This window comes from Miscanthus floridulus, chromosome 17, assembly GCF_019320115.1.
Source record: "Miscanthus floridulus cultivar M001 chromosome 17, ASM1932011v1, whole genome shotgun sequence".
Classification (NCBI taxonomy): Eukaryota; Viridiplantae; Streptophyta; class Magnoliopsida; order Poales; family Poaceae; genus Miscanthus; species Miscanthus floridulus.
The window spans coordinates 99206186-99275103 of record NC_089596.1 but is presented as its reverse complement, the minus strand read 5'-3'; the positions used below and the strand labels follow the sequence as shown (position 1 = coordinate 99275103).

The 68918-nt window shown below is 47.3% G+C and overlaps 7 protein-coding genes and 1 pseudogene across 9 annotated transcripts; 4 read left to right on the top strand and 4 right to left on the bottom strand.

The window, feature by feature from the left end:
• Nucleotides 1-10800: 10800 nt before the first annotated feature.
• LOC136516557 (ubiquitin-conjugating enzyme E2 36) lies at nucleotides 10801-14266 on the bottom strand. The gene is made up of 8 exons (XM_066509979.1): nucleotides 14116-14266; nucleotides 13969-13996; nucleotides 13752-13838; nucleotides 12914-12972; nucleotides 11574-11615; nucleotides 11424-11497; nucleotides 11136-11233; nucleotides 10801-11061 (listed from the first exon to the last, which is right to left on the bottom strand). The coding sequence occupies exons 1-8, from the start codon at nucleotides 14149-14151 to the stop codon at nucleotides 11024-11026; spliced, it is 462 nt and encodes a 153-aa protein (XP_066366076.1). The 5' UTR covers nucleotides 14152-14266; the 3' UTR covers nucleotides 10801-11023.
• Nucleotides 14267-25765: 11499 nt separating this feature from the next.
• On the bottom strand, nucleotides 25766-30123 carry LOC136516367 (trihelix transcription factor ENAP2-like). Its single transcript, XM_066509751.1, has 2 exons — nucleotides 28354-30123; nucleotides 25766-26186 (listed from the first exon to the last, which is right to left on the bottom strand). The coding sequence occupies exon 1, from the start codon at nucleotides 29404-29406 to the stop codon at nucleotides 28372-28374; it is 1035 nt and encodes a 344-aa protein (XP_066365848.1). The 5' UTR covers nucleotides 29407-30123; the 3' UTR covers nucleotides 25766-26186; nucleotides 28354-28371.
• A 3749-nt stretch (nucleotides 30124-33872) lies between these two features.
• LOC136516074 (cation/H(+) antiporter 15-like) lies at nucleotides 33873-35530 on the top strand. The gene is made up of 2 exons (XM_066509475.1): nucleotides 33873-34142; nucleotides 34547-35530. Exons 1-2 carry the CDS (start codon nucleotides 33873-33875, stop codon nucleotides 35528-35530), a joined length of 1254 nt encoding a protein of 417 aa, XP_066365572.1.
• Nucleotides 35531-37591: 2061 nt separating this feature from the next.
• On the top strand, nucleotides 37592-38035 carry LOC136517918 (uncharacterized). Its single transcript, XM_066511573.1, has 2 exons — nucleotides 37592-37789; nucleotides 37876-38035. The coding sequence occupies exons 1-2, from the start codon at nucleotides 37663-37665 to the stop codon at nucleotides 37989-37991; spliced, it is 243 nt and encodes an 80-aa protein (XP_066367670.1). The 5' UTR covers nucleotides 37592-37662; the 3' UTR covers nucleotides 37992-38035.
• Nucleotides 38036-38179: 144 nt separating this feature from the next.
• Nucleotides 38180-41651, bottom strand: LOC136517917 (tubby-like F-box protein 10). Its single transcript, XM_066511572.1, has 4 exons — nucleotides 41242-41651; nucleotides 40545-40632; nucleotides 39831-39969; nucleotides 38180-39085 (listed from the first exon to the last, which is right to left on the bottom strand). The coding sequence occupies exons 1-4, from the start codon at nucleotides 41524-41526 to the stop codon at nucleotides 38527-38529; spliced, it is 1071 nt and encodes a 356-aa protein (XP_066367669.1). The 5' UTR covers nucleotides 41527-41651; the 3' UTR covers nucleotides 38180-38526.
• A 904-nt stretch (nucleotides 41652-42555) lies between these two features.
• LOC136518415 (aldehyde oxidase GLOX-like) lies at nucleotides 42556-45040 on the bottom strand. Its single transcript, XM_066512074.1, has 2 exons — nucleotides 44201-45040; nucleotides 42556-44076 (listed from the first exon to the last, which is right to left on the bottom strand). Exons 1-2 carry the CDS (start codon nucleotides 44726-44728, stop codon nucleotides 42745-42747), a joined length of 1860 nt encoding a protein of 619 aa, XP_066368171.1. The 5' UTR covers nucleotides 44729-45040; the 3' UTR covers nucleotides 42556-42744.
• Nucleotides 45041-48223: 3183 nt separating this feature from the next.
• On the top strand, nucleotides 48224-51192 carry LOC136516799 (protein MALE DISCOVERER 2-like). 3 transcript variants are annotated; one of them, XM_066510286.1, is made up of 7 exons: nucleotides 48224-48485; nucleotides 48715-49234; nucleotides 49472-49662; nucleotides 49767-49899; nucleotides 50016-50170; nucleotides 50467-50664; nucleotides 50750-51192. In XM_066510286.1, exons 2-7 carry the CDS (start codon nucleotides 48784-48786, stop codon nucleotides 51014-51016), a joined length of 1395 nt encoding a protein of 464 aa, XP_066366383.1. In that variant the 5' UTR covers nucleotides 48224-48485; nucleotides 48715-48783; the 3' UTR covers nucleotides 51017-51192. The 3 variants fall into 3 exon arrangements, with proteins under 3 accessions (XP_066366383.1, XP_066366382.1, XP_066366381.1); XM_066510285.1 differs by having other exon boundaries at nucleotides 48588-49234; XM_066510284.1 differs by having other exon boundaries at nucleotides 48225-48485; nucleotides 48688-49234.
• Nucleotides 51193-53466: 2274 nt separating this feature from the next.
• LOC136516073 (protein DOG1-like 2) lies at nucleotides 53467-55346 on the top strand (annotated as a pseudogene).
• Nucleotides 55347-68918: the final 13572 nt, after the last annotated feature.

The following is a 68918-nucleotide window of genomic DNA, read 5'->3' as shown; positions in this document are numbered from 1 at the left end:
GCATCGCCATCAACGACAAGCCCTCCATCTTCGACGCTCCATCAACATGCTTCATGGCAAAGCCTACCAAGGTAAAATATGATGAGAGTGATGATGATGAATGTGAAAGTGACTCTTGTAGGAATGATAATGATGATGATGATGATGAGGAGTACTCCAAGGAGGAGCTCTTGGACATATGTGAGCAAGTGCATGCTTGCAATGAGATGAAGAGAAAGGAGTGCAAAGAATTGCGTAAGAAAGTAAAATTTCTTGAGCAATCCTTTGATGAGCTCAATGCCACTCATGAGAGGCTAATGGAAGCCCATGAAAAGCTTGGCAAAGCTCACTCTAAGCTTGAAAAGGCTCACTCCTCTCTCATTGAGCAAGTCAAAGTGGAGGAAGCCAAGAAGGAGCAAATGATCATAACATGTGATGTGGGACTAACATGCGATCTTATTAATGAATCTATTTTTGTTGCTCCTACTAACACTTCTTGTAGCACTACCACCTCTACTCCACCTATGAATGATACATCACTCATGGTGGAAAATAAGAACCTCAAGAAGGAGGTAAATGAGCTCACTCGTGCCTTAGGCAATGCCTATGGTGGAGATACCCGTTTGCTAAAGTGCTTAGGTAGCCAAAGGTTTTCTCTCAACAAAGAGGGATTAGGCTATACCCCCAAGAAAGGCAAGGCGGCCTTTGTCACTCCCAAAGCTAGCTTTGTGAAGGGCAATGATCGATTTTGTAATAGATGCAAGCAAGTTGGGCATATAGAGCAAAATTGCAAGACTAACAAGAACAAGCTACCTAATGTATCCTCAATCAAATTTGATTCTTGTTACATGCTTTATAAGGGTGCCAATGGTGTGAAGGCTAAGTTCATTGGTACACCAATTGTGGGCCCAAAGAAGAAGGCCATTTGGGTATCAAAGACCTTGGTGACTAACCTACAAGGACCCAAGCAAGTTTGGGTACCTAAAAAGAATTGATCTTCTTTTGTAGGTAGATTATAAAGCCGGAGGAAGGCATTGGGTGCTTGATAGTGGGTGCACACAACACATGACCGGTGATCCAAGAATGTTCAATTCAATCAATGAAAGCAAGAGTAATGGGATTGATAGTATCACATTTGGTGACAATGGCAAAGGCAAGGTCAAAGGGCTTGGTAAGATTGCAATATCCAATGACTTGAGCATTTTCAATATGCTACTAGTAGAGAGCTTGAACTTCAATCTATTATCGGTAGCCCAATTGTGTGATCTTGGTTTCAAGTACATATTTGGTGTGGTTGATGTAGAGATTATAAGTGTAGATGGCTCTAACTTGATATTCAAAGGATTTAGATATGAGAATCTATACTTAGTTGATTTCAATGCTAGAGAAGCTCAATTGTCAACATGTTTGGTCACTAAGTCTAGCATGGATTGGTTATGGCATAGAAGGCTTGGTCATGTTAGAATAAAACAATTGAACAAATTGATTAAGCATGACTTAGTTAGAGGCTTGAAAGATGTCACATTTGAGAAGGATAAGTTATGTAGTGCATGTCAAGCCGAAAAACAAGTTGGTAATACACATCCTAAAAAGAGCATGATGAGCACATCTAAGGCATTTGAGTTGATGCACATGGACTTGTTTGGACCAACCACATACACTAGCATTGGTGGAAACAAATATGGATTTGTGATTATGGATGATCTCACTAGATACACATGGGTGTTCTTTCTTGTTGATAAAAGTGATGTGTTTACTACATTCAAATCATTTGTCAAAGGCATTCACAATGAGTTTGAAACAACAATCAAGAAAGTTAGAAGTGACAATGGTAGTGAATTCAAGAATACTAGAGTTGATGAATTATGTGATGAATTTGGAGTTAGACATCAATTCTCGGCCAAGTATACTCCTCAATCAAATGGGCTAGTTGAAAGAAAGAATAGAACCTTGATTGATATGGTAAGATCAATGTTGAGTGAGTACAATGTGAGTCATTCATTTTGGGCCAAAGCAATCAACACGGCTTACTACTATAGCAATCGACTCTATTATCACCCCATGATGGAGAAGACACCTTATGAGCTATTGAATGAAAGAAAGCCCAACATAGCATACTTTCGGGTTTTTGGTTGTAAATGCTATATATTGAAGAAAGGCACTAGATTGAGCAAGTTTGAAAAGAAATGTGATGAAGGGTTCTTGCTTGGCTACTCCACTACTAGCAAGGCTTATAGAGTTTGGAATTTGGCTAGTGGTATTCTTGAGGAGGTTCATGATGTAGAGTTTGATGAAACAAATGGTTCCCAAGAGGAAGATGAGAATCTAAATGATGTAAGAGACACTCAATTGGTCAATGCAATAAAGAACATGGACATTGGTGAGTTAAGGCCTAGAGAGGTGATTGATATTGAAGATGAAAAAAATCAAGTGCTCTCTAACTCAAATGTGCAAGCTAGTGGTTCTCATGATCAAATCCAAGCAAGCACTAGTAATGGCAATGAGCAAGATCAACAAATGGCTAGTTCATCATCTCAACCAAGTGATCAATCAAATGCTAGCAATCAAGTGCAAGTGCTTCAACCAACCAATGTTGCAAGAGATCATCCATTAGATACTATCATTGGTGATATTTTAAGAGGTGTGCAAACAAGATCAAGATTGGCTTAATTTTATGAGCATTTCTCATTTGTGTCATCCATTGAACCTAAGAAGATAGATAAAGCCTTGAGGGATGTTGATTGGATCAATGCTATGCATGAAGAGCTAAACAACTTCACAAGAAATCATGTATGAGATTTAGTTGAGAAGCCTAAGGATCATAATGTGATTGGAACTAAGTGGGTCTTTCAAAACAAGCAAGATCAAGATGGGATAGTAATAAAGAACAAAGCAAGATTAGTGGCTCAAGGTTACACTCAAGTTGAAGGCCTTGACTTTGGAGAAACATATGCCCCGATTGCAAGATTGGAAGCAATTAGGATCTTGCTAGCTTATGCTTGTGCCCACAACATCAAGTTGTACCAAATGGATGTGAAAAGTGCATTTCTAAATGGGTACATCAATGAGCTTGTGTATGTTGAGCAACCTCCCGGTTTTGAAGATGAGAAGAAACCAAACCATGTCTACAAGTTGAGAAAGGCTTTGTATGGATTAAAACAAGCACCTAGAGCATGGTATGAGAGATTGAGGGATTTTCTACTCTCTAAGAGATTCAAGATGAGAAAGGTTGACACCACTCTCTTCACCAAGAAGCTTGGAAATGACTTGTTTGTAATGCAAATCTATGTTGATGATATCATCTTTGGATCAACAAATCAAGAATTTTGTGAGGAGTTTGGCAAGATGATGGCAAGTGAGTTTGAGATATCTATGATTGGAGAACTTAGTTACTTCCTTGGTCTTCAAATCAAGCAAATGAAGAATGTCACATTTGTGAGTCAAGGCAAGTATATCAAGGACATGCTCAAGAAGTTTGAAATGGATGAGAGTAAATCTATTAGTACACCAATGGGGACAAGTGGAAGCTTGGATAGTGATGCAAGTGGCAACATGGTGGATCAAAAGATGTATCGGTCCATGATTGGGAGTCTACTCTATGTGACCGCATCAAGGCCGGATGTGATGTTTAGTGTATGCATGTGTGCTAGATTTCAAGCCTCTCCAAGAGAAAGTTATTTGAAGGCAACAAAGAGAATATTGAGGTACTTGAAGCATACACAACATGTTGGATTATGGTATCCCAAAGGAGCAAGATTTGAGTTGATTGGATATTCGGATTCTGATTATGCGGGATGCAAAGTTGAGAGAAAGAGCACATCGGGCACATGTCAACTATTGGGAAGATCACTTGTGTCTTGGTCATCAAAGAAGCAAAATAGTGTAGCACTTTCAACCGCCAAAGCAGAGTATATTTCGGCCGGTAGTTGTTGTGCTCAATTACTTTGGATGAAGGCTACCTTGAGTGACTTTGGAATCAAGTTCAAGCAAGTGCCATTGCTATGTGACAATGAAAGTGCCGTAAAGCTCACCAACAATCCGGTTCAACACTCAAGAACAAAGCATATAGATGTCCGTCATCACTTCATAAGAGATCACCAACAAAAAAGGGACATTTGCATTGAGAGTGTGGGCACCGAAGATCAACTTGCCGACATATTCACCAAGCCACTTGATGAGAAATGGTTTTGCAAGCTAAGGAATGAATTGAACATACTTGACTTCTCCAATATGTGTTGATGCACCCCCATTATATGACATGCCTCTCCTTCGAGCAATCCAAGGTAAAAGTTGATTGGCATGGCATACATCCTTGCTAAGGACATGATTAGTGCATCTAGATATATTTCACATTTGAATAGGCTCATTCATGAAAATCAAATGAATTGGATGCTTGTATGGTACCACTATTGCTTGTATGTTTAAAATGATCTAGTGGTAGCATATGACATGTTTATGGGTTTGCAAACCTAGTGTTTGATTTAGAAAATGAGCTATAAGTGTTTAACTCAACATGGTACAAGATAATCCTTATTTGGAGGTATGAAGAAGCTTGTCCTTGGATCAAACCGAGTTAAATATCTTTTGCAAGCAATCTAGATTGAACCAAATTAGGAAAATGATCCTCATTTCACATGGTCTCACCCCCAACATATCTATAATTTGAGGCCACCTTTTGTGCAAATTGTTGATGCTATTAATCCTACCCTATCTATACTTTAAGCCTTTGTGGTAATTGTTGACAAAGGAGGAGAGAAACAAAGATATGAGTGATAGGGGAGTATTGGACATTAGGGGAGAGATATGCTAAAGGAAAGGGATCAATTAAAATTTTGAGCACACAAGTAGGGGGAGCAAGCTCATAAACTTGTATGGTGCATTTGAATGAGCATTACATATGTTTGCTTGCATGGCATAAGTTTTAATTTCAAATATCCATGCTTGTGTGGTGTATGCTAGTTGTAAGTTTGAATGTTGAAATGAAAAAACTAGCATGCATAGGCTAAGTAACTAGACTTATGTTCTTTCTATAGAAAATAGACCCTTGCATGTAATGTTGATCTCACGAGGTATTCTAGTTTTTATATATGTCTAGTTACTAATGGTGCTAAGGATGGTATATTGGTGCACTCCGATTGGTATCACACTTCAAAGGTCCATCTCTTATACCTTAGCATCATTTGGTAGAAATTGACTCCTATATTTCCTATCTAATCATATGTGCAAAGCTACAATCCAAACTCTTAGCACATATGTAGGGAGAGCAATTGCTACCATTTGGAGTTCATGAAACTTGTTCATATTCTTTACACATGGTAAATATGTGGTAAATATGCTTGGGCAAGCAACATGGATTCAAATGAACTTTTATTCATATCTTTGTATAAGGGTTGTCATCAATTACCAAAAAGGGAGAGATTGAAAGCTCTAGTTTGGTTTTGGTTAATTGATGAAACCCTAAGTGCTAACCTAGTTTATCAAGATGATTATGAGATAGGTAGCACTACTCCAAGTGATGAAGCAATGGTGAAGATCATGACAATGGTGATGGCATGGTGATGGTCAAATGCTTAAACTTGGAAAAGAAGAAAGAGAAAAACAAAAGGCTCAAGGCAAAGGTATAAAAAGTAGGAGCCATTTTGTTTTAGTGATCAAGACACTTAGTGAGTGTGATCACATTTAGGATAGATAGCCATACTATTAAGAGGAGTGATACTCGTATCGAAATTCGGTTATCAAAGTGCCACTAGGGGCTCTAATTCATTGCATATGCATTTAGGATCTAGTGGAGTGCTAACACCCTTGAAAATGTTTGTGAAAATATGCTAACACATGTGCACATGGTGATACACTTGGTAGTTGGCACATTTGAGCAAGGGTGAAGAAGATAGAGTCGAAGAGGAGGTAGTCGCGCTGGTTACAGAGTGACCGGACACGTCCGGTATGATGATCGGACACGTCCGGTATTCGGCGGCAGACTCAGCGACTGGACGCGTCCGGTCGCCACACCGGACACGTCTGGTATGACTCAGAAAAACAGTGTTCCGTAGTGAAGTCGATCGGACGCTGGCAGCGTCCGGTCCGGTGTGACCGGACGCGTCCGGTCATCCATGGGTGCTTACTGTACTCGACCGGACGCTGAGGGTCAGCGTCCGGTCAGTCTCTACTAGACGCGTTCGGTATTCACGACCGGCGTGTTCGGTGCTACGTCCGGTCAGTTGGACTGCAGCGTCCGGTCGGCCCGCGATTTGCCCAGTGAAGGGGTATAACGGCTCTATTTGATGGGGGCTCTATTTATAGCCCCATGGCCGGCTCAAGGGAGAACTTTTTGCACATTTTCATTGACATAGCAACCTTGTGAGCTTAGCCAAAGCCCTCCCACTCATCTCCATCATTGATCCATCATCATTGTGAGATTGGGAGAGAATCCAAGTGCATTGCTTGAGTGATTGCATCTAGTGGCACTTGGTATTCGTGTTGCGCTACGGATTTTGCTTGTTTCTCTTGGTGGTTGCCACCACCTAGATGGTTGGAGCAGCGGTGGAGGATTGGTATGAGTTGGTGATTGTTCGTGGCCGCCTTCGGTGATTGTGAGGGGAGTTGTACCTTCCCCGGCAGAGTGCCGAAAGGTAACTCTAGTAAATTGCTCGTGTCATTGAGTTACCTCACTTGTGGGTCGGTTCTTGCGGTGTCCTATCGTGTGGACGAGGTTTGTGAAACACCTCTTAGCCACCGAACCACCAAGTGTTGGTCGACACAACGGGGACGTAGCGTGTTGGCAAGCACGTGAACCTCAGGAGAAAATCAATTGTCTCTTGTCATTTGCATTCTCCCGGTGATTGGTTTGATCTTCATCTTATGATTGGTTCATCCCCTACACGGTGGTATAATCACCCTACTTACTTGATTACATTCTTGCAAACTAGTTGATACAAGCTCTTTAGGGTAACTAGAATTGAGAGCTTGCTTGATTATTTACATTTATCTAGTTGAGCTCTTTAGAGTAGCAAGTTTGTGTGCCCAAGTAATCATTGCAACTAGAATTGTTGGATAGGTGGCTTACAACCCTTGTAGAGCTAGAGCAAGTTTGTATTATGCTATTTGTCATACTAATCAAATTGCTCTAGTTGATTTATAGATTTTTAAATAGGCTATTCACCCCCCCTCTAGCCATACTAGGACCTTTCAGTTAGTCCGATCAAAGGTTATGGTGGACTCTGACCATCAGAGGAAGGTAGGAGCGACCGGCTCGGCCTTATAGACCTCACGGTGCGTGAGCTTCTAGCGATGCTTGGAGTCGTAAGCCATCGATCCTCTGAAGATCATGAGGCAGCCATCCAGCATCAGAAAGCCACCGTCTTTCCCCTCGGCATCATCCATGGATGGCTTGGGGTCCTTCCTATGCTCCTCCTTGTTGGAGCCTCTGGACAAGAACCGCTTCATGAGACCGCAGTCCTTGTATAAATGTTTGACGGGAAAAGCATGGTTTGGACATGGACCTTTGAGCAGCTTCTCGAAGTGGTCCGAGGTGCCCTCGGTGGGCTTCCGACCCCCCTTGCGATCGACGGCGACCACGAGCGAGCCCTCGCACCGCTACTTGTTCTTCTTCTTGCTAGGACGGTTGGAGGTGCCTTCATCGGTGTCCTTGTCCTGCTTTGCCTTGCCCTTGAGGCGGTCGAAGATCGCTCCGATCACCTCCTCACCTGAGGCATGGCTAGTGGCGATGTTGAGGAGATCCTTGGTGGTTCATGGGCCCTTACATCCAAACTTATGAACCAGGGACTCGCAGGTGGTCCCAGACAGAAAGGCTCCTATGATATCGGCGTCGGCGACGTTAGGCAGCTCGTTGCACTACCGAGAGAAGCGCTGGATGTACCCACGAAGAGTTTCCCCAGCCTTCTGTCGGTAGTTTTTGAGATCCCATGGGTTCCCAGGATGCACGTATGTGCCTTGGAAGTTTCTCACGAAGATCTCTTTCAGGTCCGCCCAACTTTGGATTCTATTGGGCGAAAGTTATTCCAACCACGTTCGCGCCAAATCGGCCAGGAATAATAGAAGGTTGCGGATAATGAAATCATCATTATCCGCTCCACCCGCTTGGCAAGCAAGCTGATAACCTCGAGCCACAATCTAGGGTTCATTTCCCCAAAGTATTTTGGGATGTTGGTCGACGGTCGGTACCACGGTGGAAAGGTAGCATTGAGGATGTGCTGGCCAAAGGCCTAAGGTCCTAGCAAGTCAAGGCACAAGCTTCGGTCCTTGCCACTATCGTAGCGTCTGCCATGATGAGGGTGGTAGCCACAGCGAGCCCCCTCCCTCGTGTCACCGCGGGCATGCCAGCGGGCATGAAGGGTGTCGCGCACGTTGCGGTTGCAGGCGAGACGCTCATGCATAGGGACCGTGGTGCACGACCTGCTGACTCGTTGCGCCTAGTGGACTGACACATCCATGTTGGGTTGCTCTAAGGGCGCACGCTGGCTGGCGTCGAGCTCGCGTCATTGGGACAGTGAGCTCTCAGCCTGTTGTGCCACCGCACGCTCGAGTAGCGTGTGAATCTCACGATGGGCTCAACGACCCTTGGGCGTCGCGGGCCCTAGAAGCCCTCGGAGTAAGGCCGCCACAACAGCGATGTTCTGGCTCACCCGAGTGAAGTGTGGGAGGGCTTCATCGTCCTCGATGATCCTCTGATTCACGTCATGGGCAACGACGCACGCACGCCTGCCGTCTCTGTGGTGCTTGAGCTCCATGCATTCCTGCTCGAGCTGGAGTCGTGCTTCCTCGAGCTCTCGGTGCTAGGCCTTCAGCTGCACCACCCGCAGGCGAGGTATGGCCCCTGAATCCCTCTCGACCTCGTCGTTGAGGTCGTTCGTTGGGGTAGCCTCTCCCTCGTGGATTCTTGACGTGTCCCTCGAGGGTACCTACCATGAAACATTCACGAGAAGGGTGCTGGATCCCCCTACTAGAGTCAGAGTTGGAGGACGACCCTGATTCTCCCGCGAGGAGGTCGTGGAAAGATTCTGCGACACATTCGGTCATCCCTATGAACTCATCGTTCATAGGGGATGTAGGCGTGCGTTGCGCCAAAGGATGGCTAACGGTCTCTGCGGTGTTGCGGAGACTGGATGGGAGCGCTATCGGGGCGCTCCGGATGAGGTATTCCGGGGAGAGCAACTCTCCTTCGGCAAGCTACGTCATGACGTTGGCGAGCGAGAAGGTGAGGTGACGCAAGTCCTCCTGGGACGGTCGGGGTCCCAGGAAGGTGCCGACCTGGCGCTCTAGCCTCCCATAATCAAAGCCGAGAAGCTGGTCGCTCCCGGAGGTATGGGCCTCCGGTGCGTGCAGCTACAGCTCCTAAAGCGCCTCGACGATCGCGTCGAGGCCAGTGAAGTGGAGAGGCTGAACGACGGCGGGAGCCTGTACCAACCCTCCCTCCATCGTGATGATGAAGTCAAGGTTCCCAAAGCGCACGTGCGGGCCCGAGACCTAGCTGACGCCGTGAATAGCTATCCGAGGCCTGATGTGGATGTCGAGATGCGCAAAAGGCCCCTACCTAGCGCGTCAACTGTCGGTGCTTTGAGTTGCCACCAACGAGTAAATTTGTATTATTGCGCATTTGGCTCGGATGGTGTGCTTAGAGGACACGAGGTTTATACTGGTTCGGGCAGAAAGTCCCTACGTCCAGTTCGTCGCTGCTGCTCGTGTTACTAGCACCAAAAGTTTGTAGTAGGGGTTACAAACGGACGAGAGAGGGAAATGATCCCAAGTCTCTGGTGAAAGGAGTCAGTGGGTGCTCAGATGTTGATCGCTGCTCGGTTGTGCGTTCGTGTCGTGCTCTTGTGTGGATCTGTATCGAATCTTGATGGGTTGATCGGTTCGGGATCCCCTTCATGGGCCACCCTGCTTTTCCTTTTATAGGCCAAGGGAAAGCGCGGGTTATAGCGGAGAAAAAGGAGAAGAACCAGAGAGAGGAAGGCCTCCAGGATCGCTGGGTCCTTCTTCTCCTTCATGCGGGTCCCGCCGACCCTATAGATGTCAACAGGGACGGCTCCACATTGCGGCCCTGTCCGTCACTGGCGCCATGCGCAAGCGTCATCTGCCGGTCATGGCGCTCCACTCCGCCCTGGCGGACGTCGTGGTGAACTGACGCGCCTGTCAGTGTTCGTACGAGGGTTAGGCACAACAGCACCGGTACGCCCGACGTTGTTCTTGATGTGAATCCTCATGTATGGCCCGTCGTGGCCGCAGGTTACATCGGGGCGTGCCGACCTAGGCTCATACGCTTGGACCTGGAGTGGTTGACGGCGGTATAGGTCCCCGTCGGGCGAGACGAAGCCCGCACCAAGGGGTCTAGCGAGGCGGAGCCCGCGGTCTTGGGGTCGGACGAAACGGAGATCGTGGCCTCGGGGTCGGGTGAGGCAGAGCTCGACCCTAGAGATCGGACGAGACAAAGACCAAAGCCTCAGTGTCGGGCGGGGCGGAGCCCGCTCCCAGAGGTCGGACGAGACGAAGATGACGGCCTCAGGGTCGAACGAGACGAAGCCCGCCCCCGAAGGTCGGACGAGGCAGAGCCCGCGCACCTGGGATCGGTTGAAACTGTAGACGCACTCTTGACTGCTCGGTTGAATCAATGTTGATGACCATTAGCTCCTTCTCTTCGGGTACCCTAGTATTAGTTCCCGACACTAACCCTATTAAACCATGGTTCTCTGAGGTAGCCTAGGCAGTTTCAGTGTTCCCGAGTAAAGAAGTTAAGAACAAGCTAGCAGCTATCCTGCAGCATGAATCTCAATCCTCAGAGCACAACAGATGGGACACGAGGGATATGCAACTGATGGTCAGATAGGAACAGACAAAGCAACACCTGCTTTGATGCTTACGGGCACTGCAGCGAATGGAGCTACAGCCACAAGTACAAAAGCACGATTCGCGAACATGTTTTGACCCCATTGCAACATTTCACAAATTTGCTCTCATCAAGCAAAAGGGATATTCAATCGGCCCCAAACAATGGAAGTGTTATTACATCTGAAACAACACTTGGTTGTCATGCCCCACTTGCATACAGGCGAGTCCACTCCTTCCCTGCAAGACCAAAGGCTGCCATATTAGGACATCTGTAATGTACTCATAGCTGTGTTTACTGCAACTACAAGTACCTGTCTCAACAGCTTCAGCTTCATTGGATTTCCAGTGTTTCGCAATGTTGTCTGAGAGAGGATCATCTGGATTTGGGGCGCTCAGAAGTGCCTGAATGCTGAAGACCGAATATTGTCAGGTGGGCAGTATGGTAGCACAATGATATGCTAGAACCATAGAGGTAGACACTAGAGAAATACATGTGCAAGCCAGAAATTGGATATTGTAATGATACAATGCAGAGTACAGCCATATATCACCCACCATCAGAACTATGTTACCAGAGAAACGATAAAATAAGCAGTTACCTCAGCAGAACTGTACGTATCTGAAGAGCTGGACTCCATTTGTCCTTAAGAATGTCAAGGCATATCCTACCAAGCTGCAAATTATGACAGAGATGAGACATCACTTTCTTTGCAACCAAAAAAAAAAGGTAAACAGTACCATTTTCCTACCTTGTCAATGTTGGGATGGTAAATTTTGGTGAGAAATCTAACCTGTAACAGCAACAGGAAAGGTAAAATTACCATCAGCAACTAATACAGCGAAGTAACAGCTAGATAAAATAAATAAAACAGCTGTAAATAAAGCTAGACAACAATGATCCCCAAATAGGCGAATAAAAAGCATTCCCCATTTGTTAATCGTGTCAGTGTGACAACTGGTACCGGTCAAATCAGAATTCAGAAGTACTATAGATTATAGAACCACTCAAGGAAGGTGTTTAAGTTATGTGAAAAGAATACAAAAGAGCTAACAGAAGAACAAATCTGTCTTCCATATATGTAAGGAATACAAAAGAACTCTGATATACTATAGACCCACAAGGAATGCTAGTGCTGATTTTCCAGCAAAAGCAAGTGCCTAGTACTCCCTCCGTCCCAAAATAAGTCTCCATCTCATATTTCGAGTAAAACAATCTCAACTTTGACCAAATATATACCATGATACCACATAAACATCAATAGATTAATCACGTCATATATTTTATATATAGTAAACCTATTTAAATATACAAATGTTCGTACAATTTTCTTTTAACATAGTCAAAGTTAAGATTGGTTTAACTCCTCGAAATGCGAGATGGAGACTTATTTTGGAACTGAGGGAGTACTTCTGTTCATTAGGATTACAATGAAAATTAGTGAGTACAACTTCACATTGACCCTACCAGAAAATGGAATGGATAAAAATGTAGAGATGCATTAGAAGAAACCCACTGACATAAAGTTGAAGCGAGAAAATCTTCATTACTAAACAACTACACACCGTGGTGGAGCTTGATCAAACTTCAGAGGCGGCCAAGCTTATAGAGGCATGCTTTAATGTAGTGCATTTGTTTAGAAGTGTAGTAGATGGTTAACTTTCGCTTTGGCAAATTGTAAAACCAGGAGGGGCCATGGTCACCTTTGGCCTTCAATCAGATCTGCCCCTGACTATGCAAGGTGAAATTACTTGCATATATATATATATATATATATATATATATATATATATATATATATATATATATGTATGTATGTATGTATGTATGGAAGACAGGAAGAGACTACCTATAAAAAAATGGAAGGAGGCCTGGCCCTGGGCTCTATTAAGTAACATAACACAAATATGTTCTTGATAGGACTTTGAAGTTAATCAAGCAGAATTAAATATATCAAACGGTTGTAATCAGGCAATAAACCACAATTCATATCAATGGTGATAAATGAATTCTAAAGCACATATAACATGGAAATATATAAATGCCAATTAACGATTTAGTGAACAAATTCATGAATGATCAAGAAATTACTTTCGGGGCAGCCATTGGATATTCCTCAGGCAAGAATAGTTCAAGCTTGAAAACTCCACCTGTTCAACAAATATACACAGAATAAACTATATCAGGCAACCAGGTAGAAATGAATAAACAAAAGAAGGTAACACAAAATGATAATATGGGAACTTGACAACTTGTTGCTATTTGCATCCCTAATAATTATCTACACACCTCTTATTTCATCTGCTTTGTATTGAACACAAAAGATGGTGAACAATCCTTTGTATTATAAGAATATCGGTAAATTGAATGATAGCTAGATTTATCGGGATTGTGTCATGGGCAGATTAGTCAATATGCCACCATGAACCTAACAAGAGTCAAAACTCTTGCCACTAATAATATGGAAATTAATTGCAGGTATTGAAGTGAGTAGGTACTTCTGGCTGGACATAATTTTTCAGATTCCTGAAAGCAGACTGATAAAACCAGGTCCACTAAGAGGTCTAGACTCTAGAGCCTTGAAGTGGCACTTGGCACAGATGAATGGACATGAAGTGACCTTTTAGTACTTTAGTGCCTTATATCCATACTGATGAACCACCTGGGCTCTGCTACTAGACCATATTGGTAGTCCATCTACATTAATCCACTATTCATTCGTGAATTCTCCAGAAACAAGGAGGCATATGACTGCATAAGGATAAGAGGACACACAAGCAACAATGATTTCTACAAAACACAGCAACACTACAAACAGGGCTCACAATATCGAATGCACATGCCACAGCGCAAACATTACAGCATTAGAAGCACACAGACTATCCATACAAAAATACGCCAAGTGAAGCCAATCATAAACGAGGAACACCTTCATAGGGTGACTGCGCGGGGCCCAGGATCATGACATTGAAGTACCGCATGTTCTCCTCCGACGGCGACGCGCTAATCCCTGGCGCTGCACGCGTGAGAAGAGGAAGAAAAATGGAATCAAACAACATGCTAGAGAACCGGAGACCAGCGCAGCAGCAGCAGACTCCGAATTGCACCAAAATTTCGAGAGAACTCGCACGAAATTAGTCAGGCACCTGGTTCGCTGAGGAGCCGCTGCGTCTCCTGCACAGACCAAATTCGAAACAGAGATGAGCAGACAGAGTATCCGATTCCACGGAGCAGAAGAGGAACGCGATAGATCTCGCGAGAGCGGGGAGGGGCAACCAGATCGCGAGGCGGACCTTGATGATTCGGCGCGGGAGGTTGCTGTTGGCCATGGAACCGGGCTGATGATTGCGCAGGGGAGGGGGCGGGGATTGCCTCAAGCTTCGCGCGGCGCTGGGGAGGTAGATGAGACCAGACGACCGAAGGGGTCAAAGGAGCCGTCAATCGGTGGGTCGGGGGAGGTTGCGAATGGGCCGCTGAGCATGGATGGACGCCTATATATAAAGGGTTTTTTTTAGGGAATATATGGATGATCCAATTACAAAAGGTCATGATCGGCTTACCCCATATTCAGTTTGTTCGGCTTCTTTTTTTAGCCGGAACAGTATTTTTCACTCACAACAATTCAGCTAGAACAGTGTTTTTCAGCCAAGTTTCAGACCATGATTTTGAGATATCATAATTCACCTATTCCACATTCTGACAATACAGTTTTTTTTTACTCATACCTGAAACCTGCCATGTTATACATCTTCTAGACTTCTATGACTTTGGGATAGAGCTACGGATACATACAATATTTGCGTTCAGAATTGAAGGGCGTCCACAGTGGAAATTTTTAAGCTTATATATGCACTACACTTATACTTTGGGCTTGTTTCTCCTTGATGTGTAGACAGGAGCAAGAGCTCTGCTCAAATTGATTTGAATAGGAGAAAATACTTCTTTTCTTACTTGGCGAGAAACATAAGGATTTCCAAAAATATCATTTGTATATACCATTGTTTTTTTCTTGTGCAATTTCAAAGTTAACACTGATTTAAATATACCAGCCATTCTTGGATGATGTACATGAATACATCGATCCACGTAATGCGTATCACTGTTGAGAATAATCAAGGTACTAACTTTTATACTTCATAATTTCTTCATTCTGCTTATTGTATTTTAGATTTATAGTCAAAATTATATTGTGGCATTGGCACATTGCCAACTAAATAGTGGTTTTGTGATCCATGTATGGAATAGACAGACAGTAGGGCCACCTCCTATTGTTCAGTCTTTTTTTAGATAAAGGATATTTCATACTCGGCTTCATCTACCTCGCGGTAGAATCAGGCTAATTATTACAAGATTTTGGTTTATAACCAATATTCAAAGGACAATTCTTGGCACCTCACAGCCACAAACTAAGAAAATAACCCATAAAAGAAAGTCCAGACTAAGACAGACCAATAAACCTATTTGACAACCATCCATTGGAACTAAAAAAATGCAGAGCGGCTGTTTCCAAACGTTGACCAGCAAGAAGGAGTTGTTGTCGTGTATCGTCATGCCGCTGCAATCTGGCCCATTGCCTTAGCCAATAAGTTCCCCTGAATAACACCTGCAAAAAGTTTTTTGGTTTACATTTGTCAAAAACTACCTCATTTCTTGTTATCCATATTGTCTAACATAATGCTGTTGCTGCAGTTAATAACAACGAATTATGTCTTTTACTCCCTCCCTTAGACCAATTTGCAAATAAATCATCAATACTAAGAGGTGGAGATAAGCCAAACATTAAATGTACAGCGCGCCATAAGAATCTAGCATGATAGCATTGAAAGAAGAGGTGTTGAATTGTTTCTGGATAATGGCAAAAACAACAACTCTTATCACCATTCCAATTACGTCTAGCAAGATTGTCCTTAGTCAAAATAACACCTCTCTTTAAGTACCACAAGAAATTTTTTATTCTTGATGGTATTTTAATTTGCCATAAATCTTGGGACACCCTGACCCCGTTATTAATTAACGCAGCATACATAGATTTTACAGAAAAAATGTCTGATGAATGCAAAGACCAGATAAACTTGTTCCTTTCCCCCTGTAAGTTCAAATCTTGTAATGAAGCAACAATTCTAAGCCAATCCCACAAATTTCTACCAACCAGATTACGGCGGAAGGAAATATTAAGCGAGGCTGATGCAAGTACTGATGCTACAGAGTCATGTTTCCTTCGCACAATATTAAACAACGCAGGAAATTTATCTTTTAATGGTTTGTTCCCCAACCAAGTATCAAACCAAAATCTAGTTTGAGATCCGTCTTTCACCTTAAAGGTACCGAGGCTCAAAAAAGTATCTTTAACCTTCATCAGGCCTTTCCAAAAATGAGAATCCGTTGGTTTTTTTGTGCAACACCCAAGTGGTTTGTCTTTTAAATATTTATTTCTCAACAGTTCTTGCCACAGACCCTCCTCATTTAGCAACTTGAATAGCCATTTGCTCAGCAAACACTTATTCTGTATATCCAGATTCTGTATTCCTAAGCCTCCTTGGACTTTTGGTTGGCACATAAATTCCCATCTAGCCAATCTAAACTTACGTTTGTGTTGGTCGCCTTGCCAATAGAATCTTGACCTAAAGCAGTCAATCTTTTCTAAAACTCCCTTCGGAATCTCAAAAAAAGATAGCATAAACATCGGTAAGCTTGAAAGCACCGAGTTTATTAATACCAAGCGACCACCCACCGAAAGCATCTTTCCTTTCCAGCCACTAAGCTTATTCTCAATTCTCTTTTCAATTGTTAACCAATCTTTGTTACTTAATTTCCTAGTATGCATAGGCAAACCCAAGTAGCGGAAAGGGTATTTGCCTATCACACATCCAAACAACTGCGAATAAAATGCTTCATAATCTTTAGCGTTGCCGAAACAAAAAAATTCACTTTTGTGAAAATTAAATTTGAGTCCAGACAATTGTTCGAAGGTGCTTAAAATTAATTTCATATTAGCTGCCTTCGCTACATCGTGGCTCAAAAAGATCACTGTATCATCCGCATATTGTAAGATAGATAAGCCACCTTGAATAAGATGAGGGATGACTCCGTCAATTTGTCCTGCTTCCTTGGCTCTAGCAATTAGTATAGCCAACATGTCCGCCACTATGTTAAATAGTATTGGCGATATCGGGTCACCTTGCCTTAAACCTTTTTTAGTTTGGAAGTAAGAACCCATTTGGTCATTTACCTTAATATTAACATTACCTCCCTGTGTGAACTGCTGCACCCATGAGCACCATTTACCACAAAAACCTTTCATCCTTAAAGTTTGCTGTAAAAAATTCCATTTTACTTTGTCATAAGCTTTTTCAAAGTCAATTTTGAATATTATCCCATCCTGTTTTTTAGAGTGTAATTCATGAATTGTCTCATGAAGAATTACTGTTCCTTCCATAATATTTCTTCCCGGGAGAAAAGCGGTTTGAGTTGGACTAATAATCTTCTGGACGATGGTAGTTAATCTTTTAGTTGCCACTTTGGTAAAAATCTTGAAGGAAACATTTAACAAACATATGGGTCTATATTGTTGAATGACCTTTGCATCTTTCATTTTTGGTAATAAAATTATATTACCAAAGTTAAGGCTGTGTAGAGGCAAACTCCCAGCATGGAATTCCATGAATAGAGCCATGAGATCATCTTTTAATAGATCCCAGAAGACCTGATAAACTCTGATGGGAATCCATCTGGTCCCGGCGCCTTATTATGTTCCATCTGAAACACCGCAGATCTGACTTCAGATTCAGAGAACTCCTCTATCAGATACTCATTTTCCAGATTAGATACCTGTGGAATATCTTGAATAAGGTGCTCATCTAATTCCACATTAGATCTATCCAGAGGACCCAAAAGATTTTTATAATAGCTGGTAATATGCTGCTTGAGCTGAGCATCACCCTCTATTATAGTACCTCCATCCTCCAGCCGGAAAATCTGAGTTTTCCGGTGTCTGCCATTCGCCAACAAATGAAAATATTTAGTATTGGCATCACCTTGAATAAGATGCTTTACTTTGGCTCTTTGGTACCACTTAAGTTCCTCCTCTCTAAGCAATTCAGCAAGTCTCTCATTTAAAACATATTTAAGATTTAATTCTGTTCCATCAAGCATAATGTTTTCCGCCTTTTTATCTAACTCATTTAATTTATCTAGAAGCTCTTTCTTCTCTTTCTTATAAGCACCACTTACATTCTTTGCCCACCCTCTGAGATGTTGACGCAGCCTCCTAATCTTTGCTTGCCACCTCTCAAGAGGACTACCTTCGACCTCCACATTGAGCCAAACAGCTCGCACCATATCACAAAACCCTTCTCTAAGCAACCACCCCAATTTAAATTTGAATTGTTGTTGGTAAGTCAGAGAAGAAGTATTTGTGTTGCATAACAGTGGAGTATGATTCGAAATCTCTCTGCTCAAAGCGTGAACAGTTGTAAGTGGATACTTGGCTTCAAAGTCTGTACAAACTAAAATTCTATCCAACTTTTCAAAAGTTTTATTTTGCAAATTATTTGCCCAGGTGAACTTTCTACTTGTCAGCTCTAACTCTCTTAAATTTAGAGTATCGATAACCGCATTGAAAAGAAAAGGTCATCTATCACTGTAATTACTATTCTTCTTCTCAGTTAGGCTACGAATAATATTGAAGTCACCACCCATTATAATAGGTACGGTCTCCTTCGAACATACTCTAACCAATTCTGATAATAATTGCGATTTGAACTCCTGCTGTGCTAGGCCATAAACTAAAAATAAATTAAATTTAAAATCATCTTCTTTATGGCATAATTTAAATCTAATAAAAAAGTTACCCTCTTCTATCTGACCAGTATCAAAAATTTGAAGATTTATCCCAAGAATCATGCCACCAGATCTACCTCTCGGAGCCATGCAATGCCAAAGAAAATCTTTACCAGCGTAGATATTATTCAATGTTGTTTGCGGGAAACTGGTCCTCCTAGTCTCTGATAAAGCAATAAAATCTAAATCCTTTTCTTTTGTCAAGTCAGATAGAAATCTGTATTTCTTTGAATCTGCGAACCCGTTACAATTCCAAAAAATTCCTTTCATCTTGAACAATTTTTATTTTTTATTGTTTCTTTTTGGTTTAACCTTCTTAGATCGTGATACAGGGGTCTGCAGACACAAAGGGTCGCAGCCCCCATCACAAAGATCTTCAGCAATATTAGCACAAATTAAATTTAGCATCTCTAAGTCAACGGTTTCTTCAACAGAGCAAACAGTAGAAGTATCATCAATGACATCATTCTGAATATTTAACACATTACTCGAAGTTATTCTGCTGGATTCAAGATCTTTTAAATTTTTTATTGATTCTGAAATTTCCTGTGCATTGGACCCAAAAGAAACACCTAATATACTAGCTGACTGCAACATAATAGAATCATCAAAAGAATCAAAAGACTGGGTTTGAAATTCTTTACCTTTGAGTGAAGAGTTTTCTAGATTTTTCTGCGCTTTTAATTTCGAAGCTTTCTCCAAAGAATCTTGCTCCGATGTAGACGCGTTTCTCTTGCTAGATCTCACTGGTGACACTGTCCCACTACCCAGTCCTTTATTCAGCATACTAGTTTTCCACTATGCAGAGCCATCTGGAGTAATTCCAGTCTGGGAGAGCAACACCCTAGGCTTAACTGAATTTTCCTTTATCACCACTAAGTCCTCCTGGACAGCGGTTGCCTCTGTACTAATATCAGCCATTAGCGCAGCCAGCTACTCAGTAGGCGCACCTATGGTAGTGTTATTCCTCTGCTGTCCGCTCGGTGGCACTGATGTATTAGACTGTTTCTTAGGTACTTGTCCCTCTGGTTCCTATTTCTTTTTGTCAGCATCATGATCCATATCCTCCGGATCCCCTTCTGGATCTTCATCCTCGTCCGTGGTAGAGTCCATGTCTATGACCTGGGGCTCACCATCAGACATGTCTTTCTCCACTCTGAATTGTAGCTCATAAATAAAATCCCCAATGACAACATCCACTAGATTTGGGATAATATCAGGATTCAGCACTGCTACTTTCATTTTGGTCCTTCCATATTTTTTTGTGAATTTCATATCCATCGCACGAGGAACTCCCAAAATTGTGCCAATTGCCCAAATAATAGGGAATTCTCGAAATTCTTTTGGAAGGCCCTTAAATTGCACCCACACTTTATCAATTTCATATTTATATACCTCATTTTCAACCCCCTTCTCGAACCGGATCTTTCCTTTCACAGTCTTAGTATCCATTGGGCCCTAGTTCACCATGTGGTTAAGCACTTCAGATGTGGGAAAATTAGTGATAAAGGCATCAATACCCTTTTCAGAAATCATCCAACTATTTCCAGGTAGTAGTTTGTCCAGTTCCACTGCTAATTGATCAGCAGTAAGAGAACCTTCCAAAACACGTACCACAGCTGATTTATCCTCTGAAGTTAATTTTGGATTTTCTGCCACAGGTATAAAATAGAAGCCCAAACCTTCTACTGCATAACCGCAAGGTATAGCAGTAGAGTTTAGATTTTTCAAATTTGGACAAACTTTCTTGACATGATCACCAAAACATAAATCGCAACAAAGCACTGTGGTACAAACGGACATTGTATGACCTTTAGTATGGCAACGATAACAATAAGGTTTACCCTTGCTTTTATGGTTCCCTCCTTTATGAGATGACTCTGGCACATCTAGCATTGCATGAGCAGGATTTAAAATTGGTGGGACAGTGTTCACCAGCTGATTGTCAATTGTAGACGACGTCGCCTTGCCTGTTGTAGTTTGTACATTGATCTGCATCACGGGGTTAGGCACATGTCCATGCGCCTCACCCCCCTAGACTCCAGCTAGCCCCCCATTCGCCTGACCAGGGTGACCACCAGCTGCAGCACCTGCTGGTCGAGGATGGCCGCCAGCTCCTGCACCAGCCGGCATTGGTTGGCTACCTGTTGGTGCTCCGGCCAGCTACGGCTGGCCACCGGCTGCTGCGCCGGCCGGTTGCGGCTGGCCATCCCCTGCCGCTCCGACCATTTGCTGTGTATGAGCAGCCGTAGTCATGCCACCTGGTTGGAAGGCCACTTGCCCTCCCACTGCAGCTCCAGTCATCATTGGCTGTCCATTGGACACGACCCCAGCTGACTGCGGCTGGCCACCAGGCATGACCCCGGTCGGCTGCGGCTGTCCACCAGGGGCCCCTCCAGTCGGATGATGACCCGCACCAACAGCAGCTCTTGCTGCCCCGGCGTGGAAGCCATGGTAGGCCCCGGATGGCGCCCCGATCTGCTGGAAACCTCCGTGATTAGGTCCATAACCCTGTCGTCTAGGGTTCCAATTTCCACGGCCACAGTGCGCGCCATAGCCCTCTCCGAATCGACCACCTCCACGGCCGTGGCCATGGAAGACGAGATTATGATTCCCGTAGCCGCCATGGCCACCGTACCCGCGGTTGCGACCACGCGGGTAGGGCTGGTTGCGTCCTCGACCTCGTCCCGCCAACCCTGGATCGAAGCCGGGTTGAAAGCCTGGATTGTAACCTGCTCCTCGTCCTATTCCTCGACCACCAAAATCACCTCCATTAGCACCCCCAAACTCTACCATTTTTTCCCTCACGCACGGCTTCGGCGTATGAGGGTTTGGTGCTTCGTGGTGGCACTGTCTTCTTTTTCTTCGCGACCTTTGCTACACGTTTGGTTCCTGTACGGCTGAAGAGAGCGCACAGACCTTTGGTGGGTCGAAAAAAATTGCCGGGCCCAATTAAAACTTGATCGTCAAGCCCATTACCCCACTAATCTGCTTCCTTCCCCACACGAGGCCGGGCGCACTCAGCCTTGGCTGGAAACGCCGTAGCCGCGACCTTGGTCGCACTTCGTGGTAGAGGCGGAAAAACAGGATCGGGAATTTCTTCTGGGGATTCAAAAGAATTTGAAAATTTTTCTGGCTTCGCCGGAACCGTTCCCGAAGGTGGTCACGGAGATCGTATCGACCTCGATCCACCATGAAGACCGATATCCTGCTGAATAGCCTTCTCAATAAGATCCCCAAGTGTTCTTGGCGGCGAAACTCTAGGTTCCGGCAATGGACCTTGCCATGCTTCCCCAATGAATTTCCTGTGTAGCATCCCGGCAATAATTGTTTTTGGAAGACGGGCATCATCGGATGACGGAGTTTTACCTGAATGAAGAACGTGTTCCGCCTTGGCCAGTTGATCACACGTCAAACCCGCATCAATAACCTCCTTGATGAACTCCGGCGTCGATGGATCCGGGCCGTCGTCTTGATCTGACTCGTCGGCTGTCGCCCAGAACTTGGAATTAATTCGGTCTCCATGCACTGGATGTGGACGATTGCTTAACTCCACAGCCATGGCCACGGCTCATGAGAGGGCTTCACGTCTCTCCACGCGTCGATTTTCTTCCTCCTTCTCGGTTACTTCTTCTTCGTCATGCGCTTGTGATCTCCTCAGAGCGTGCATGGTCGCCGGAGCCAACGTAAGGAGCCTCCTCCTCGTTAATTTTCTGGTGGGTCGCGACCCCGCCGGTAACACCGGAGATCCGCTGACCGCATCCTGGATCCCGGCGATGGCCCTCGTGTGCCTCTCGACGTTGATCGCTGCCTCGCCACGTAGCATCCACTCCTATAGCCAGATGGCGTGGTCGTCGTCAGCACAGGCGCGGTGCTTCCCTCTTCTAATTTCCAACCAAACATCTCCTAAGCCTTGTCTCAAAGGGATACCTCAGCCTCCCTTTCTCTGAGTCCAAAGAAGTAGAATTGTACTAGTTGTGGTTGCTACCTCATCAAACTCAAGTGGGAAGCTTGATGTCTTGGCATGAAAATTACCTATTTTTTTGGAAAGTAAATAGGACAAAACATATATGTGAAACTGCCAAATGCATGTGCTTCTGCTTCTTAGAATTATTGTGTGGCAGACCTTCTTAGTGAATTAAAGCGATTATTACGGTGGTAACTGGTCAGGTTTTTGGCGCACAACTCTTTTTAATTCCCAGCAATGCACGTCTTCAAATATGAAGACCGATTCATTTTTTTATTATGCAAATGTTTTATTAGGGAGTGACTAGTTTATAAAAGTTCACGAATCATAGATGAGTGTGTTTTATTCGAGGAAGATGAAGCATTAACTATGGATGAATGTGTGTTTCATGAGTCTGGTTGTTTGGTTTTGGTCTGTTTATTGTATTCAGGACATTAATAGCCTATGTAGGTAGGAAAATCTCCATTGCTTGCTATTGCTAGTTACATTTTGTTTCGTAAACACATCGTACAAATCCTATTTATTAGCTTTTTGTTGACGTGAAATACGGTCAGCACGTCGATAAAAAACTAGATCGTTTGGTATGGGGCCTAGCTGACTTTTAGGTTGGCTGACGTCTAAAATATGTTCGCAAGACGAACCACGTGATAATGTGTGTACTAATTGAACTACTATGACATGAGAATCTTATACAACCTTGATCAAGAGTTTCCAATTCTGGTATTATCTAATTTGTTGACAGTAGCTTCAATTTTTAGAAATGTCCCATTGAATAGTTCTTGACCTTTTGTATACTATAGTTTTTTTTAATGCATGCTCAACACGTGACTGGGACAGGTGCATGCCCACTAGTAATGTAAAAAAAACCCCGTAAAACCCATGCTTAGAGACCCATTCACTATTTTATTTTGCAATGTGGTGAACTAATCTCTGAGAGATTTATGCCATTTCTCCCTTTTATGAATTTGTCAGAGATCATATCATTATGACATCGCATCTGTCAGGTGCGCAAAAATGACTTTTCAGTTGGATACTTGAGTTGTGGGACCGTGATTAAAGGCGGATCATCAGTGGCCTGCAATGGGAGATTGGAACCTGGAAGCCCCCAGCCTTCCATGCTTCTGTAAGCACTGCTCTGTCAAAGAGTCCTACATACTCCCTGGTCGTAAAACTTTGACTAAATTTATAGAAAATATGTGTAATATTTGTATCTCTAAATAAATTTATTATAAAAATAGATCCGATGATCTATCTAATGATATTAATTATGTATCATAAATATTAATATTTTTTACATTAAGGCCCCGTTTGGTAGAAAATGGCTCCAAATGGCTCCTGAAGCCGGTGGAGAAGCCCTGCCAAACGGGGCCTTACTTTACCCCGTTTGGTAGAAAACGGCTCCAAACGGTCACTTGTGAAGCCCCTAAAAACATGCTCTCACAGTGATTTTGCCAAACGGTTTACCAAAACCGCTTCAGCTCCACCGATGGAACTGTTCGTGGAGCTGAAGCAAAAAAAAAATGGCTTCACTAGTGAAGTGAAGCCCTGCCAAACGGGGCCTAAAATAACTTCACTTGTGAAGCCCCTAAAAATACGCTCTCACAGTGATTTGGGGTGGGATGGAGCCAAAAAAGTGGCTTCTCCCGGCTCCTCCTCCAGGCCTCTAAAAACATGCTCTCACAGGGAAGCCATTTTGACAAACGGTTTACCAAAACCGCTTCAGCTCCACCGGTAGAACTGTTCGTAGAGCTGAAGTAAAAAAAAATAGCTTCACTGGTGAAATGAAGCCCTGCCAAACAGGGCCTAAATCAGCCAAAGTTATTTTTTGAGAAGCGAGAACGACAGTTATTTTGGTACGGGGGTGTACAAACTAGTTTAGCACCATTCCGTGGGACTAGTATCTCAGTTGAAATTTGAAACATTCTATTTTTTCACATATCAAATATTTCAGTTGGGAATTATTCTGCCTCATTCGCTGCGCCGCGCCCTGGATTTCTGTCTCAGCCCTTGTTTAGTTGCACTCCAACTTCCAAAAAGTTGCTACAGTACCTGTCACATCGAATGTTTGCGGCCTGTGCATGGAGCATTAAATGTAGACGAAAAGAAAAACTAATTGCACAGTTTGGTGGGAAATTACGAGACGAACGTTTTAAGCTTAATTAGTCCATGTTTGAACACTATTTGCCAAATAAAAACGAATGTGCTACAGTAGCCCCAAAAACCAAATTTCGCGAACTAAACAAGGGCTCAGCCTCTGCTAGGCTGCTACCCCCTACCTAATGGAGTAATGGAGCCTGCTGTCGCTTCCAGATTGACATCAGTTTCGTGCGCTTATTCAATTGATCTTATCAAACTGAAATGTACTGCAAGACTCCAAATGTGCATAGTTAGGCTGGATTTAGTTCGCGAAATTTGAAAATTTGGCTACTACAGCACTTTCGTCTTTATTTGGTAATAGTGTTTAATCATGGACTAATTAGGCTTAAAACGTTTGTCTCGCGATTTTCAACCAAACTGTGCAATTAGTTAGGCTGAGTACCATGAGTAAGGCTGTGTTTAGTTCCCAAAAAGTTTCTCAAAAAATGTTACAGTAGCCATCACGTTGAATTTTACGATACATACATGGAGCATTAAATGTAGACGAAAAAAAAACTAATTGCACAGTTGGAGTCCCAAGTCAAGACTCAAGAGACCAGGAGACAAGCACAGGTGTAAGGAAACACCCAATTTTTAGATGAGATGGTATATCATTGAACCCATTAATCAATTTAGGGGGTGTTTAGATCAGCTACTAAAATTTAGGAGATGTGTCGGGAGAATGTTGTATGGGGTGTTCAGATATTAATAAAAAAATAAATTACATAATCCGTCAGTACTCCACGTGACGATTTTTTAAGCCTAATTAATTCATCATTAGTGCATATTTACTGTAGCAACATTGTCAAATCATGGACTAATTAGGCTCAAAAGATTCGTCTCGTAAATTAGTCGCAAACTATGTAATTAGTTTTGTAATTAATCTATATTTGATACTCTATGCATGTGTCCAAACATCTAATAGGACAACGACTAAAATTTAGGAGGAATAACCAATCACCCCTTTAGTGCAGTGACTCCATTGCCTAGAAACCAGGTGGTGATAGATCAACTCGTCCTATTCCATAAATCAAACATAAAATTGAGGATCGGGAAAAAGACAGCACCTCATTCGTCAAGCCAAACATCCTACAATTGCAACTACCTCGGAATCGCATGTTTCCAGACAAGACTAGGAAATGATTCCAAGACCATTTTCCTTCACCATATTTTCTCAGATAAGGTCAGACACTCTGAGCTACACAGTCAATAAAACAATCAGGTAAACAGCCAGGAGAAACACTGCCAACAAAGCTTTACACTACGAACTTCTAGTCTTCAATTAATCATGTACTAGATTACAAACTGCCATGAACCTAAGAATAGGTCTGTTTCAGACTAACCCAGGGCAGTAGTTTTTACTACCCAGCCGTCCTTTTCACTGGACAGAGAATGCCATTGCATGAGATTGACACCGATGATCTGCAAAAGAGAGTAGTAGATAAACAATCAATAGATCATTTAAGAGAACAGTAGCAATCAAATTGTACCATCAAGGTTTACTTATTTCAACAAATACGAAAAATAATAAGTCAACAGGACCTGTTTTCTTTAAAATACGCATGAAAACATTAGCTACTTAACAAGAGAGCTTCCCATTAGTTTAAAAGAACAAACAATAAATCGAGTTTCTGAGCCTTATTAGTTTGGATGGACTATTTGCCTCTACCTCCTCTATTTGGTTTGGGATATCATTCTTATTCTCAATTATTACTACAGTTAGAGGCCTGACCCAAATGTGAGACCGCCAATTTCACAATACTTCACCTGTGACTTCTAATAGAAGGTGATAAATACTTATATTGAAAAAATGAACTCGGGTCATAAATTACATAGATGGTATTTTAGAATGACACAGAATGCAAATGTAACTGCAGCAACAATCATGTTAATAAATAAGACAATCCATCTGGATGGCACATTACAGTTAGGCTCTCTTACAGTGAAATGAACACGCATTCAGTCTATTTTACATATATACCACAAATCAGACAAAGGATTTTTGGACCATCATTGGCTCATTGCCCACAGTTCATGAGTCGAGAGGATCTTCAAAAGTATCAGCGTTGAAAATTCATGCCTTAGTGGCTTGTTGGGCTTATAGACTTATAGACACAAAAGGTAGTTTCACCAGACAAGCTTATTTCTTGGTGGCTGTACAAGCACCTTAGAACAAAACAGGTGGTTCCTCAACTATACCTTAATATATGTAAAGCTACTTTCAGCACTTCATGCCAGGAGTAGTAAAGCATAGAAAACCAATCTGGACCTCAAACCCAGAGAAGCGTCAGACAATATCAAGGCCTACAGTCTAGGATTCAAAATCTCAGTAGTAGGTTATTGCATATTTTTCCAGTACACGTTAGATTGTTTTGGTTTAGCTAGCTTGAACTCTTTATAGTAATATGTTGTCAGAAGCTTGAAGTTTCTAACAATTTCAAAGAACAATAACACAATATTTAATTTCTCCCGGAGAGTTAAGGTCTGGAGTTGATTACAAGATCAACTAACAAATCCAGAGATCCTCTACAAACATACATCTTATCAAGCGAAACATTTGTTCATCCTGTGGGTTACACTTTGGACAAGTAGTGACAAAACTAGATTCCATATTTTAACTCAGCACAGAGTTCAGAGTCACACATAAATATCATAAATACAGCAGCAAAATCATACAGATCCAAAATATTCTTATAAAATCTTAACAGATCACCAGCATAACTTCCCATCGCAAGTATTTAGGTATTTATTATGGGCAAAAGCCACTTCAAATTTACATGTATATAATAACCCAAAATAAAAATGTCAAATGCACACTAAGAATGAGTGTTAAAAAGACTTAAAAAAACTAAAAACCTCAAGCTGGTTTGTGCCTATATTTGCATAGAATTCTTGTCAGTCTCACCTGAGTTAGGATCACCTACATACATATAAACAACTATCTCCATTCTTCTGAGCATGTCGTTTTTATATCAACAGCAGTTTCAAACACATAAGTGCTAGTACTTTCCTAACTATAAGCTAGCAAAATGTCAAAAAAAAAACGATATAGAATTACTTTGGTCAACACAAGTACAATTATAATTTCTCTGCACACTGAAAATATTGCCATCATTGTCACTCAACAAATCTAAATTATTGTACACATACCATGGGACAAGTTTGAAAAGGTTATCAGCGTGCATCGTAGGAAAACACAAGGTCATAGCACACATCCCGCCTACAGTGATATACACATACACCCTGTCTACAGTGATATACTAGCATACATGCAGATACTTGAGATACCAAAAGCCAATAATAGCGCTAACAGTAACGAGAGACGAAATCATACAAGATTCTCAATCACAAGCTAGAGGCACCAAAGATTGTTATGCTCCAGCAAATTAGACTCGAACAGATTAATCCATTCTTAAGATCATAAGTACAAGCATTCAAAAAATATCTCTCTAATAACGCATAACAGCCTTGTCGATAACTGAAACATGAGCATTATCCACGGTAGAATTACAATGTCTTAACATAGCCATTGAACAAAAGAAAAGGAACAGTAGCCTAGGGCAATGCTAATCTAAAATTCAGACTTTACCTAGACTCTTCCTCAATATCAGAGGAAGGTGGAGGTGGAGACGAAAGGCAGCGCAGCAACGGTGGCAACCAACTCCATCGCACCAGCACCCTCGGCAGCACCCCCTGTAGTCTTCTTTGTACGCTTTGCTCTAGCCAGCTTCACATGGGCATCGACGAAATTCTCCATACGTTTCACCTCCAATTGCTTCAGGAATTCAATTCGCTGCAGCTCCATCTCCACCGCATGCTTTTGCTTAGCACTCTCCACACGCTCATACATCTCCGCAAAAGCTTCGATCGCCCTTGCTAGCTCCCTGAAACCTTTGTCAGCACTGCTGCGGGCCTCATCTTTGCTGCGCTTCCTGTTACTGCCAGAGAGCGATGACATCGAACGCGAAGGCGACCGGGGCGAATTGTGATTGTTGTTGCCTCCGGCATCATCAGAGTCCTCTGAATCAGACACAGCAGCCGCCGCAGCCGCAGCTTCCTTCTGGATGAGGGCAGCAGCAGGGAGCGGGGACCCACGGCGGTAATTGGGTAGAGGCAAAGCCATAGGCGGCGGCGGGGAGGATGATGACGGCGAAGGCGATGGGGGCCTCCGCACGGCTGGTGGATGCAAGGGCAAAGCGAATTGTGGACCCTGCGACGGCAAGGGCCTCTTGGAGGCGGAGGTGCTGAGGGTGGGGCCGACGAGGCGGTCGAGCTCGGGAAAGAAGGACCAGCCGGACGGCGCGTTGCGGGCGAGCTCGGCCTTGTACTTCTTCTTGAGGGTATCGACGCGGTTCTTGCACTGCACGTCGGTGCGCGGCGGGCGGCGGCGCGCGGACGCTCCCCGGCGCGTGTTGACGGCGTCCGCCACCTCCTGCCACTGCTTCTGGCGCAGGTTGCCGCGGTTGAGCTCGACGTAGCGGCTGCCCCAGGCGGCGACGAGCGCCGCCGTCTCGCCGTCGCTCCAGCAGTCCTCCCTGTAGGGCAGGTTGGGATTGGGCGGCGGCAGCTTGACCCCTCCTCCTCCACCGCCCACCGACGCCGCCGCAGCCGCCGCGGCCATCGCCATCTCCCTCACCTCCATCTCGCTCTCCGGCGCCCGGAATCAGATCTCGCGCCGAACCCTAGCCCGAGAAGGCGACGAGCACGGAAGTCGTGGTGCTGGCGTGAATTGGGGGTGCGGGCGGTGAGGCGGGGGCGGGTGGAATAAAAGGACACGGCGAGGGGGAGGGGGGTGGGGCGCCGGCCGAGGACGGCACGCGCGTCGCACGTGACGACGCGGTGGGGCGACCTGACCTGACCGGCGGGGGCAGGGCATCGTGGTGACCCGATCGGAGACGTGCCGCCGTTTGATGCGTTTGACCGGGTAACCGGCGAAAGCGAGGCCGGTCGGTTTTGGGTTCGGAGAGGGAGAGAGGTGGGTGGGGATAAAGACGCGACGCGAGGGAGAGCACGGCCTGCAGCGTCGTAGCGCAGGCGGGCAGGGCAGGGCAGGCGAGGCGACAGCCCACCGGGGTCCGCCGGTCCGGAGACCGGACGGCACACGGTGGCGGCAGTAAATTACTGGCGTGCCCCCAGGGGGATGGCGGGCGGCAGGGGCAGGGCGGGGAGTTCGCGCGGCCTCAGGGCACGGGAGGCGCGCGGGCGCGGGTGTGTCAGGTGGGGGGCGTGGGATCGCGGGTGACTGCTGAGGTGGTCGCCGTTGGTCGGCTTGCGTTCAGGCGCCGAAAGAGGAGGAGAGAGAAGGGAGCGAAGCGAGAAGCACAGTGGTGGCGGGCCGGCGAGAGGGGAAGGGGAGCGGAGAGAGAAGACAACCACTCAGCTCGGCGCGCTTGCGGTGCGGGGTGGGTGACGGGGTCTGGTGGGCCCGCGTGCGGGGTGGCGGGCAATTATTGTCGTCTCTGTTGGTGGAAGCGACCGCCGACTGGCGACTGGCGTGGCGACGTTGCCCGGCAAAGAGGACGGCACGGCGCGGCGCGGCAGATTGCGCTTGCCGCTGCGGACCTCGGCTGGACGTGGGGTCTGCCGCGATGCTAAATCATCGGCGCATCGTCTTCATCCGTCCGTAGCAGATTCAAATATATGTGCATCATTTCACGTCTCTATGAGACGTGTAGCCGTCAAAACTTACTTCTGGTGCCTTGGTCTAAGTGGAGAAATGGTCATTTTAAACATGTAAAATAAATTAAACATCATTTGCTTAGGTTCATTACGATAGAAATAGTGTTGTCCATAACTATGATTTTTTTTCTCGAATACACAAAAGCTTTGCGTATCAGTGGATTAAGTAGAAGAGTTTAGACAAGCATACAGCGCGCTTGTATCGAGCGCCGAAGGAGGTCAATCTAACACAGCCGTTATAACTATGATTAATTTATTCACAAACGCAACACATGCGACCCATCCGCGCGTCACCGACAGAGGAAGAAGATCTCAAGTTCAAGCTAGGGGATCTAGTCATCGACGGCAGTAGAAGGGGTTTAGGGGCGAACAATCGCAACCCGGCGATGGTGGTGGTCGAGATAGAGGATAGGACGGGGCGGCTAGGGCACAACCCATGGAGGCGGTGGGAGACAACAGCGGTCGGCACTAAACGAGTGGTCTCCGGTGTCCTTGTGATTATGGAGGACAGGGTCGAGGGACGCGGGAGCCGTGATCGCGCCGTGGAGATAAAGGAAGTGCTAAGGGGTGGGCGGCATAGACGCCGAGGTCGGGCGAGGGTGCTAGTATGGATGAAGACGGGCCGTGCGCTTGACGAATCGTGCAACCGATTGCACCTTAACTTCATTGTTAATTATTTTATTTGGAGACGATGTATTTATTAAATTCAAGACGATTGCGATGACTTTATATTAGTCTAAAATCTGTTCAGTGGTCTCTTTAAATAGTCAAGATGTGTGCGGGTACCGTTCTACGCAAGAAAGAAAAAAGCTTTGAATCGTTGAATGTTTTTTTGAGGATATTTAAACAACCTTCTATGTTTAGAGGAGTTGCTTAACGGGAAAATGGTTTTGCTTCGCACGGTCACGCAGGTGGCAAACCTCCTCTCCTTCAGCTGCCGTTCACCTCACCGCCCGTCGTCCACGGCCGTCTCTTTTGAGCCTCGATGGAATCAGGAAGAACAGCCATACTTTCCTTGGCTGGCCCGTTCGAAGTCCAAAACACCGCCGAGAACGCGTAGATCTCGACGCGGCCGACGGAAATCGGAGTACGAGTACCTACTCGCCCGGAGTCGATAACAAGGACCGGGGACCACACCTTGGCGGCCACGAAAAGTACACGTACCAGCCGCTCCACACGACCACACCGGAGGCCGCCACCGCCCGTCCGTGAAGGCCGGCCACGCCCTGGCGCGTCTCCGTTCGGTGTACGTGGCCAGCGCGCGCCTCTCCCTCCACGGCTCCACCCCAGTAGCCCAGCCCCCGTCCCTAGAGTAGACCACCACGCGCTGCCGACTAGTCGGCTCGTGCCCGTGCCGTGCGACCGGCGGGCAGAGAAAGCCGGGCCATCCGGCCTCCGGCCGCAGCATTGAATTGGGACGGGCTCCTGCTCCTCTCAAGCACCACGCCGCTGCGCCCGCCGCGCCGCAGTCCGCGCAGCCCCCCCCTGCCTGTCACGCACTGGCGCGGACGGCACGGCACGGCACCGAACCGCACGCGCCGAGGCAGGCGTGGGCGCGCGGCGTGGACTTGGGAACCACCGGCGCCGGCCGGCGGGTGGACCCTCCCCGGGGCCGCGTCCGTCCGTCCGGGCCAGCGCCGCGAGTAACGCTCGGTTGCTTGTACCCCACGTCCCCACCACCCACCCATCAATTCCCGGCCGGCCGCGGCCGGCCCGGTACCAACACCAACACGTCGCCCGCCCGTCGGTTTGCCTTTGCCTTTGCCTTTACCTCTGCCCCCGTTTTCCGGCCGGGCTGGCTGGCCGGCTAGCTGTACGCGTCTCCGTAGTCCGTATTAGCCGCCGCGCCGGACTCTGCTGCTTTTGCCCAAATTGCCACGGGGTCTGGCAGCCACGGATCGTGTACCTGGATCCGGCTGTCTTCGTTGAATCGCGCGATTAATACCAAGTTCGTACCACTACATACTCCTCTCTGCAGCTGCCGCTGCGGCGCCGGATACAAGACAAGTCCTCTGTCTCGAGGCTAGGAGCTAGCAGTCAGATCTCAGACGCCGCGCCGGGAACGCATCGCATGCCGTCGCAAACGAGGACCCCGTCTCCGCGTCTGCGTCCGCGTCCGCGGCGCTAGAGTTGAACCGGCGGCCGTGACGTGACCCAACCAATCTCCGCCGTCTTGCGTGCATGAGTGCATCTGCCCGGGGGCCGGACCGGACCGACGCCGTGTCACGTACTCACATGGCAAGGTCAGGAGGAGAGACCTGTGCATCATCGCCGATTGCTTTGCTTCTCTCTTCGGATCAGGAGTCCTCCTCACACCGGCCGGCCAGCAACGCGAGGTTGACTTGACGGAGACGGCGGAGGGACGGGCACACGACGCTGCCCGCTGGTAACGCTCCAGCTGGGTGCCTGGGTGGGCAGGGCCTTCACGCCACTTGCGTTGCACCGTTCTCAGGAGTCAGCAGCACGGTTCTTGCGCGGAACGGCGGAAGCGTTTTTCCAGCTTCACCGAAAACCTGCTGCTACAGGCAGGGCGGTTACCTTGCCTAAGCCGGACGGCCGGTGGAAACCGTGGAGCACGCACTACGTCCTTTCGCCGTAGGACTGTAGGGGGCAGGGCAGCAAGGCCGTGCCCGTGGACCGTGGTGGTCATTGCTTGCGGCATCGCCCGATAAATGTTGTAGCACTGCCGAAGGAACCTCTCGTGCACTCCCAGGTTTCAGAAGTTGCTTCGGTCTTATTAGCTGGTTTGATCCAAGTTATCAGTTGGATATTTGCCAACAATTAGCTGGATGTATTTAGATTCAAAGAAGCTAATTATTAGCTCTATAGATCTAAACAAGGTCTTGCCATGAGAGTATAACACATAATTAAGAGTTAAATGCACAAGAGGTCCATTAACTTGTGAGGATGTTTCGGTTAGGTTCATCAACTTCTAAAGTGGCTTTTTGGGTCCATAAACTTTATATGCCGTATCACTTAGGTTCATATCCCGCCACGCGGGTTTCTCATGCTGACGTGGCCTGCTGACATGTCCTCCTAAAGCAGCTCTTGGCAATGCATTTTGTCAAACAGCTTGTGGGCGACGGCGACAGCGTCCCCAGCGCGCCGAACAGCGAGCTCGACAGCGCGTTGCCGCTCACATCGAGGTGGACCAGCGAGCGCATTGCGCCCAGCCTCAGTAGGGGTCCGGCGCCGCGTCGACACGCCCGTGTCCTCGCTGGGAGGGTTCGACACGTGCTTCAACACCACCGCCGTGGCGTGGCCGCTCGTGACGCTGCTGTTCGACGGCATGCAGGTGACGCTGCCGGAGGAGAACGTGGTTATCCATAGCACGTACGGGACCATCGGCGGCCTGGCCATGGCCGCGGCGCCCGACGGAGCTCCGGCTGCGGCCGCTGGACGCCGTGGAGGTCCGGTCGCGGCCTCGACATGCGCGGTGCTAGGATGCTGTCGGTGCTTCTGCTGCTGGTGGTCGCGGGCGGCGTGGCCACGTCGCACTCGAGCTCAAGCTCGTCGTGCCCCGCGATGCCGCCGGACGCCGGGAACACGCTGCAGGTGTCGCACGCGTTTGGTGCCTGCTCGCCGCTGGGCCTCGGGACGGCGGCGCCGTCGTGGGAGGGGTTCCTGGCGGACCAGGCGTCGCGTGACGCGTCGCGACTGCTGTACCTAGACTCGCTGGCGGCGTGTGGCCGTGCCCGCGTACGCGCCCATCACGTCGGGGCGGCAGCAGCTGCTCTTGGCCGTCGACACCAGCAATGACGCCGCAGGGGCTACTTGGGCTCGGCCGTGGCCCGCTGTCATTCCTGTCGTAGATCAGGGACATGTACCAGGCCACCTTCTCGTACTGCCTCCCCAACGACGCGAGGAAGGGGAGCGAGGACAGAAGGGCCGCGGGGAGCACGCTAGAGTAACCCGCGGGGTCGAGCGCGACGGCGGTGACGCGGAGGTAGGAGGAGTTGGTGGCGCCGGCGGCCGCGTAGCAGCGGAGGCCGCACGGGAATGCCGCGCAGGGGTCGCGGGCGAAGTCCCACGACGCGAGGCAGGAGTAGGGCGGCACCGAGGACGCGGCCACCACAGACCTGAGCGCCTCGTGCCGCTACTAGAGCTTGTCATCCCACCGCCACGTGGCCTTCAACACCAACCTCGGCCGCATCACGCTCACGGCGTCGCTCATCACCGACGTCAGCTCGTGGTTCATCCGCGCCTGCACCGCCACGGTCATCCTCATCGGTGATGCCAGGTCGCCAGCCTTCACGGCCAAGATCCTGGCTTCCTTCGTCGGCTTCGTCGCGCGACCCGTCGACCGGTACATCGCGTACAAGCGCGACACGCCAACGGGGGCGCTCCTCTCCGAGGGCTCCTTCGTGGTGGTGGTCATCGCCGCGCTGGTGACGGACGCCATCGGGTTCAAGTACATGATCGGGCCCATGATGCTGGGGCTGGTGCTCCACGGCGGCAGGCCCATCGGCGCCACCATGACGGAGCGCCTCGACTCCTTCATCGTGCTCTTCCTGCCTGTCTACATGGCGTTCTCCGGCTACCGCACCGACCTCGTCGAGTTCACCAGGTCTGAGGCGTCGGAGAAGTGGTGCGCGCTGGAGCTGTTCGTGGCGCTCTGCGTGTTGGGCAAGCTCGTTGGCTGCGTCGCCGCGGGGCTCTTCTTCACCATGCCGTTCCAGGACGCCATCGTGCTGGCGCTCATGCTCAACATCCAGGGCATCGTGGAGGTGGCTGCCAACAACAACGGGGGCGACACCATGAAGGCGACGACGGAGCACTACCCGTCGGGGCAGTTCGCGCGAGCGAAGCGGCGGTCGCTGGAGCACGCGCGGCTCAGTGCCGACCTCCGCGTGCTCACCTGCCTCTACAGCGAGGACCACGCGGCGCCGCTGATCGACCTGCTAGAGGCGTCGGGCTCCTCCCGCGACTCGCCCATGTCGCTCATCGTGCTCCACCTCACGGAGCTCGTCGGCCGCGCCGCGTCCGTGCTGAAGCCCCACCGGAAGAGCACGAGGTCGTCCAATAGCAGCGGGAACCCGACGCCGTTGGACCGCATCGTGAACGCATTCCGGTACTTCGAGCAGTAGGCGCACGGTGACCCCGTGTGCATCCGATGTTCACCGCCGAGGCAGTGGCGCTCGCTCACAAGTTGTTTGACAAAATGCATTGCCGAGAGCTACTTCAGAAGGACATGTCAGCAGGCCACATCAGCATGAGAAGCCCGCGTTGTGGGATATGTACCTAAGTGATACGGCGTACAAAGTTTATGGACCTAAAAAGTGACTTTGGAAGTTGATGAACCTAACCGAAACCTTCTCACAAGTTAATAGACCTCTGGTGTATTTAACTCTATAATTAATCTATTGATATTTATTTAGGGCTTATTTGGATCTCATATAGCTAACAATTAGCTGCTAAAAATTGGCTGAGGTCATGTCTGGATTCTCAGCTACTGTCTCACCTACCACGGAGCTAACAATTAACTATTAGCAAGTTTTTTTTTCCAGCTAACACGTTTAATAGTTAGTTGGATGGATGCAAACAAAGCCTCGGTATTATAAATTATAAATGTTAGTATTTTTTTATATAGATTTGACCAACTTTAATTTGTTAGACTATGTAAAAACGAGAATTGTTTTTTTCTTTAGAACATATTAGCTGCTAAAAAGTAGCGGAGGTTATGTTTGGATCCTGACTAATAATAAGTTAGCTAATGTCTTACCTACCGCCTAGCTAACAATTAGCTATTAGTTACTCATCGATTTTAAATTATAAATCGTTTTGACTATTAGCTAGTGTCTTACGTATAGAATATCTTTGTATATCTTAGTCTCTTTACCTTAAGCTTCTCCCACGCAAGCCACACCCCGACATTCTTGGTTGAGTATGTTTGCTTGAACTACTTTTTGTAGTACTTTTCAGTGAACGGATATTATTTTTTTTTTATAATAAATCAGCATAAATTAAATTTCAGCAAAACGAATAGGGCCTATAGTTGTGTTCCTTGTCAACAAAAAGATATGCTGTTTCCTTAAAAAAAAATGCTGTGCTCGTCGGGGTTTCTGGGACTCTGAAAACAAGCTCTCGGGGTTCAAAAACTGTCAAGCTCTGGTGCCTTGCCAGCCGAAGCCTGCGGAATCGTCAGTGGTCACCGGCCACGCAGTGACGCAGCCCTGCCTGACTGCCTCCCTTGCCCTTGGCCCTTGGCCCTTCAACCACTGAAAATTGTCTGTTCGGCCGTGAAATACAGAAACGCAGGTTTGCGTCGATTTTCTTTTCACGAGGAGAGGCGGAGGACTAGCCGAAAATTCGGTGCCTCCGTTAGAACCGCGATCCATACGCAACGGATGTGCCGTGCCCGCGGTACAAGCCGCGAAAGTTTATCAAGTTTTCCGCTCCACGCATCGGACGGGACAGGCAACGACGAGCACGGCAGCCTAAGCTCAGATCAGGCCGTGTTGGGTGGGGAACGCAGGTAGGCATGCATTGCAAACCGAAACTGTTAAGTAGTATATCGCGTGTGTTACTTCAGTGAAATCTGTGTGCACACTGCACAGAAGTTCCATCAAATTTTCAACTCTGAAGCTTAAAATCACTGTCACAAGTCACGAGCCAGTGAAGCGAGAAGCCCCTGGTCTGACGTAACTGGTGGCCAAGGTTCCGGTCCAAGTCGCCAGGTCTGACTCTGACTCCAACATTTGACTGAAGCAGGCTCAGTCAGTGAAATCTTTAGACCACAGCACAAAATCCAATTGGACCTTGTTTAGTTCGCTCTAAATTCCAGAATTTGGCACTATGCAAAAAAAAGATTCTCTGTCACATCAAACTTGTGGTACATGTATGGAGTACTAAATGTTGACGAAATCAAAAACTAATTGCACAGTTTGGTTGTACCTTACGAGACGAACGTTTTGAACCTAATTAGTCAACGATGGCACGATTATTACCAAATAAAAACAAAACGGCACTGTAGCTACAGTGTAGCTACAGTGTTTCTGGCGGCGCCGAGTCTGGGCAACTAAACACGGCCTTGGTTTGTGATGCACTCCATCCAATTATGGGGGTAGTCAAAAAATCAAGCACGTCCAGGCACGTATATAAGGACACTGCAAGCCTCGCTGGTCGTTACACTTACACCAGTCAGACACTCCAAGGTGAGCTGCTTGAAGACTGCAGGTGACAGCTACTATAGGAGCAGCAGCTAGTTTGCACTGCAGGCATGCTTGGGAGGAGGAGAGGTGGCTCATCATCCAAGTCGCAGGAACCCACCAACGCTGACGCGGCCGTTACTGCTGACACCGGCCAGGGGGCGGCGACCGGCGTCTCGCAGTTCATCACACAGCTCGGTAGGCATAACTGAAACTCCTCTGCTTCAATTCCTTGGCCTAATATTCAGTAGGAGAAACTGACTGATCCTTGCGTTTCGTTGCAGATGAGTCTGCCACGAAGAGGCTGCACCGCATGAGTCAGAGGCTGAGGCTGCTTGAGCAGCAGATGGAAACACTGGAGACCGACGTTGCCAAGGCCAGCAGGGATTCGTACGAGTAGCTAGTGATCTTAGCCGGCAGCAGCCGAATAGCTTGTTACTACATCCAGCAACTGTGTCATCGAATTCAGATGGCTAGTCCATCAGCCTGTGCTATTGCTCGGGCTATAATTTTAGAAGGTTCATGGATAAATTTAGTGTCCACAGGCAGGCAACTATCTGTGGAGACTACAGCCAACACAAACTTACAGAATTTTGATCGCCAGTCACCATGATTATATAACTCAAACTCATAGTCGAGGTTATTACAGGATGGTGGCTCTCAAAGAAAAGGGGAAGCATTAGCTCCTCAATTCAAGTGCTTATCTACAAGAGGCAGGTTTCCTTTTCAATTCCCAGCACAAGCTAAGTCTACATACATCTTCTGGCCTAGAAACAACTCTGCAAAGCGAATTTATGCAATTCTTGTAAATGGCACTCTGAAGAAAAGGTAGAGGTAGCCTCTAACTGCGAAAGCCATGGTAATAGCACCCGGAAGGCCGGAAGACATCAGAGGATTCGACAGTTGGTGTACACAGCCATTCTGCGACATGATTGTTACTCGCAAGCTAGCTTTGTCCCAAAGCTGCTAAGGCAGATGGCGAACGCCTGAAATGCTGAGAGCGGCTGGCGATAATCCATGGTGAAGATTTCGTCCCCAACCTTACCGAACTGCAGGAGAACAGTTTCCGCATCATCGACACTATCAGGATGGCTTGGGTCGGTTGTAGCCACCAGCTGGAAATTCTTGACAGATGCAACTGTCACCCGTCCATGGAAGTTCAAGCACCAGCATTGCAACTGCTCATGCCACCGTGGGGCGTTGTTTCTAAGGACAGTGCTACCCGTTTGCCTCAAAGACTTCACCTTGAGGGAGTTCTCCCAGGTCTCTTGAACAGAAGGGCACTCCATGGTGCAAAGCATCCTCCTAGGCCCTCTGGATTTGAACAGGTTGTATTTGTAGGAAACCTGTCCAACATCAAAGTTGCCCGACGATACTTGGGGGCTGATTCGCCTGCTTCCAAAACGCCGAATACATCGAGTGCTTGACGCCTTTGCACCATCATAGGGTGGCTGGCTGTCATATATTTTGAAGTTTGTTCCCAAAAAATCAGACCTACAATACAATGGGTGCAGCAGAAGTATAGTCAGGTCTATAACCAGAAAGCTTACAACACAAACACACAAGACTAAAATTGTCTGCACCAAGAAATCAAATGGAGAGTAGAGTAAATACTGAAATATGCAATCAACAAAACATCTGTTTTTTCCCTAATGGAATGATAGGCAGCTCTCCAGCACGTTCAAGACTAAAAGAAAGAGCTGCTTGCTTATAATTCCTAGAGACCGTTGGCATGAAGAGTTCCAACCCACAAGACCAATGGGAAAGAAAAAAAAATAAGACCCTCCTTTTGTTATTAAGGAAATATATAACATATAGCATAGATAATGTAACACTAGCAAACATAACCAGGTACTAAATTTGTCTGCTTCACCAAAATAAAAATAAAGGAAATTTTAAATCTGTTTTATGTCAAGTACCGGCTCAAATGCTCATGTTCTCCTTAATTTCCCCTAAGCCCCAAATAGAAGACTTGTTTTGAAGAATCACAGAAATACAGTAACCCCAGAATACAACAACAACAACAAAGTCTTTTAGTCCCAAACAAGTTGGGGTAGGCTAGAGTTGAAACCCAACATGAGCCCGCAGAATAAAATACAAAATAACTACCATTAGGTATTATCAATTGTCACTTCTTCAAACTCAGATGAAGTTTAAAGTTCAGCCCTGTCTGTAAGAAAAGAAGCGCTTGCAAGATTCACTAGAAGGTATAAGCAAACTATGAGTTGCATGAAAATACCTCAATTTTCCCACATATGCCTTGTTTCCTTGTGAAATATCGTCAGCATCAAGGGAAATAATATACTCTATATGAGCACCCCGTCGAAATCTTTTAGCAGCCATGAGAAACTTTCCTTTGTCCATGGCAGCCATCAAATCTTAAAAAAGTAAACAACCAGAAAAAATCTTCTCAACAAGGAAAGAACAGTCATGTAAACCAACACGAATAATGTTAAGCAAGCATGCATTTGGTAAATTATTCTAGTGATCCGTGTAAACTTCTGCCGCTAACTTATCCCCACAATCCTCTTCTGTTCTATCAGATATCATGTCCAACGTGTGTAAATCTTTTGTCTGGCTCTATCAGTTGTTGCTAACAAAAAAAGAAATCGCTTAACATGCACTATCTTATTGTTACACTGACATAAAATACACAAGTGACTCTCCTTGTGGACATTCAGTTCTGAATTGTGCACGGACATATAAAAGCAGTTCAGACACAACATTCAGTAAAGACAAGCTTTGAACACATACATTACAGATCTTAGAACGACTGGAGCAAATAGCACAGCACAAAAAACAAAGGGATACTTCAGAAAACCGGGTTTATGATTACTCGCACAGCATGCCAAATTGTTTTTAAGACTGAATTTCACCACTAAGACAAATAAGAATAAGCTAATGACAGAGTAAGGCATGAGGGGAGGCACTGTATGATGCCATATGAACTTACTGTTTGTCAATCCAAGGTAGAGATAAAACATAGAATTCTTCTTGTTTCGCTTGATGAAGCATTGGATTGGAAAATCTTTAGGTCCTGGCTGTTTAAATCACAAGAAATGGAGCAAAAAAGGATCAGTTAGAGCTGCCAAAAAGAACTAGACTAGATACATGAACCCACTCTTTTAAACCCTTACAAAAATCAGCAAAGCTAAATTTGTGCTAAGCTTTCAGCATGTGTCAAACAAGATTGTGAACTCAACAAACCTATATAGTTATATAATCCTAAAACTATTGCAATATTTGGAATATCAGAACATATATAAAGGAATGATGTACTGTAAGTTAAACATTTGGTCAGCAAAATATAAGAAGTCCTCCAAGTACATATATTCTATCAGATTCAGCACCTTAACCAAACATTATTAGCACCTGATCTAAATGCATGGGTTGCTGTAGATATAAATTATCAGATTTAGCACTTTGGCGATGTCCTAGTCAAAGTGGGGATGCCCAAATCCTATGTTGAAACACAGCTTAGTTGCTGTGGATCCCAATCTATCTCCCAAAACCCTGCATAAAACTGGCATTTCTACAGCTCTATCTAGTGCAGCAGCGCCCCAAATACCAAATTAGCCGAGCACCCAGACCCAGGCGATGGACGCTTCACGATGAACGGAACCCAACTCCGGGGGAAGAGCGTTCCTCACCTGCTTCAGCGAGGCCAGGAAGGTGATCTTCCCGGACTCGGGCAGCGGGCGCACGACCGTGGCGGCGGCGTCGCGCCACCGCCTGCAGACGCAGGCGCACGACACCACGTCCTTCCGCGCGGGCCACCGCTCCCCGCCGGACGCCTCAACGCGCCGCAGCACCTCGGCGAGCAGCTCCGGCAGCAGGCGCGCCCACCTGTCCTCCTCCTCCTCCACCACCACCACCACCACCGCCCCTTCCTGCCTCAACCCCTCCCGGCCCCAGGGCATAAGCGGAGACCCCATTTCGCACGCTACGGCTATCCTCTTGCCGGTAGTGGCAGACTGGCACGCACAGCGCCGCGCCGTGCGGTGCGGGGGACTGCTCTCTCGATTCTCGAAGCAGAACCGAGCCGTGTGCGCCGCTCGAACCTGATGCTGCGCGCGCCTTTATTGTAGCTCTCCAGTCTCCACGGTTTCCGCTGCGCTTCTAGAAGATCTGCTACCGTCCATTTGGATTTCGCGGGTGGGTGGGGTGGGTACGGGCGCACTCTCCCGGTCTCCGCAGGCTGAGCCGAGCGCCGCGTTTTAGGTGGTGTTTGGTGCAGTGGTGTGTCGCCGAGAGCACGTTGTACGGGTGTTTTTATAAGGCGAAGGTCTTGGCCAAAGATTTTCTACCTGTTATTTTACTCTGTCGTGAGACCTATGAACCAAACTCGATGCTACACCCGTTGGACTGTGGTCTAAATGGTTTTCGACATCGTAGCTTGATGACAGGGACGGATGTAGGATGAGCTCAGGGGAGGCTGAAAGCTCATCTTCAACCTCCAGCCCCTTCTCCTCAAAACAACCATGGGAAAAAAATTAGAGAGCTCTAGGGGAGGCTTACCGCCCCCCCCCCCCCCCCCCCCCCCGCACCAGATCCGTCGACCCATAGGTGGTGTTCAGTTCAAACCAGCACCAGACTAACGGTCAAACAACTTGCTTCACTTGTATACATGAATGGACCTACAATGTTTATTTGGAATATTTCGAAAAATACAAGGTTTATTTGGAATATTTCAAAAAACCTCATATGGGCCAAGCCCATTACTCCTACAATTAGATTCGTCCAAGTTGGCAATCTCAGGCTCTCGGCTGATTGGCTCCACCTGCAATGCTCCAAGATAGATCGATGTTGTTAATGATCAATGCTGTCAAGCTTGTGAAGATCAGTGGCATGCCTTCCGTTTTTCGTCCATCACTACATATGTTCTTGCACTAGCACACCAAACAACGCAACGTTCTGGGAAGCAAAACCAAACGAACAGCACATCACATAGTGTTCCAGCCAATCTGATCGATCCCATAAACATCCATCACGTACGGTGAATCTGTAAAACCAAACACCGCAAAGACACACACAAACCGAGCAAAAGTACTCGAGAATATTTTACACAGAATTAGCCTCGCTCTCCCACTTCTGTACACGATCCCACAGCGACCCACACGTACGATGAATGTGAATCCATCGGTCGACCAGTCTCACCGAACCTTCACCCACGCACCCAAGCTCGGCACGCCCTTGGCCACCACGAACAGCAGGTAGTACCCCCGCGGCGCCAGCTCCGGTTTGCCCGGCGCGTCCACGCAGATCCTGTAGCTCCGGCCCTCCTGGACGTACGAGGTGATGGGCAGGATCAGCAGCCGCTGGTTCATGGAGTAGCCGTGCGTGGTGAACGGCGGCGCGTACATGGTGACCTTCACGTCGGCCTCCGCCACGACGGGCTCGGAGAGCACGGAGAACCGGAAAATGAACGGGGTGCCGTACCGCATCCCCTCCGCGGGCAACGACGCTGCGTCGACCTCCGCGCGGCTGCCGGCGGCCCCCTCGCTGAGGTACGGCGGGGTGAACCGCTCCACGCGCACCTCGGTGGGGAAGTCCACGTCGCTGAAGTTGTACGCCGCATTGGTGTTGCCGCCGGCCACCAGCACGGTGGCGTCGGGCAGCACGGCGCTGCTGGAGTGGTACATGCGCGCGATGGTCGACGACGCCAGCGCCCGGAACCGCGGTCCCTCCGCCTTCCGCGGCGAGTACAGGATCGGGGTCAGGATCGGCTGCCGCCCGAAGCCCCAGCCGGAGCAGCCCTTGGCGGCGCCGCTCAGCAGCAGCAGGTCGCCGGTGGGGAGGATCAGCATGTCGCCCATGACGCGGCCCACGGGCATGTCCTCGCTCTCCCACTTCGCGTCGGGCCTGACCAGGTTGATGCGGGAGCAGTCGCGGAGCGCCGGCAGGAACGTGTTGTTCTCGCCTTTCCTGAAGGCCTTCTTGGGGGCCCCACCGCAGATGACCACCTCCGGCTCCGGGTCGCCGGTGACGTTGCGGAGGTCGAGCGGGAGCAACGTCGACATGGCGGACCCCGGGTAGTTGCGGCTCCCGCCGTCGAGCTTGGGGAGCTCGCGCACGATCTTGCCGGACTTGTGGTCGAAGATGACGGAGCGGTCGTTGGCGAAGAGGAAGAGGTTGCCGCTGGGGAGGAGGTTCACGAACGGATACAGGTTGTTCTCCACGTCGTCGGTGGTCTCGCGGAGGAACGGCATCCGGACGGCCTTGTCGTTGGACTTCCCCGGAAACGGGACGTACTCGTAGCTGAAGGCGCGGCGGCCGCCGAACACGATGAACCGACCGTCCGGGAGCGCCACCTGCGTCCCGTACCATCTCCCCTCGGCGAAGCTGTTGGGTAGCTCCAGCCAGTCGCAGGTGTCGCACGGGCTGAGGGTCCTCACAACCTTCTCGCCATCGAAGTAGCCGCCGGTCTGCACCAGGTTGCCGTCCGTGTCCAACGCGCCCGACGAGCACCAGGTGTCCGTTAAGATCTGCGCATCGCATTGCATGCCATCAAAACCTGGGTCGCGGTTGCATGCATATGGTGGAGATCGACGTGCCAGGCACAACAGGCAGGGACCGGAGCCATGCATGCAAGAACGTTAAGCTAATAACCTTGAGAGGGCGGAGGCCGCCGGTGTTGTAGTCGAACTCGACGGAGTGCGCCCAGCAGTCCATGGTGCCCTCCTCCTTGGCCCGCGGGTCGATGCGGCAGTTGTCCTGGGGCAGACGCATGAGTGACCGCCCGGTGGTGCTGGTGTCGAACATGATGGCCTTGCCGTGGCGCATGACGACCATGTGCATCGCCGACACGCCGGAGTTCTCGCTGACGATAGTCCACGAGCCGACTGCCCCGCCGCCTTTGTCGGCGTCGAGGTGGACCGTGTCCTGCGCAGCCTTGCTGGGCGGTCCCCCGGGCGGCACCCTGGTGAGGCCCGTGGCGGTGGCCGGCGCGGCGCCCCGCTCCTCCTGCTCCGTCTGGGTGGGCACCGTCTGCTCCTGCGTGCCCTCGAAGGCATTCTGGAAGTAATCGGTCTCGGAGCGCGGGCGGAAGATGTTGAAGATGTCGAAGAACGCCTCGCCGGAGGAGGCGAGAAGGAGGAGGGCCACGGCGAAGACCGCGGAGTGGGGTAGGGACCCCATGGCGGCGGCGGTGGTGGAGAGGTCCAGGAGCCGGTCTCCCCCTTCCCTCCGGCCTCCTCATGTGACCGCTCCTCTAGTTATTCTGGCGCCTAAATTTGGGTCGTCTTCGTCGCACGCGCTCGCCGCCGCCGGTTTCTAGCTCCATTCGCTGTGCATAGCTGGCGCCTTCGGGTTGCCGGGTGCGCAATTCACGCGGGAAGGCATGCACAACGTCCGTTCAAATATAGCGAGAGCCACGTGGTCGTTTATTACTCCGCCCAAGTGGTCCAACCCATGCAAATGGAGGATGCCAGAATGGCATCCCATTAAAGCTGGGCCGGTGACGTGCTCTGTTGCCACGGCCGTCGCATGCACGAAAGGAAGTCACACGACCGTATTCCGGTTCAGCCCGGGCGGGCGAGCATGATAAATTGTGGGGGTTTAGCAAACTGAATTTTTTACATAAAAAAATTACTGAATTTTCTCCACAATAATTATACAATAAGCTACCACTTCCTCTCTCTATTCTAAATTGTAAGTTATTTTAGCTTTTATAGATATAAATGATTTTTACTATGAACCTAAATATACACTATGTCTAGATATGATTTTGGATTCAGAGTTGGTTTGGGTTGTCGAACATCAACACAATTACCATGGGAGGATCCATTTACTCATATGGTGCAGACATCACTCAAAAATTGATAAAACGCTAAGGAGGCGTTTCGACGACAACATTTCTATTTCTATTGAAATATCTGGAAAGAGATGAACAAAAGAACCTTAAAAGAGTTCTAACCTCAGCAAGTAGCCTCTTTGTGCAAGAATGACATACAACAGTTTCACTTGGCACTACAACAAATGCTCCCACAGATTCTTTTAAAGTTGTCTTCCTAGGTTTTTGGTTGTGCTTAATCTTTGTTTTGTGCCATTCCTCTTGGATTTCTTTCGAGAGGTCCTTTTTTGACCGGCCATGTCATTCTTTTCTTTTTTTTTTTCTCTTTGAAGAGTTGGTAGTTGCCCTCCGGTGTTACCCTAGTTTGTGTATATATAATTATGTTTTTGCACTTTTCTTATCGTCTAATAAAACCGTGGCAAAACTCTTGTCGTCCCTTCTAAAAAAAACTATATCTAGATATATAGTAAAATCTACGTATCTATCAAAATTAAAGAAACTTATATAATTTATTTAAAGTGGAGGAAGTACAAAAATAAGAATAAGCACCCTACCCTAAGCATCTCATCTACCAAAAAAATTAGTAGATGGTCTAACAAGAAAAGGGACAAAGAAACATGCAGCGTGTGAGAAGATGTGATAAAAAAAAAAGCTCCCGGAAAATTCGACGTCCTGCATGACGATGGCACAGCTGGTGGTTTCATCGACGTGCTGACTGCTGAAGCATCCGCTTGCGCCAAAGGCCTGCAGGCGGCAACAGACTTTGGTATTTATCGAATTCAATTGGAAATGGATTTTTGGATCCTAAAGCAGGCTCTTCTCACACCATCGTTGGACCTGACAGCTAGCGGGATGTTGATTAGGGATATTCGGGATCTTCTTCATGAACATTTTATTTGTAATGATATCATTCTTATTCCTAGAACTTGTAACTCAGTAGCGCATGAGCTAGCAAGGTTGGGGATGAGTTGAGATCCGAACGAGTCTTGCATCTGGACAAGCCCCCTCCCAGAATTTGCAAAAAGTTTGGTGGCTCGCGATTCTATGAGTCTTCGGTTCCAATAACAAGGCCATAGTGCCAGGTTAGAAGTTTCCAAAAAAAAGAAGCACCTCTCTAAAAATACGCTTGATTTTGTGGCGGTGGTTAGCAAGGAGAGCCTTTGTAGAATTTGCTTATCTAGTTGTTCTTGGATCTGGTGGCTATTTGGTGTTTGGTGAGCATCATCATGCCTTGTCATAGTGGTTTACAAGGTATAGTAGTAGTGTGGGAGTATTGGTTGTTTGTTGTATGTTTTTTCGAGTCCAGTTTTCCTTATGAACTGGGTGAATCCTCCTCTTCTTATATTTATAAAAGCCGGAACAATTGTTCCCGCATCTTAAAAAAAACTCTTGATAAATCAATAAGTATTTCAAACAACAAAAAAAAGTAAAGAAAGAGAAAACATATGTCTCGAGTAATTTCTTGTAATTTACTTATAAAACAAAAATGGCCAACTTTGTCGGGCTGCCTCTTCTTTCACGCCCCGACCCTGCCACATGGCCGTCATCGCAAGCACACACACATGTAGAGTTCCTTTCTCTCTTCTCACATTAGATATGGTGATGTGGAGAGGGTTTCTATATCTAAAGATAACATGTCCACTAGAACTAGTAAGATGAAACTAAAGTTCCACTACTATCACCATGTGCACACATGAATAAACATTTAAGATTTATTTAGAATAATAATTAGATTTTTTTTGTTTGGGCTAAAGCCCATTTATTTTTTCCAACACGTCTGATATACTCTATCTATCATTAATTCATCAGCTCACTTGAATCAGTAGCCTGTAGAGATAGCACTGCTCCAAGTCAATGCCTCGCGTTTGTCGCTGTCATCGCCGGAGTACTTATCTAACATTAACGTTTTGTCAGGATCGCCTCTTGTGCAAGCCATTGAATCCTTCCTCTCCATTTCCATCCATACCGTCACAATGATCGATGATATCTATATATTATAAGCCTCACCAACTACCAACAAAACAATTATGCAGCCAATCTACGCAACAGGATGTGTGGCAAACCATAGAGTTTTGACGGATCAGACTCCAGTTACCTTTACCTGGCTCTACTGCCAACGGGCAAGAAACGGCCATGAAAGACCAAATCTGCTACAGCTGACGCGGTCGTCGCCCCAAGTCAAGCGGCGCAGCGCAATGCGCTGCACAGAGCCTCCTGTCGTGTTTGGTTGGCTCGCCAGCGCTCGTGAGCCGTGACGCGGCCCGTAGCAGAGCGGAGTGCAGGCCTCGGCGCCTCGCGGTCCTGACCGTGCCAAACGGTTTTATTCTGCTGGCGCGCCTGCCGAAACCGACGACTTGCTCAGGGGACAGGGGACCAACCGCAACGGCTCTAGCCTCCGGCCGTATCCTCCCGCGCGCGCCGAGGCGCAGGCGTGGGGTGCCGCGTTCGGCGTCGGCCTCTGCTGCCGCAGACCCCGCTAGAAATCGAAATCGATGGGTTTTCGAGTCCATCGCATCCCCAAGGTCGCCGTCGTCGCGGAGCTAGTCACGGACAAGTTTTCGGCGAGCGCGGCCTGGGTTGGTTTTGCTTTTGCGTTTGCACGCCGCGGTCTCGAGCAACGAAGATTCTGGACTAGTTTCTGGTTCGTACGCACTTAGGTTCACGTGGCTGACTTGCCGGCCGGCGCCCCAGTACCACCGCGGCTTGCGATTTTCCAAAAACGCTACGCGGTCGTGTTCGTGGCGGCGCACCACGACAAGGAGCTATGTGCCAGTGCGGACGGACGCGACGCGAGCCGTGGAGATCGATAGACGACGATAGCGGTGGACTCTGGGCTCCATCCCTCGGGTGGCGTTCTTTATTCCCCAGCCCCAGTTATTGAACGCTTTGTTGACGAAACTGTGACGCTGCCTGCAACTGCAACGAGCAACGGGACTTTGCCGGTTTCGCTCTACTCGTTAATCTCAATCAAGCAAGCAGTCCCCAATTTTTGTCACTGGAAACAAAGAAAAGTGTGTGTTATTGGCTCCTCCAACTACTACCGCCACGAAGCAACTCCGATCCTTCCCTCGTCATCGTCTTCCTCTTCGTTTCGTTCACACTGTAAGCTCTGTCTCTCTGACCCTTCCCAGTTCCCCAGTTCCTCTCCTCAATCATGTTCTTCGATCAGTTGTCGTCGGTGACGCGGTGCAATCAATCATGCAGCTGTCTGAATTCCCCAACACCTCTTACCCAGTGTTCTACTAGCATCTCTCTGCTTCAAAACATGCAGCCCTGACGACGCCGATGATTGTGCCATCGGCAGATCATATCTATCCCTTTTTTTTCTCAGGGAAGAGGGCAGCGCGTAGAGGCTATCTGCTCACCTGCTGCGATCGATCTTTGGGCACGCCGACGAACGATGGACGCGTCGAGTTCTCTCCTACTGATCCTGTTGACCCTCCATTCTGCCATGACCGCCGCCGCCGCCGCGGATCTGCCGGCGGCGCAGCCGACCCACCGGAGGCTACTACTTCAACAGGACACCAATCTTGCCGCGCTGCCTCCGGCTGCAAAGGTTCATGCCGTCCCAGTCGACGCTCATGGCCCCGCTCATGGAACCGGCTCTTTTCCGGCGGCGTCTCCCAGTCGGCACGGGGGGGAGAACGATCCGAGCGAGGCGGCGCCAACGACGCCGGCGGCTTATTTGTCGAGATCCATGAGGTGGCTGTACATGGTTGTTCTTCCGGCGGTTGCCCTGCTGTTGCTTGCTGGACTAGCGTGCTGGCCTCTGTGTCGTAAGAGTGCAGTTGCGACCATTGGCCCTTGGAAGACTGGACTCAGTGGCCAGTTGCAGAAAACATTTGTTACAGGTATATACTGCTATATGATTGGAGTACTATATTTGCTACTAGTTCGTTCATATATGTGCCTCAAAATTATTTTGCATCCCTTTAAAAAAACACACACATCTCTGTACTACTTGCAAGAAAAAAAAAGAGGGTGGAAGATCAGTTGATACTTTGCTGTCTGAATTCCTCAGATATCTAGTACAACTTATGCTGCTGTTTGTTGCAACTAACCCTGCTGATTCTCATGTGCTTCATCAGGAGTACCAAAGTTGCAGCGGTCAGAGCTGGAACGTGCCTGTGAGGACTTCATTAACATTGTGGCGAGTTATCCACACTACAACGTCTACAAGGGAACTTTATCAACTGGCGTTGAGATCGCAGTGGTGTCCACTATGATTACATCAAGTAAGGAGTGGTCAGAGCATTCAGAGAGCTGCTTCAGGAGAAAGGTTAGCATAAGAATTTGGCCCATTGATTTATATGTGAACAACTCACCCATTTGAGTTTGTGTATTGCATATTAGCTTGAGTTACTTTAATGATGAATTAAGCAGATAGACACCCTGTCGCGAGTAAACCACAAGAACTTCGTCAATCTGCTTGGCTTTTGTGAGGAGGAGGAACCTTTCACCAGGATGATGGTGCTCGAGTACGCGCCGAATGGGACACTTTATGAGAGTCTTCATGGTATATACAGAAACTGTTCTTGCTAATTCAACCATACCATTGAGCAGTACGTGTAGTGTAGCTCTCGAAATATTGTGCACGAGTGATTGATTAACAATTCTGGAAAAATGTTGCAGCTGAGGATTTTGAGCACATCGCTTGGCGAGGTAGGATGCGGATTGTTATGGGACTAGCCTACTGCATCCAGCACATGCATGAGCTGAACCCTCCTGTGGTGCACCCTGACCTGCAGTCCAGTTCCATACTGCTATCTGAAGATGGTGCTGCAAAGGTACATACTCCTATCCAACTTCATCCATATTTTTACTCCAAGTTTTACTAAATTCTGAAACCTCCGGGTGTTAAACAAGTAAACAACCGATGTACCCTGTTCGTTTGGGCTGGTTTGGCTTATAAGCCATGCCTGAAAGTACTGTTGGTTGGTTTGGTGTGAGAGAAAAATACTGTTCGTTGGTTGATAAGGCATGTCTTATAAGCCAAATACGACCAAGCGAACAGGCTGCATGCTGTTTAGCGTCAGAGTGAAGGAACCACAACTTGATCGTCCAACCTGAGTTCTTGCTGCAGATCGCGGACATGAGCGTTTGGCACGAAGTGATTTCTGAAGCCAAAACGGCGACAAATGGCGAGCTCGACCATCACCAAGAACAGGTGTCCGCTGGCCTAGCAGGGAATGTACATAGCTTCGGTGTTCTACTGCTTGAAATCATCTCAGGGAAGCTTCCATTTCCATATCCCGGACACGAGCGCTCCCTCGTCAGCTCGGTAATGACGCTATCCATGGAACACCATTTCTACTTGATTGATGATGAAAAATCAAATGATGACGTTATGTTTCTTTTCATCCTAGGCTTTGGAGTGCATAACCAACGATGACCGGAGTATAGCTTCCTTGCTCGATCCAACACTGGGCGATCACAGGGAAGATGAGCTAGCGATCATCGGCGAGGTGATCCGAGCCTGCATCCAGAGCGACCCGAGGAACAGACCGAGCATGAGGGAGGTCGCTGCCAGGCTGCGAGAAGCTGTAGGCATCTCGCCGGTGGCTGCGACGCCGAGGTTGTCTCCGCTCTGGTGGGCCGAGCTGGAGGTCCTTTCCACCGCGGAAGCAAGCTAACTTGGGATGCCCCTGCAGGCTGTATCGCTGTGCATACTGCTATGCGACCTTTATGCATTGTCCAGCATCGTCAACTTGACAACTGCTGTACGTATGAGCATATCTCCTGCTGTAAATGTGAAACTGCAGGAATAGTTTTAGTAATAATAATTCTCGTGGGCCGACGCTTTCTACCACCCGTCGCATTGCATTGCACCATCATGTGCCTCAAAGTCTGAAGGTGCTAGTGTTTTGGCAAGATGTACAGGCACGAGGCATGCCAGGACGAAACAAGCTTCTACTAATAAATGCCACGCCGATCGCCATGGCCGGCAGCCCGGCATATAAAACCTGCATTATTGATACCTACCGGAATGTAGAAAGGAGAAACCTGATCTTGGGAGCACAGCACAGCACTAGCAGACAGCACTATCCACATTGTCTTTTTCTTTTCCCAGTTCCAACTATTACTATAATCCAACAAGATGAGGCCGGGCCGCCGATAAGACTCTCCTGTTTCCACTTCCATTCTTCCACCAAAGCTGAGTGAACAGTGTAATAACACACATGATTCAGGCCCGTTTAGTTGCCAAAATTTTTTTGTACAGTATCCATCACATCGAATCTTGCGGCACATGCATGGAGTACTAAATGTAGACGAAAAAAAAACTAATTGCACAGTTGGGTGAGAAATCGCGAGACGAAACTTTTGAACCTAATTAGTCCATAATTAGACACTAATTATCAAATACAAACGAAAGTGCTACAGTAGCCCAAATCCAAATTTTTTTTTAATCTAAACGGGGCCTCAATACCGCCCCGTGCAAAATGTCTGCAGCCATCCAGATGGGATGGAATCCAACCCAAAACTTTCAGCTGCTGCTGACCACCGCGACCAATCAACTAGTAGCTCGCCCGTCACCGTCACCTCGCGTCATCAAACAGCTGACCACTGGGACCGGACCAACCAGTCGGCGCGTCGCTACACCCCTAGACGGTAGACCCATTGGCACGTCGGGCCACATGTCACCGATCCCAGCCACCCGCCCGGCGTGACTGCGTCGCCGTCCAGAACCAGACAGCCAGTGCTCGGGGCACACATGGCCCCCTGCATGCGCGCCACCTCATACTCCCGGCCGGCAGCCGTCCTTCGTCCGTTCGCCTCCGCTCCACGGCCGCACCCTATAAATCCCACCGCCCACGCGTGGCCGTCGTTGACACACCTCCCGCCGCGCGCCTGCCCGCCTGTGCTGTTGGAACCGATGGTGACCACCGAGTTCATGATCTTAGAGCTGGCTTACAGCCGGCCCAGCTCATTACGAGCCTGCGCTCCCACAGGTCCCAGGTCCACCGGAGCTGACAACATATAAGGCCTTTGGGCCTTCTCAACCCAAAAGACTAGCCTGATAGGTGAGGGTTCTTCGGCTTTATATGTTGTGCTCCCTCATCATCGCTACACGATGTGGGACTAAACCTACACAATCTCCCCCTTAGTCACACATTGGGGTGCCCCCGCCATATATGACGCTCGAGATTTTTTTATCGGGTTTAGCTTTTCTGACCTCGGGTACCGGCTCTGATACCAATTGTTGGAACCGGTGGTGACCACCGAGTTCTCGATCTTGGAGCTGGCTTATAGCCGGCCCGGCTCGTTCCACGAGCCTGCGCTCCCACAGGTCCCAGGTCCACCGGAGCTACAACATACAGGTCTTGGGCCTTCTCAACCCAAAAGACTAGCCTGATAGGTGGGGGTTCTCCCGCCTTATATGTTGTGCTCCCCCACCATCGTTGCACGATGTGGGACTAAACCTCAACAATCTCCCCCTTAGTCACACAGTGCCCCCGCCATATGTGACGCTCGAGATTTTTTTATCGGGTTTAGCTTTTCTGACCATGGGCTCTGATACCAATTGTTGGAACCGGTGGTGACCACCGAGTTCTCGATCTTGGAGCTGGCTTACAGCCGGCCCGGCTCGTTCCACGAGCCTGCGCTCCCACAGGTCCCAGGTCCACCGGAGCTACAACATACAGGTCTTGGGCCTTCCCAACCCAAAAGACTAGCCTGATAGGTGGGGGTTCTCCCGCCTTATATGTTGTGCTCCCCCACCATCGTTGCACGATGTGGGACTAAACCTCAACAATCTCCCCCTTAGTCACACAGTGCCCCCGCCATATGTGACGCTCGAGATTTTTTTATCGGGTTTAGCTTTTCTGACCTCGGGTACCGGCTCTGATACCAATTGTTGGAACCGGTGGTGACCACCGAGTTCACGATCTTGGAGCTGGCTTATAACCGGCCCGGCTCGTTACCACGAGCCTACGCTCCCACATGTTGTAGCTCCGGTGGACCTAGAACATGTGGGAGCGTAGGCTCGTGGTAACGAGCCGGGCCGGTTATAAGCCAGCTCCAAGATCGTGAACTCGGTGGTCACCACCGGTTCCAACATGTGCCCCCCCAGGCGGGCACAGGAATGGAGCTGGAGGCGGCGGCCCGGTGGTCGGATGATGCGGCGGCCCAGCTCCCCGCGCTGGTGGGCCCACCTGGAGTCCTACTGCGCCGCGCGCGCCGACCTGGACCCGGTGTGGACGCTGTCGGCGCCGTGGGCCACCCCCGCGGAGCGCGGTGCCGTGTACTGGCTCGCCGGGTGGTGCTCCACCACGGGGCTTTTACATTTTTACCATTATAAAGAATGACACTCATCCGAATATCACTCTTAGGATGTCACTTACAACTTTACCAGATGAGAGAAGTTTTAGTTATAGATTTACCACTTTTGCGCATGTGGCATGCCACACGAGCTCGACACGCTAGCGCCTAGTCAGCATGAGCACGTGAAATGTCGTTGCTACCCATGCCTTGCTCCTCTCTCTCCATCCCCGACAGCTGGGGCCCGCGACACCTGTCACTGCCAGATGGGCCCCACTAGTCAGCTTCGTCTTCCCCATCTCGTACTATGCTCAGGCGCCTCCGTGTCCTCCTCCATGACTAAGCCCCGCCGGGAGGGGCCACGACTATCCAGGCTAGGCTTGGGGCGGCCTCACCGGCGTCCAGCCGGCGAGTGGCGGCACGTGGCCACGCGTCCTGCAGGGCCCAAGCGGCTCGCGGGCAGAGCCCAAGCGACCGGCGACGGGGCTGTAGAGCTCCCGCAGGAGGCTCGAGCGAGAGGACCGGGATGCCTCGGTCGGATGCCAGTAGGGCGACGTGCGTGCTACAGACCCGAGGCGCAACCACCGAGAGGCAGGGCTAGCGCTTGCTCCTGAGATCGGCCGAAAATGAAGGAGCATCTCGGTTGTCCATGGAGGCACCTCGCCGGAAAGTTGACCGAAAAAAGGAAAATGAACGGAAACTACCACCCAGCTCCACGCCCGATCCCGGGCACTGGGCTCTCCCCTGCCGTGCGCGCCCGTCCCCGCTGACTCAGCAGAGCCCGAGACCGCAGAGGCCAGCACGCGGCGGTGCTACAGCAGCTCGTGCACGTGGCGGCGTAGCTGTAGCTCGTGCCCACGGCGTTCAGCGCGACGGCGGCGCGGCAGCTCGGTCCCACGGTGGCCATGGAGGAGGAGGACACGGAGGCGGCGAGCTCGGCCATGAAGGCAGCGGGGCTTTGGCCCGAGGAGTGAATGAGATGGGAGGAAGAAAGAGCCATGGGCAAAAAAGGAGACGAAGTTGACTAGTGGGGCCCACCTGGCAATGACAGGTGCCGCGGGACCCAGCTGTCAGGGATGGAGAGAGAGGAGCAAGGCAGAGGTAGCAACGATATTTCACGTGCTCATGCTGACTAGGCGCCAACGTGTCGAGCTCGCGTGGCATGCCACATGCGCAAAAGTGGTAAATCTATAACTAAATCTTCTCTTATCTGGTAAAGTTGTAAGTGTCGTCCTAATAGTGATATTCGGATAAGTGCCGATCTTTATAATGGTAAAAATGTAAAAAAACCCCACGCTGGTCCACCTGCTCTACACCTAGTCCGGGCGCCGCCTCGAGGCGCAGCTGCCGGACCTCCTCCTCGGCGTGCGGTCGGGGAACCCGAGCGACCTCACCCCGGTGCAGCTGGCGCAGGTAGACGACCTGCAGCGCCGCACGGTGGACGAGGAGGACGCGCTCGCGCGGGAGATGGCGCTCGTGCAGGAGGGCCACGGCGTCGTGGCGGTGGCCGCGTCGGCGGACGGGTCCGGGCTCGATGTGCCCGGCCATGTGGAAAGGGCGAACGCGCTGCGGCGGCGCACCGTGAAGCGGGCGGTGGAGATACTGGAGCCGGCGCAGGCGGTCGAGCTGCTCGTCGCCGCCGCGGACCTGGAGATCGGCTTCCGGGAGTTGGGGCATTTACATATTTACCATTATTACGGATAACATCTTACATTGTGTCACTGACACATGAGTCACTGACATGGTACTTTTTATACCACTCACATCATAATGATGGTAAATATGTAAATAATCCCCGGGAGTTCAGGCTCAAGCACGGGTCGGGCCGGGACCAATAAAATGCAGGGCTTGGGCACCATTTTGCTGGGCACCATCACATGTCCGGCCTAACCCAGTTTTTTTTCTCCACCATTTTGCTGGGCTTGGGCAGGGCACGAGAATATGAATAAAATGCAGGGCCCGATTGGTTTGCTTTCAAAATATACCATGCCAGAGAGTTGGCAAGCCATGATTTTGGCTACTATTTAGTTTGATACCAAAACTTATAAAGCTCTCACATTTAGCTTGCTAAATCTATGGCAAATTTTTTGTCCAACTTTTAGCCTACCAAATCTTTAGCATGACAAATTTTTGATGTCAACCAAACAGACCCAGATTTTTTTTCTCTCTCACTATTTTGCCAAGTTGTACGGTTGTACCCATCTTTACTCTTTACTCTCTAGCCCTACTCGCTGCAGCTTATTGGGCCTGCACCTGCAGCTGCAAAAAAAAAAAGAGAGCACTGCTTATTGTAACTACTACTGTACAACAGTCACAGCCCAAGAAGTTGTATGTGCAGGCTGAAATTGCACTGAGAGTGACCGAGGTTTTGCTGAGAATTGGAGTGGGTCTCTGTTTTCCTGCTGTTCTGGCTTGCTATATGTGGGAACGCTTCGTGATTGACTAGAAAACCTGGGCGCGGCGGGGCCGCGCCATCTTGAGCCAGCCGTGGTGATTCCGTGTTGGGATTCACGATGTTTAGAAATTGATTTGTTCGTTGCCTGATTACTTCGATCAATTGAAAAGAAATAGAGTCACGTTTTGTATCAACGAATACAACTATACAAGGACAAGGACATGAAAAGCAGCTTTATACCAATAGCGTAAGCGTAAATATGTTGGATCGTTTATTTTTCTAAAAGATATGTGCTTTTAATTGACATTGCAAAGTCTTCTAGCTTTGTAGCATACATTAAGCTCTGACATTATTATGTAAATGAAAGAAGAGGAAGAAAGAAATGTAATTGTCTTCCAGTGACATTTGACTCAAACTGAGCAAAAAAATGTCGTATCTAATACCTTGAAATTACATTGTCTTCTTTAAACTATATGATTTGAGCAGGAAGATCTCATAACTGTAAAATTACAGTGCGATGAAATTTGGTTGCTGGAATGTAGATAGGTTCTGTATTTCCATAAACATAGTCTGAATTTAATTATATTAGAGAATATAATTAATTATCTACGTACCACAGAGATTCCTTACAGGCAATCATAAATTAAGGAGAGGTAATATACATTACTAGCATGAAAAAAAGAAAAAAAGGATAATCAGTGAGTTTGTCAATGAGAATAAAGACAAGTACTATGGACTTTAATATAAATCCCTCGGCAATATCAGAAATCAGGTCTTTGAGTAAAATGCCTAGAGGAATAAAGATAGTAAATGATCTGATGATAGTCGGAGATGGTTTCATATGTATATAAGCAAAAACTATTCTGTTGCTCTTCACTTCTCAAACATTGGGAACCTGAGTGTCCAACCTCTTAATGAAACATGCGCAAAGCACGTTCTAGGAAAAAAAAAATGTGTCCATGAAATCTTACTTTACAACTGAAAATTAAAATAACATAGGCTTAATTTATCTTGCAAGCATATCATATCCGTTGGTTATCTTCGTCATCTCAGTTCGGCAACTTTCTTTCTAACTTATCCTATTGAGGTGCAGTTTGGGGCTAGGTTTGCTTCCCGCTGACAGTACTATTTGTACATTGGTGCTGAATCGTCGAAGCATCCATAATTAATCTACTTCCTTTCAGGTTGTTCTTGTCCACAGTGCTCAAACAGAGATGATCCATCACTTGAGATGATGGAAGGTATATATGAGAAATCCATCACTTGCAGACTTTCTAGAAGCCTATCTTTAGTTACTTAGTATAGGATAGGACAGGTTATCTAGAAATGGAGATGTATTTTATAAATGAAGGCACAACAACATACCAATCCATGTAAGCAATAAAGTGATAAGGTTTGTTCCACAAAAGTAATATGCATACTCCATTTGATTTGTAAAGGAGGCTTCGGTAGACTCATCACAGAGCATGTACCTCAACTGTTGCGTGGACATAACGTGGCATGTTCCTCCATCTTGTATTTTTACTATTTTGGAGAAGAACTGATATATAGGCACATCTCAGGTCTATAGGGTTGCTTAAAGAAACATTGTAACTTTGGTTCAGATTTAAAATGAAACGAGGAAGTTTATTCGCGGTAATTCAATCTTGCTTTGTTAATTTATTAATCTTTCCACTTTGTATATGCGTATTTTAGGGAGCACAGAGAATTAAGTAACGTATTAACATCAGTACAGGTTAATAACAGTAGGAAATCAACAAACGCAGGGATATATTAGATTGGAAAGAAGTCTCAATTCATAATTCTCTATCTTGGAAAATGGATCACAATTTTAAATCTTCTATTTAGATTTTTTGCTAATTTAATTTGAACGCAGATTTTGCAGACGGTATTCTAAAATTCTCAACCAAATCAAGGATGTAAAGAAGATTGGTGAATATAAACAGCACTTACCTTATGGTTTGCAGACATGATTGGTGCTAGCTCCACGTGTACGACTACTGTGCCCGCCGACTAACAAGCTGAGCAGATGAGAGGCAGCACATGGATACCACCCCCACATCATCTACCTGTGACAGCTGATGGGCAAAGAAGATCTGAGTACTATGCAGTAGAAGATGGAGCTCACGGAGAGAGTGGAAGCGTCGGAACAATGCCCCTTTTTTTTTTTGGGGGGGGGGGGGGGGGGGGGGGCGGAGATAGAAATTCTAATTAGAATTTTGGTTAGCAATGGATGGACATATGTGCTACATTTAATTAGCAATGGATGAACATATGTGCTGCATTTAAATAAAAATAGTGAGCAGTGGAACCGTGCACATATTTGGTAATAGATGATTCTGAGAAAAGAACAAGCCATAATTCTCCATTTGCTTCTGTGTTCTTTTAGTTCGAACTGAATTGGTCACAAAAAAGCAGAAATGTGTTTAGTTTCAGTTTGACTCTGAAGGCAATGACTAAATGCAATGCTTATATATAGCAAAATAGTTTTGCAAAATGATTTAAGTCTTTGAACAAATTTTGTACTCGCAATCTAGAAAGTTGAGAAGATGTATACCTAATATGAAATCTGAATATTGTTGAATGAAAACATCTTTGCAAATGAATATCCATAGTCGCTGATCCTTGTACTTGCTAATAGAAATTGGCTTCAGAGACTAATAGATTGAACTTAGGAATAACGGGATTCATCTATTTATAAAATGATGATATGGCCAGAATAATGGGATTCATCTATTTAAATCATGATGATATGGCCATCAAATACATGACATACAAACTGAAGCTTTTCTGGAGTACGGGAGGGCAAAGACCAAATTGGAACCACTTGATATTATTATATTATTATGATTACCTCACCTGCAGACTAGCTCGATTGACGCCGACCACATCTTCATCACAGCCGCAGTACAAGCACGGAGATTTGCTATCTTCTATTCTTATCCAAGATGTACGGGCATATTGAGCATGTATGGAGGTAGAGTCCATGGAGATGGGGGCGGAGCCGCCGTGCGCCGAGGGCCACCAAGCTCGGGCCGGCGGAGTCGCGTGCGCCCGGGGGCTGGCCGCGCACGCGCCGTGGAGCCGGCCGCGCCTACGCCGGTGGCCGACGGCGCCTCGCCTTCCATGGCCGGTGGCCAGGGCCACCACGCCACCACGCCACCACGCTAGGGGGCGGCTTCGCCCCGCCACGGCCAGGGGCCAGTGCTACCTCGCCCCGCTGCGCCCCGCCATGGCTGTCTCGCCGCCGCCGGAGAGAGAGAGGGAGGAGGTTTCGCGATAGAGGAAGAGAGAGGAGAGGGGAGGTAAGGAGAATGAATACATGGACGGCTCGATCGAGGTCAGCGCATGAATTGAACGGCTGAGAAATCAGCGACGTGGCAAAATAAAATTACAGCGACGTGGCAAAATAAGGTGCCAGAGAGCGTGGTGCAAGATTCGTCAAGTAAACGAAAAGATGCTCGTTTGCTTGAGAGTTGTCCGTGATTGAACGCTTCGTGAATGAGTGCAGTGGCTCGCAGCGCATTCGCAATTGTTTGCGCCCAAATGCTAATCAAGCCTTACTACTTGGGAATTCTCTTCCTGCAAAGGCAATGATCGATACAAGAGTATGATTGCATAAACGAATTAAGTGGTCTAATTTTTTTTTTTTGCCCCCGCGTCGTCCCGACGGGTGGCTCGGGTGGCTCTCCCAGCCCTTGCACCCGCATCCCCGCAACCCTAGCGCCGCCTGCGCCGCCGCTGGAGCTGCCGATCGAAGGCTCGACGAGCAGCGAGGAGGGCGGCGGCGCGGCAATCTCGCTCTCCTCCTCACCTATCACTCTCCTTCCTCCCTCCTTTCCCATCCCGGCGAGCAGTGACGAGCAGCGTGACAGGGCTTGCTCCGGGGTCCGGTGGCCGGATCTGCGCGGGTGGTCGGAGTGCTCGACGGCCGGGCATGCCCACGTGGTGCCCGCGCCCTCTCCAACTGCCTCGTCCCTCCCTTGCTCTGGCTCCGGTCGGGCATGGCCGCTTTGGCTGGGCTGCTGGCCGGTCTCGGCTAGATCCCGCAGGGGGAACGAGGGGAGGCTGCTCTGGCGTGCGCGACGTCTGGATCTGGACGGTGCCTGGCCTGGGCTCCGGCGTGCTGCGGTGACGGCGGCCAGATCCCCTTTGACGCTGGCCAGCTGAGGCGCCTGCAACGGTGGCTCAGGTCGGCGGATTCAGGGTGCTGGAGGCCGGATCCGATGTCCTTGGGGCCGGCGGCTGTGCGGCATGGCAGAGTGGGCAGCATGGAGCTGGCGGAGGTTGCTGGGATCTTGCGCGGCATGGTTGATGCAGGGCCAGCTCGGTAGGGGTTAGGACGTTGGTGGGTTGGGCGACTAGGGCTTCTTCTAATTCTGGCCCTCTTCTCCCCGCCATCTTCCTTCCCCCTTCCGTGGACTGGCTTCTATGGGGGAGCTAGCCAGATTCGCTTGCTGCTGGTCAGCTTTGCTGGTTCTGGCGGGGCGGACTCTCCAACGGGCTTCTCTCGGCATTTCTCCTGGCCGACGTCCCTAGGAGCGACGGGAGGGCGAGGTTGCTGCTGATCCATCGCCGCATCCTGCCTTCTAGGTAGGGTTTGGTCTCTAGAGGCGACGGTGTGGAGGTTACCTGAGGTCGGGGCGAAAGCTTGGACGACTACGTCTGCGGACGTCGTTCCCTTCTTGGAGGCGTCCTTTCCTACCTCGCCTCCTATCATACTGGATGTTGCAGGTGAAAACCTTTCCTTGACGGGTTACCTTGTTGGCGTTTTTAGCATCGTCTCCTCCTTGGAGGCATTGCTAGGCTTTCTAGTTCCGCGGTTGATTCTTGCCGTCTGGCCATGGTGGTGCCCCAAGCTCTCCTGTTTGGTGATGCCGTGGTGTTTCTTTCTGCCCTTGTTAGTTGTTAGTAGAGTTTTTAATTAGGTCGTTTCGACCAAATTGGAGCACATTAGTGGCGTGAGTTTTGATAGTTATTCAGTGGTTGTACCAAAGTTGTACAGGATGAGTGAAACACTCTCCTCAGTTGTATGGTTTTTGGGCCCAATTTCTATTTAAAAAACTAGACGGACACTTGCTTTTTTTTTCCTTTTCTTCATCTAATAAAAATCGCGGCAAAGCTTTTGCCGTCCTTTCTAAAAAATATAGAAGAGTATGATTTGACTATACCTTTTTATATCACAACACAAAATCACTATGAGAAATGAGAATAAAATCCTAACAGAGCTTTATAAAATCTCACCTCTGTCTTGTTCTTGACACACATATCACCTATCATTGAAGGACACTCTCCCTTGAAAAAAATTACCTCATGTTCTAGATTTGTTCTAAATAAAATAAAAGTACTATTTACATGTATCATTACATTTATCAGGAAATATTTTTATACTGCACCTATTTGATCCCATAAATGATGATGTTATTTATAATTTTGATCGAAGTTGAATTGATTTTTTGTGGATAAAGTCAAATTCATTTGATTTAGAATAAATCTCTTTGGAACGGAAGGTGCAGTCTGGCCGACGATGGCGATGCTCTTTGGATGTCATTTTCCTCCTTGGAGGCATATGTCGTTGTAAGTGCAATCAAGCCCTAATATGGTTTTTGGTGTTGATGACCACCTAATTAGAGAACTAATGAGATTTATTAAGATGACAAGCAGGGAATTCATTATAGATGATGTCACATGGAAAGGAGGAGCCCCCAATTACAAATAAGGACGACATCGCGCTCAACCTTGGAGGCATATGTCGTTGTAAGTGCAATCAAGCCCTAATATGGTTTTTGGTGTTGATGACCACCTAATTAGAGAACTAATAAGATTTATTAAGATGACAAGCAGGGAATTCATTATAGAGGATGTCACATGGAAAGGAGGAGCCCCCAATTACAAATAAGGACGACATCGCGCTCAAAGGAGTTTTGAATTCTTTTATCTTTTAAAATTGAGTTTGGGAAAAGCCGTACTATAAAGGGAGACACTACAACTGGTTAAAAGTGTGCAACTAAATGCTCAATCTTTACATAAAACATCCTCACACCTCAGCCAAGACAGCCAACTTAATAACTCCTTCACCCTTGCTGTCTTGCTGGGTGCGACAGTACCGCACCTAGAGAGAGGCACTACCGCACCGCGGCACTGCCGCACTTAAGTAACCATTGGGAGGTGGGGGGGGGGTATTTATACTTTTCCCTATCATCCATAATGTCTCTCTGTTCTTTCCCAGTGGTTTAGACCGACGAAAATCAGCAGGTGCTCATCTCCTCTCTCCTCCATTGGTGCCCTTCAAGCTCTCAAGCTTTTCCTTTGTCTTTTCCATGAATCCTTGAGAGAAAAAGGTATAAAAAATAATTAGAGAGCAGCTCCACTGATTCCCAAAGCCTAAAGAGCATTTGGTTCATGTTTTGGCCGGTGGTTGTATTTGTTACTCTTGGAGCTTGGCTCTTAGCCGGCTAGAGCGTCGCCCGGTGAACTTGCCAAGTTTGTGACAGCCCCAGGAGGTTTGTAGCCACCTCTTGCAGTGAGTAAAATCACCCCTCATCTCAAGAGTTCACTCTCTTGACTTGAGAATGAGGTAGGGTTGCAAAGCCCTAAGCCTTAGTGGTATACCTCAACAACGTGGACTTAGGCAAGCCTTGGGGACGAGCTGAACCATAGGATAAATCCTTGTGTCATCTTATGCTTGTGTTGCTACACTTGTGTTCTTGTTGTTGTTGAGGTGATTTCTAGGGTTTGAGGCCGATCTATTTGTGTGTGGTGTTCCCACCACTTTTAGCTGTCGATCTGTGATCTACTACCCTGCAGGAAGCTAAGAAATTTACCCGATCTAAATTTTGTTGGGTAGATTTTGAACTGTAAACTAATCTCTCCTGCAGGTGTGGCAGTGTCGCTGTTTGTTGTGGCAGTGCCGTGCTCACAGAGCGGCAGTGCCGTAGGTGAATTTGACTTTGGTTTGAGTTGAATTTTTACAGGCCTATTCACCCCCCTCCAGGCATACCAGAGATCCTACAAGTGGTATTAGAGCAGGTTACCTCATGTGCGCTTCACCGCATGAGGTATGGAGCCCAGAGGAGGATCCGGTGTTGTGAAGCCCATCAACGTCGATCCGGAGGATGTTGGGCTATATGACACCGACAGCAGTGAGCTTAGCGCCTCTACAGTGAGCAACTCCACACTCTCGTAGCTAGAGACAACCGGTACCGAAAAAGCTCAAAATGAAGAAGAAAGAAGAAGAAGAAGGGCAGCTAGAAAAGAGAAGAGAAGCAAGAGAAGAAGAAGAAGGAGTAGCAGCGGTTAGAAGAGAAGAAAGCAAGAAAAGAAGAAAGAAGACTCAAGAGAGAAGCTAGAAGAAAAAGGAGAGAAGCAAGAAAGAAGAAGGAACATGAAGCAAAAGCCTCCAATGCATCTTCAAGTGAGCTATCTAGCAGCTTTGAATATGGTGATGATGATGAGTCCTACCAAGTGTATAGCAAGAAGGACAAGAAAGAAAAGAGCAAGAAGAATGACGACAACAAATATGTCGCCGTATCATTTAACTATTCTTCTATGTCTATGACTAACCATGATTGCAAGTCTTTCATCAATGTGCCCGCGGGCAAGTTATCTCATTTCGATGGGACTAACTTTACCAAGTGAAAGCACTTGATGAGAGCCTATCTTATAGGTCTTCATCCTGGCATTTGGGAGGTTGTTTGCAATGGATTTGAGCCACCGGTTGATCCCAAGAATCCAACCATGGAACAAATGAGAATCATCCACCTCAATGGTCAAGCTACTAGTGTGCTACTTAGTGCCTTGGATGGTGATGAGTATAATAGAGTGATTGGTGTGGATGTTGCCAAGCAAATTTGGGATACTTTGCATCTTACACATGAAGGAGTTGACAAAGTGAGAAATGCAAGAATTGATTTATTGATGTCTAAGCTCAATTGATTTGTTATCTTAGATGGAGAAGGGCCACAAGAGATGTTTGATAGGTTGATGACCATGGTGGGCAAGATTAGAAGCTATGGTTGTGATGAGCTAGATGATCACAAAGTTGTCAAGATTATGTTGAAAGCTTATTCACCAAGAAATGAGACCGTAGTAACTCTAATTAGAGACAAGAAGAAGTTTGAGTACTTCACACCAAATGATGTACTTGGGAGGATCTTGACCTTTGATATGCGAAGAGAAGAAGCAAATGAGAGAAAGAAGCTTGGAGAATTGCAAGCAAAGCTAGAAGGCATCGAGATCAACAAGGATATAGCTCTCAAGGCCAACAAATCAAGCAAGCAAGGCTCTACTAGCAAGTCCAAGACCAACAAGCAAGCTTCAATTAGCAAGCCCAAAGCAATCAAGCAAGTGCAAGAAAGAGTAGAGACCACCTCATCCTCTAGTGAGAGTGAACATGATGATGACCAATATGAGAAAGTGGATGATGTTGCTCTCTTTATGAGGAGGTTTGACAAAGGGTTGAAGAAGCAAGGGTACAAGATAGTAAAGAGGAAGTTTCCAAATAAGAAGAAGAGGACATGCTATAATTGTGGAAGCGCCGATCACTTCATTGCCAAGTGCCCACATGAGATCAAGGAGAACAAGTATAAGAAAGAGAAGAAGGAGGATAAGGCCGACCGGAGAAAGAGCAAGAAAAACATGGGAGAAGCTCACATTGGGCATGAATGGGATTCATCTATTGAAAGCTTAAGTGAAGAAGATGAGAAAGTTGCAACCATTGCTATTCATGAGCCATCTTCTTCACCAAGACTTTTCATCAACATGTCCGATGATGACTACTACTCCCCTCACATTTGTCTTATGGCAAAGGGTGAGAAGGTAAAATCTAAATCCAAGGCCAAAGCTCCTCCACCTCCACCTTCTAGTGATATCTCTAGTAGTGATATTAGTGATAGCTCTAGTGATGATGAATCTAATGATGAAGAAATTAATAAATTAACTAAGAACTTAGATGGAAAGACCAAACCATTCATCAATAAACTAATGGAGAACTTAGAGAGTGTCCAAGCCGAACTAGAATCTAGAGAGGAAACTCTTATCTAGCAAGAGGATCTCTACATTGCTAGCAAGGAAGCTCTTGCATTAGAGAGAAGTAAGGTCGAATCCTTGCACAAGGCCTTGGCCAAAGAATAAGGGGACCATGCTATCACAAAAGAAAGAAAATATTGCTCTCAAGAAAAAGTATTGTGACTTAGATGAAAAGCACAAAGAACTTGAGCTGTAATATAACATTCTTTAGGATAGCAACTCACATCCCTCTAATGCAAAGGATGCCTCTACTACCTCCACTAGTCAAGGTTGTGGAAAATATTATAATATTGATTTGAATGTTTATCCCACTAACCTTGCAAACATGGAGGCAATGAGAAAAGAAATTGCTAGACTCAATGAGATCATTGGCAAGGGTTGCTTGAGTGGTAAGGCTCAAGTAAGTGACAAGAAGGCAAATGACTCAAAAGTGCCTCAATTCAAGCAAGGGAGACACCCCTCAATCAAGCATGGGCTTGGGCACACTATAGGAGCCAAGACAAATGGAAGAAAGATCATAAATGGCTATGAGTGTGTCAAGTTTGAGAGCAAGGAAAGAGTTGGTACAGATCAGCCTACACAGACAGTGGTAGTGCCATAGTCTAGAGCGGCAGTGCCGTAGTGAAGGCCAGTTGTGCCGCTCCCCGCAAAAATGGGAAGGCTACCAATTCTGCTCCTGATCAAACTAAGCCCAAGAAGAAGGTGTCCCAGCAGAAACAGATTTAGTAGAAGCCAAAGGAATCAGTGTGGGGCACTATGAACAAGTATGCCTACCAACCAAAGTTTCAATCACCTCAACAAAGCATGACTAACATGGTTGCTAAATATGTTGGAAAGTGGTTGCTAAATATGTTGGAAAGGAAGCCAACACATATAGGAATACTTCTATTTGGGTTCCTAAATTTCTTGTGACTAACATGCAAGGCCCCAAGTCTAATTGTGGACCTAAATCAAGCAACTAAATCTATTTTGCAGGCATACTCCTCTGGTGGGTCAAGTTAGGTGCTTGATAGTGGATGTACAAATCATATGACCGAATAAAGGAGTATATTCTCATCATATACCCCAAAGATGGACTCAAATGAAAATATTCTCTTTGGAGACAACTCTAAGGGGGATGTGATTGGTCTCGGTAAAGTTGTTATAACCCTTGAGCATTCATTTACAAATGTTTTACATGTTGATTCGTTAGGTTACAATTTGTTGTTCGTCTCTCAATTATGCAAGATGGTTTTCAATTGTCTCTTTACGGATAAGGGTGTGGAAGTCTTTAGAAGGGAGGATTCCTCTATTGTCTTTACGGGTCATTTAAAGAACAAGCTTTACCTAGTTGATTCGATAAAAGTAAAGCTAATCTTAAGACTTCTTTAGTGGCAAAATCTAGCATGGGGTGGCTTTGGCATTGCCGACTAGCCCATGTTGGGATGAGGAACTTGGCCAAACTTCAAAAGGACGAACACATCCTTAGGCTAACAAATGTTCACTTTGAGAAAGATAGGATATGTAGCACTTGTCAAGCTAAAAAGCAAGTTGGCGTACCTCACCCACCAAAGAGCATCATGACCATGACACAACCATTAGAGCTCATACACATGGATCTCTTTGGACCGATCACCTACCTAAGTATTGGGAGTAACAAATATGGTCTTGTTATTGTTAATGATTATTCCCGTTTTACTTGGGTATTTTTCTTATTTGATAAGTGTCAAGTTAGAGACAAAGTGAAGACTTTTGTTAGAAGAGATCAAAAGGAGTTCGGTCTCCCCATCAAGAAAATAAGAAGCGACAATGGGACCAAATTCAAAAACACCCAAGTCGAGGAGTTTCTTGATGAAGAAGACATCAAGCATGAGTTCTCAACTCCATACACCCCTCAACAAAATAGTGTAGTAGAGAGAAAGAATCGTACACTAATTGACATGGCAAGGACAATGCTAGATGAGTACAAGATGCCAGACCTCTTTTGGTGCGAAGCCGTCAACACCGCTTGTGATGCCATCAATCACCTCTACCTACACAAGAAATTGAAGAAAACTTCATATGAGCTTCTAACCGGTAATAAACCAAAGGTGTCCTACTTTAGAGTGTTTGGGTGCAAGTGTTTCATACTTAATAAGAAACCCAAAACCTCTAAGTTTGCACCTAAAGTTGATGAAGGTTTTCTTCTTGGTTATAGATCAAATGAGCATTGTTGGCATGAAATTTCGTTCTGTGCCGAGGGCACACGAGCAAGCCGGAAGGGTCTGCTTGATGGAGTTGGAGATTCGCCTAGCTTCAGCGTAGGGATGGTCGATCCTGTGCACTCCTCCCAAGACGTGCCAATCAATTTGACCATGTAATTGACAAGGAGAGAAAGCTAATCAGTAATTTAAGGCGGAACATGCCGGTGTTGCTAGACAGTCCTGAATGTGCAGCTCTGAGAGCCGATATGGAAGGAAATCGACTAAAGAGTCGATTCCAGCATATTTATAAGAATAAATCAATTAAGGCTCGTGAAATTATGGAAGGTAAATCGGTTATTGCTCAGGATAGATCTTGTTATTTAGACAAACATTAGTCAATGGCAAAAGGATACCAACAACGATTAATTTATGCTAAGCCAATAACTGCAAGTAACTAAATCTCTTTTTATATAAAAGAAATAGCTCATCATCATTTAATCATTTAATAAAGATAAATTTAATGAACATATTAGATCTTATATATCGCTATGACCAGTGGGGCATGAGGTAGAATCATGCAGGCCGTAGAAACAATAATAGATTCGACGACCCTAACTTATTACTAATATCAGTGGGGCATGAGGCAGAATCATGCAAGCCATAATACAATAATAAGATCATGGGGCTAACACATCTTTCAACCTATCTTTACTTCAACAGTCTCGTGATGTGAACTATTCATGAAAGCACTCGATATCAGCTAAAACAGTTGATTCAGGCATAGCGCACAGTTAAGGTTATGTCCTATCAGGAACAAATCTACTGAGTAACGATTCCCACTCCATGGTGCTAACAGTGGGGTATGAGGTAGAATCACATAGGCCGTGATAACGGGCCATGAAACGATTTTCATTAGCCAACAGATCTACTCAAGACAAAACACGCCTTAACCGCACACTATGCGTGATCAAGATTGACATAAAACGGCCAATAAAACATAACTCATCGTTTAAAGTACGGATTAGATAAAATTCAGATTAACAAACGATGGGTTAAAAAGGATATAAGGCCGATCTAGATCAATCCCAATCGGGCGAAGTAATATTGTTGTAATTAAATAAATAATGGAAGCAATAAGCAATATCGGTAACTTAATGAATCTATCCGAAGGAACGCCACCCTTAGATAGAGCCAACAACTTAACCTTAATCTAGTTCGAGCAGTGGAGGTCGACCGGATCAATGCAGCCTTCCTTGAACTAGACAAGAGTCGATAACTAGCTTATACCAGAGTCGTAGTGGAGGTTGACCGGATCGATGCAGCCGTACGAATAGAAGTATAAGCCATGATAGTACTTATAGACAAGCAGTGGAGGTCGACCGGATTGATGTAGCTATACTTGCTGAAGAACTTGCCGAGATCTACTCTGCTCCTACTCCTAAGGGGTGGCCGAAGCCAAAAAAAATAAGTAACTTGTATTTGATTGATTGTGTGTCCTTTTACAATGGTTGGGGGTTTATATTTATACCCCTAGGCTAAAGACTCCTAACTGTTCATAACGTACAAGTCTTGTCTCAAAAGAAATATCTAAATAAAAAGAAATATTAAGATACATGGACTCTAGCTTTCCCTTGTGTAGAATCCTTGCCAATAAAACCTCTTTGACTGACGCATCCTTTCTTGTTTTGGCTC

What these genes read in the sequence shown, in the direction of transcription:
- LOC136516557 (XM_066509979.1), bottom strand. Translation starts at nt 14,151, where the DNA reads ATGGCCAACAGCAACCTCCCGCGCCGAATCATCAAG. An exon ending in TCCCGCGCCGAATCATCAAG is followed by an intron (nt 13,997 to 14,115) that starts GTCCGCCTCGCG and finishes TGGTCTGTGCAG; the next exon opens with GAGACGCAGCGGCTCCTCAG. An exon ending in GCGGCTCCTCAGCGAACCAG is followed by an intron (nt 13,839 to 13,968) that starts GTGCCTGACTAA and finishes TCACGCGTGCAG; the next exon opens with CGCCAGGGATTAGCGCGTCG.
- LOC136516367 (XM_066509751.1), bottom strand. Translation starts at nt 29,406, where the DNA reads ATGGAGGTGAGGGAGATGGCGATGGCCGCGGCGGCTGCGGCGGCGTCG.
- LOC136516074 (XM_066509475.1), top strand. Translation starts at nt 33,873, where the DNA reads ATGCGCGGTGCTAGGATGCTGTCGGTGCTTCTGCTGCTGGTGGTCGCG. An exon ending in CGGCGTGTGGCCGTGCCCGC is followed by an intron (nt 34,143 to 34,546) that starts GTACGCGCCCAT and finishes TGCCGCTACTAG; the next exon opens with AGCTTGTCATCCCACCGCCA.
- LOC136517918 (XM_066511573.1), top strand. Translation starts at nt 37,663, where the DNA reads ATGCTTGGGAGGAGGAGAGGTGGCTCATCATCCAAGTCGCAGGAACCC. An exon ending in GCAGTTCATCACACAGCTCG is followed by an intron (nt 37,790 to 37,875) that starts GTAGGCATAACT and finishes GTTTCGTTGCAG; the next exon opens with ATGAGTCTGCCACGAAGAGG.
- LOC136517917 (XM_066511572.1), bottom strand. Translation starts at nt 41,526, where the DNA reads ATGGGGTCTCCGCTTATGCCCTGGGGCCGGGAGGGGTTGAGGCAGGAA. An exon ending in TCCTGGCCTCGCTGAAGCAG is followed by an intron (nt 40,633 to 41,241) that starts GTGAGGAACGCT and finishes TGATTTAAACAG; the next exon opens with CCAGGACCTAAAGATTTTCC. An exon ending in CTACCTTGGATTGACAAACA is followed by an intron (nt 39,970 to 40,544) that starts GTAAGTTCATAT and finishes TACTTTTTTAAG; the next exon opens with ATTTGATGGCTGCCATGGAC.
- LOC136518415 (XM_066512074.1), bottom strand. Translation starts at nt 44,728, where the DNA reads ATGGGGTCCCTACCCCACTCCGCGGTCTTCGCCGTGGCCCTCCTCCTT. An exon ending in GCGGCCTCCGCCCTCTCAAG is followed by an intron (nt 44,077 to 44,200) that starts GTTATTAGCTTA and finishes TGCGATGCGCAG; the next exon opens with ATCTTAACGGACACCTGGTG.
- LOC136516799 (XM_066510286.1), top strand. Translation starts at nt 48,784, where the DNA reads ATGGACGCGTCGAGTTCTCTCCTACTGATCCTGTTGACCCTCCATTCT. An exon ending in CTGAAGATGGTGCTGCAAAG is followed by an intron (nt 50,171 to 50,466) that starts GTACATACTCCT and finishes TTCTTGCTGCAG; the next exon opens with ATCGCGGACATGAGCGTTTG. An exon ending in AGCGCTCCCTCGTCAGCTCG is followed by an intron (nt 50,665 to 50,749) that starts GTAATGACGCTA and finishes TTTTCATCCTAG; the next exon opens with GCTTTGGAGTGCATAACCAA.